We start from the raw sequence: 72,089 nt of genomic DNA, 5'->3' as shown, positions 1-72,089 counted from the left end.
AAATCATTGATTTTCTTTTCTCTTCTTGAGTCTACAAGCGGCGGTAGCACGGTCGCATTTTTATCGCCTGTCACCATGCCTGTTACGTTCTAACAAGTAGGGAAGTGCGAAAGTGACGGTTTAATTAGTGACAGGCTATAAAAATGTAACCATGCTGCCACCGCAGTGGCACACCGCGGGTTTGTTTGTAAATTAGCGGCCTTGATCATTTAATCGTATCTATTAACTTCAATAGATTCAATAACAGCGAGGTTGCCAACATGCCATTGGTCCCCTAGCGGGCCAGCAACGGAAGCGGATCCTGCTGGCATGCAAACTAGTTTATCATGTCAACAATTGATTTATTACCGTGAGCGATTGTTTGCATGTGTGGCGTTCGTTTATAGGTCGTATGAAGACTTTACACGTTGAGTTAGGTTAGACCAAGATATGTCCCAGAGTTCCCGACTGTGTAAGTGTGTTCTTTTAAGAGGCAACAGGAGTGGTCATTTCTCCATACAAACGTACTCGACTGTTTCCTCCGTGGGTTTTGAAGCTAGAGCAATGATTTTTTCAACACAGATTAATATTGTCAATATCTGTGTCGGACCGTTTGATGTAATGTATAGAAAGTAAATTACGTTCTCGATGGCGTTTATGTTAGTGCCAAACTGATGGTAGCCCTACAGGGCGCGTAGACAACATGCCAATCGCTAACGCTCCGTAGCGAATGAAACGCAACAGTCACTGTCACACTAAATATGGAAGAGTAATGGAGAGAAGCGAGAGAAGCAAAGCGATCCGAGGCCGAAGCGCAAGCTATTTATTTTATTGCTGATTATTTTATTTATACCCGTACCATGAGTCACTGACAGTGTCAAAACTGACATATACGCTATACGCTAACGTCTCTACGCTAACGTCGCTCGCACTAATATGTATGTTAAAGTAAGTAAGTGACGTTCTCGATAGCGTTGTCAGTGCCAAACTGGTGGTAGCCACACATGTAAAATGGGTGTGCGGCGAATGCATGCGTTTAACGCTGCGTATAAACGCAACAATGCGCAATGGTATAAACCTTTTCATTTCTCATGCTCTGAAAGAGGGTCATTGTTGTTCTAAAAGGTGTGCAAAAAATGATACGTTTCTGCACTAGAGCATTTTACGTTCCAAGTACGATTTTTTAATTTTACAGTAGAACCCGCTTAAGACGATTCTGAGGGGACCTAGCAAAAAGAGCGTCTTAAACGAGAAATCGTATTAAGCGTGAACAAAAAAACTATAATAACGGTGATAATGAGCGAATGAAATCTAAGTGTAGGCAGGTAATCTAGGAACACTAACGATATTAGGCTCAAGTAGAAAGTCGTGGAGTAAAGACAGTAAAGTAACTAATAACTGCCTGCAAATAAATCTGAGAGCGATAGCTTGCACTCCGTGGTCCGTAACGGTCAAGCAGATGGCATCGCATTCTTACGCCGATAAGGACCCGACAAAATATATTAGACAAAACCAAAAACTGTAGGTAATAAACACATAAAAAATGTTGGCTAACGGCGTATTGCATAACAATACGACGGTTATGTCAAAAACACAAACGTGCAGATGGTGCGTAACGGGACGGATAAGTAATATATAATTTTAGATGGCGTATTAAACGGGACGCGAGTCGTATTAACCGTGAAATAATGTATGAAAACAGGCCTAAAGTTGCAGGGACCGTCGTAAAATGGCGTATTATGCGGGAAATCGTATTACACGTGATCGTATTAAGCGGGTTTTACTGTATTTACGATGAGCAATTGAAATTTGGGTTTAAAGGGATTTGTTATACAATTTCCATTCTGATATTTAACTCTCCATTCTTTATAGATACTTTTGCCTAAATTGTTTATTGAAAGTACCCAGCACCCTCAAAAATTCTATAAAAATGTATACTTAGTCATGTTTTAAATTAAACACATGTATTTTACTTTCCTCGTATTCGAAATGAAAAGTATGTAGTGTTAAACTCGGGTGAAAGGCATCATTTTCAGCCTCGAACTATTGGCGGTCTCACTGCGTTCGAGCGCCAAACTACCTCGGCAACAATGAGTGCCTTTCATCCCTTGGTTAACAATCTACTATTAAACAACCGCGCGCTTTAGTATAATGAATGTAGGTGTATACCTGTATAGGTATTATGCTGCAAGTGATTCATTGCCCGTAATGTAAGCCTTTATAAGCGGGTGACATGAAGAACAGGACTTCTTTTCAGCGCCAGAAACTCGTGATTTATTTGCGTTATTTAACGAATATAGTGCCTATATGGATGTTTAGGGTCAAGGAGTTTTTTCAGTGCATAATTATATGTATATATCATCCCTCCGGCGACGTAAGATAGCCTCTATAGCCTAGGCCCTAGTCAGTGTGGCAACACTAGTAACCAGGGATGTAACGGATGTGGTTTTATCGGAACCGAAAGCGGAACCAGATGTTTTAAATTTAGTTTATCGGAACCAGAAACGGAATCGGAACCGAAAACGGAACCGGAACCAGAACCGGAGCCTGAGTCAGTACTATCAGTAGGTATACATTACACAACACAACATATACGAATAGGTACTTTAAATTCAAAAACACGGATATACCAGAACATCTAATTACTGCAGCACGTGGCAAGCGGGGCTATGAGCGAATGACTGGTATAAACCTGTTTGTTTTTGATGTACACCGCTCATGTCCCGCTGCCGCGCTAAGCATTGACATCCGATATAACTTCCGTTTCAATAGTAACGGAACCGGAACAGAAACGGATGTGTAATACCAAACGGAAGTTCCGACTTAACGGAAACGGAAACGGAGCTCTGTAACATCCCTGCTAGTAACCCTTCCTAAAAAGCAGGATGTCGCGGGCTTCGAATCCGGCCCTAGTAGCACGGTCGCATTTTTATCGTTTGTCACCATGCCTGTCACGTTCTAACAAGTATGTAAGTGCGAAAGTGACGGTCATAGTGATAGTCGATAAAAATGACTGAAACTGATGTAAAAAGTAATGAAATAAATGCATTTGTATTTGTATTTGAAAATGGAACCATGCTGAGCCCGCTGGTAAGGGCAATTGTGTGTTTATCACAAATATTTGCTCCTGAGTTATGGATATTTTCTATCTATACATATAATAAAGCTGAAGAGGGTCGAAAGTCTGTACATGGAAGATATTCGAAAAAAAGTTGGTTGGGGATACTTAGAATCGATAACAGAACACGTTCCAACAGTTTTTAGAATTTTTGTCTGTTTGTCTGTTTATCTGTTTGTCTGTTTATTTGACCGCGTATCACGTGAAAACGGCTTAACGGATTTTGATGAAAACTTTACTAATCTGTCAAGAAAATCCCTGGCCATATTTTAGGCTAGAAAAATTCAACCCCTAAAAGGGGGGGGGGTGGCCACTACACTCAATTAAGTTATGTTTGCACCTGAATCTAATGGCGCTAACTTAAGAAAGTGGTGCAAACTTTTTTTTGTGTAGGTACTTTGTAAAAAAACAATATTTTTCTTAGTCAATGTCAAACGTCTTTGCAAATATATATTAAATCACATTTATAGACGGGTCTATCGGGGGTCTATTGACACTAATTAACATTATGTGAAGTGGGTGGTTTGAAAATATGATGTCTACCCCAAACTTTTTCATACACTTTTCGTCGGGTAGTTGCACAAATCTCTGTTTTGACATTTTGTTGGGACATCAGTTAGCCGCAACCACGACCAGTGAAACCTGTGTCGAAACGTCGGTAAATAAAGGTAATAAAATAAATTTCGAGATAGGCCCGTCTATAAATGTGAGTTAATATATGTATGTTCAAAACGCGAAAGTTTTTAAATATTATGTTTTTGTAAATGTCAAACAATTTGGGACTTGCAATTTATACTATTGTTCTGTGTTTAAGCACTGACAGCCTGGACGCTTCGGGCCTTCGCCCTACATGGAGCTCGGCCTTCGGCTTTCGCATTAGATATCCACACCAAAATTTCACGTAAACCATTGCGGCTGTGTCACTGACATAGCCTCTCTAAATTTATTTCTATCAAAAAAATTTCGCGCTCGCTACGCTCGCGTTTTTAATACGATTTTAAAGATTAAGCCTAATTTGATAAAGGTGGGATTCTGGGCATCCTACCGAGCGACTACTACTACGACTTAAGCATTGACATCCTGGATGCTTCGGGCCTTCGGCCCTGCGCGGAGCTCGGCCTTCGGCCTTCGCATTTAGACACTGATACCATTGTTCTGTGATTAACCACTGACATCCTGGACGCTTCGGGCCTTCGACCTTACGCGAAGCTCGGCCTTCGGCCTTCGCATTTAGACACTTATACTATTGTTCTGTGTTTAAGCACTGACAGCCTGTACGTTTTGGGCCTTCGGCCCTACATGGAGCTCGGCCTTCGGCTTTCGTATTAGATATCCACACCAAAATTTCACGTAAACTATTGCGGCTGTGTCCCTGACATAGCCTCTCTCAATTATTTTCTATAAAAAAAATTCGCGCTCGCTACGCTCGCGTTTTTAACTTTAAAAGTTAAGCTTACTTTGATAAAGGTGGCATGGCATTCTGGGCACCCTACCGAGCGACTACTACTACGACTTAAGAACTGACATCCTGGACGCTTCGGGACTTCGGCCCTACGCGAAGCTCGGCCTTCGGCTTTCGCATTTAGACACTTATACTATTGTTCTGTGTTTAAGCACTGACAGCCTGTACGCTTTGGGCCTTCGGCCCTACATGGAGCTCGGCTTTCGTATTAGATATCCACACCAAAATTTCAATTATTTTCTATCAAAAAAATTCGCGCTCGCTGTGCTCGCGTTTTTAACTTTAAAAGTTAAGCCTACTTTGATAAAGGTGGCCTTCTGGGCACCCTACAAAGCGACTACTACTACGACTTAAGAAATGACATCCTGGACGCTTCGGGACTACGGCCCTATGCGGAGCTCGGCCTTCGGCCTTCGCATTTAGTCACTTATACCATTGTTCTGTGATTAAGCATTGACATCCTGGACGCTTCGGGCCTTCGACCTTACGCGAAGCTCGGCCTTCGGCCTTCGCATTTAGACACTTATACTATTGTTCTGTGTTTAAGCACTGACAGCCTGTACGCTTTGGGCCTTCGGCCCTACATGGAGCTCGGCCTTCGGCTTTCGTATTAGATATCCACACCAAAATTTCAATTATTTTCTATCAAAAAATTCGCGCTCGCTGTGCTCGCGTTTTTAACTTTAAAAGTTAAGCCTACTTTGATAAAGGTGGCCTTCGGCACCCTACCAAGCGACTACTACTACTACGACTTAAGAACTGACATCCTGGACGCTTCGGGACTACGGCCCTATGCGGAGCTCGGCCTTCGGCCTTCGCATTTAGTCACTTATACCATTGTTCTGTGATTAAGCATTGACATCCTGGACGCTTCGGGCCTTCGGCCCTAAGCGGAGCTCGGCCTTCGGCCTTCGCATTTAGACACTGATACCATTGTTCTGTAATTAAGCACTGACATCCTGGACGCTTCGGGCTTTCGACCCTACGCGAAGCTCGGCCTTCGGCCTTCGCATTTAAACACTTATTACCGAGCGACTACTACTACGACTTAAGCATTGACATCCTGGATGCTTCGGGCCTTCGGCCCTACGCGGAGCTCGGCCTTCGGCCTTCGCATTTAGACGCTGATACCATTGTTCTGTGATTAACCACTGACATCCTGGACGCTTCGGGCCTTCGACCTTACGCGAAGCTCGGCCTTCGGCCTTCGCATTTAGACACTTATACTATTGTTCTGTGTTTAAGCACTGACAGCCTGGACGCTTCGGGCCTTCGGCCCTACATGGAGCTTGGCCTTCGGCTTTCGCATTAGATATCCACACCAAAATTTCATGTAAACTATTGCGGCTGATCCGACACATTTTTCTATCAAAAAAATTTCGCGCTCGCTGCGCTCGCGTTTTTTATACGATTTTAAGCGTTAAGCCCAGGGACCGGAACCGGTTACCTTAACCGGGGTTTTTCATAGGGTTATTTTAGAAGTGGTTATAAAAACCCCTACCATAACGGTAACCGTCTGATAAGGTAACACTTTGATTCGGTAACCGTATCAGATCGAGTTAACCCCTGTTACCGGTAACCGAAATAAAAACCCAGTCGATTCTGTTACCTCATAATAAGGTTTTGAACCAGTTCAAACGATTGTAATCTTTACGCAGACTTAAATTCAACTTATTATTGAATAACCGTGGTTGGCATGGGCGGTCTATGAAGCCTCCAGCACAAACAAGTTTTTTTGCCGGTAACTTCGCTTATTGTCAATTCAAACAATATTGCACTTTGAGTCCTTAAGCTAAAGTTGAAAACATAAGTGAGCGATTACAGTATTATTTTGGAGCGACAGCCGCAGCGTGGTTATTCCTTTGTTTATCTTTATACCTGTATGTTCCTATTGTTGTGTTTCGGAGCAATTCTAGTTTAGAAATGTTTAGAAAAGGGGTTGCAAGTAAACAACATCCTATCCTAGTAATATCTGCTATTATTTACATAGTTATATTTTATGCTACTTAGATTATTATTTTTATTTTCGGGTTCACACTTGGTATGTACCTACAGATTAAAGACTGATTTAAAGAAAAATTTTTACCTAACTAGTAATTTTACTGGTACATAGTTAGGTATAATTTATCTTTAGATTCCAGAGAATAGAGGTAGAGTGATTAAAAAAAATCACTTTGTGATAAAGATACATGCGCTAGTGGATTGTGGTAGATATTTTACCATTGTTAACAAATGACATATGTACTAGTTATTACGAGCTTATTTTATAATAAGCAATTAAAGTCTATTCTTTATCCGGTATACTAAAATGACATTTCACAGTATGAAATGAAATGACACATGATGTTCATTCATACTATGAAATGTCATTTTAGTCTACCGAATAAAAAAATAGACTTTAGTTTAAAATGTTTTCATGTGCGGTGAGTTTGTATGAGCTAAAAGCCGTAATTTACCTTGTACCGCTTAATGCAGCGATCAGAAAATATATATCTATAGCAGTGATAAATAAACTTATTTTAATACTTCAAATCTTTCATTAATACCAGAATTCATTATATTTATTGTGTATCTATAACATTGGTAGGTGAAATAGTTTTGATTAAATTAAATAGATACATACATACTTAGTAAGCAGTGTTGGTCATTCAAGAATAAAATCATTATTTAAATAAGAATTCCTAAGAATAAAATCATGTTGATTTTATTCCCGTCAAAATTATTTAAATAAATTTGATCGGAAATAATTAGTATGTGAAAAAATTGAATAAGAATAATTCTTAATCAAATAAATGTAATCCCATCAAAAACATTACATGTAAAAAGGTGCAAGTCTCGCAACGCTTTTACTACAAAAAAGTTTTGAGATGTAATGTGAAACCAAGTCGGTTATTTTAATCAGTGCCAGGGGGTGTTAAAACCGTATCAATAAGATATCTTTAATTTGTAATACGTATAATGACTTGGCCATCGCACGGCTGCATAATGGCAAAAGGATCATCGTCACCTATTAAAAATAATTCTAATGAACATAACGCTAGCGCTAATTGCAGTTTGAGCATTACACATATTTACGAGTACGGTACGAGTAAAGCATTATGTGCGATTGCCAAGTCATTATATGTATTACAAATTAAAGATATCTTATTGATACGGTTTTAATACCCCCTGGCACTGATTGAAATAACCGACTTGGTTCTTTTTTGTAGTAAAAGCGTTGCGAGACTTGCACCTTTTTACATGTAATGTTTTTTTAAGGGATCTCATCTCTTTTTGTAGGCAGTCCTTCTTTTCGGGTACTCATACCCATACTATGTATACACATATCATAACTAAATATATCTTCATTTATGAACTGCAACAGTAAATTTGTAATATCATATATTTATATGGGATTACAAACTTACTTATGCAGTTCTTAGATCTTTAAAACGTGAGTGATATTGCAATATTTTTAGGTGTACCCTTTATGTGGCCATTAAACCCTAACTCTGTACCAAATTTCAGCTCTCTGAGTTTATGGGAAGTACTAGTTCTATTCTGATGATCATGAGTGAATGAGTGTCATAAATGCGAAACTTTGCTGTCGCTTAACTTCGGAACTAAATGACCTACAGACTTGAAATTGGATTTTAAGTATGTGATTATAGCTTACTGGATGACGAAAATTTCTGCGTTCTGGTCTTATCCAGAGGTTCTCAAATAGGGGCCTGAAAATGCGGCGAAATGGTTCCAGTAAAGGATGGTACGGCAGTGTTTGCTTCGCGCTCGACTTGGCGGGGGCACTGCCGTGCCCCAAGATCATGATTTTATATTCTAAATAATATTCCTGGATTAAACATGCAGTCTGGGTGCCGTATAGGCGTTACGTATAGATAGAAGTAAATTAGACAAGAAACTACTATGTTTCTTGTCTAATTTATACCTGATTTTATGCAATAAAATCTTACAAATTTAATTTACTGCCGCATAGTCTTGGTATTGGACGATACCCGTATTTCTTTTAATGTGATCTAAATCATCAGGTACAATTCAGCTGCTATGAATAAAAAAAACCGGCCATGTGTGAGTCTGACTAGCGCAGGAAGGGTTCCGCACCATTACGCAAAAACCAGCAAAAAAATAACGTTTGTTGTATGGGAGCCCCACTTAGATATTTATTATATGCTGTTTTTAGTATTTGTTGTAATAGCAACAATAGAAATTCATTATTTGTGAAAATTTCAACTGCCTAGCTATCATGGTTCATGAGATACAGCCTGGTGACAGACAGATGGACAGCGGAGTCTTAGTAATAGGGTCCCGTTTATACCCTTTGGGTACGGAACCCTAAGAAAGATGTTTTTAAAGGTAGGATAAGGAATTGCTCGATATGGTGTATTCCTATTTCTCCCCGCCGGGCACAGATGGGAATAGGCGCTTCATTTAAATCATTCCCATATGTCCCCGCCTCATGTATCGCGGCGGTCACGTTGGGCAGGAACAAATGGGGAAAATACTCATGTTTATTTTCTGTTTTCGAATTATGTTTAGTATGTGGTTTCAGTGTCCGAGTTACTACCAAGACTTATGGTGTTTTTAAAAGTTCATCTGATATTTAAAATTTGCATTTATTATTTAGACGGAAATTAACAGATATTAATATCGTTTGACACAACGCTTGCCGCACGTGTTTAGCAAATGCTGACAAATAATTCACCACGCCACGACTTAATGCTATTGTTATTGCCAATGAGTAATAAATGACGGTCTCAAGTGGAAACACGCCTGCAACTTTCTGCAAATCTAGTGATAAGCGTAGGACTCTTTTCTTACCTGCAGTAATTTACTATCTCATTCACTTTCCGTAGGTGTGAAAGAGATAGCATACGTATGACCTCAAGGCTGATAGGAATAATAAACAAAATACATACTTAATACGCAAAGAAATATACATTGAACCATCATAATTATAATTTCGCAGTTTACTTTATATGTAGCTTCATTATAAAATTATCATCACCGTTTCGAAGACTTCAAAAAATGTACCTATCTATCACAATATTCACAATAAAATCTTTTACGCTAAAAAAAAATTCAAATCAATCCGACCATTGAAAAGAGGGGTGAAATTCATTGAAGTGGATTATGTATTATGTAATTATGTATTGTATATTTAAACACGTATCATCGTTGTTTCTTATTTATTAATAAAGAATACATGTTTTTGGTGCAAATCTAAATAGAAAAGTCACACTCTTTTAATATGTCAATGTTTTAAATGTATAAAATCAATATAACTAAACGGAGAAGGTTTTAATACCGAACATTCATTTTACTATCTATATACATTGTACTACAAAAGTTAACATTCTAATTGAATAAAACGTTATTTAGAATAATCCTACACCTGGAATAAATATTCCGTTTTTTATTTTTCATTTAATAAAATAAAAGTGACATGATTTATTCACTTTTATTTTATTCTAAAATAACGAGTGTAAGAATTATTCTTATTCAAATCGATTGGAATAAGAATAAAATGTATGTTCTTATTCTTCTTCTTATTCAAGTTATTTTTAGTCCAACTCTGAGACTTGAGACTTAGTATGCTTTTTACATTCCAACAAAACTTTCTTCTCCAATTCACGGGATTTTTTTAAACCCGAAAGAGTAAAAGGAATTAAGTAGTAATGTATGTAGTATAAAAGTGCAAGCTATATAAATATAAGCCAGAAACCCAGAACGCCTGAATTAAAACTTGGGAACATTTAACTATATACCTAAAGGAAAATACGTCAGGTCTTCTAAATGTTTAATAGAGTAAAAAAAAAATGTTTAACAATAAAATTAAATAAATAAATGCTTATGACAAAAATTAATGAACAATGGTTAGGTTATGTTTAATAAATAAAATAAATAAAATAAATAAAATAAATAAAGTAAATAAAGTAAATAAAGTAAATAAAGTAAATAAAATAAATAAAGTAAATAAAGTAAATAAAGTAAATAAAATAAATAAAATAAATAAAATAAATAAAGTAAATAAAGTAAATAAAGTAAATAAAATAAATACAATAAATACAATAAATACAATAAATACAATAAATACAGTAAATACAGTAAATACAGTAAATACAATAAATACAATAAATACAATAAATACAATAAATACAATAAATACAATAAATACAATAAATACAATAAATACAATAAATACAATAAATACAATAAATACAATAAATACAATAAATACAATAAATACAATAAATACAATAAATACAATAAATACAATAAATACAATAAATACAATAAATACAATAAATACAATAAATACAATAAATACAATAAATACAATAAATACAATAAATACAATAAATACAATAAATACAATAAAGACAATAAATACAATAAATAAAATTAATAAAATTAACAAAATTAGTAACAAATAAAATAAATGAAATAAGTAAAATAAACAAAATAAGTAAAATAAACAAAAACATTAAAATAAGCAAAATTAAGAAAATTGACAAAAATAACAAAATAAACTATTATAAAATAGTTAATTTATTATTAACAATTTTTCTTAGTATTTGACTGACGGCACATCACTAAATACGAATGTAGCAAACCAATAAGCAACCGATAATAAAGGTTACCATAACTTAATAAAAACCGGTTAAAAACCCCTAACAAAAACCCTAACGCGATGGGGTTTTGAGATTAACTCGGTTAACTGTTAAGGTTACCGTTTCAATAAGCTTACCGTTACAATCAGGTAACAGTATGATAGGGTTACCGAATGATAAGGTAACCGAATTGATTGGGTTACCGAATGGATAGGATTAAGCGTAAAGAGGGGTTTTCCGGTCCTTGGTTAAGCCTACTTTGATAAAGATGGCATTATATTATAAAAATGTGTATATTGTTTATTTGACTGGAGGACAGAATTGAATGATATTTGCCATGGACATGATTTGGATAGGCAGGTACAGTCAAGGACGTAAAAATACAAAAGTAGTACTGTATTGTCCGTTATACACCTACTACTCTGTGTCGTTTAAATCACGTCTTATATTGGAATAAGGGCGAAAAAAACTATTGGTTTTGGAGTGTAGTTTTGTTTAGTGGTAGGTACCTACCTAATTGTAAAATATTTTATCTGGACTTCAGTCCGCTAATCTTATCCATCTGTCAACTTTAATTCAATATCCGCCTCCAGGGGAGAGAAAGAGAAATTAGGGATGAATTAGCTTACTGACACAGACCGAATTCCACGCGGGCGGAGCCGCGGGCACAGCTAGTTTATAATATAACTATACCTTTGTGCTTACTGTGGGACTAGGTCGGTCTGGACACTGTACGGTGTGTGTAAAAGTGTCCTAAAATATTTATTTATTTAGTACCCCTATCGACTTTCAATATCGATTGTCACTGGCACAAGGTACGAAATGGCACAAAAATTATTTTACTGTAGTTATACATAATATTAATAGGTAGGTACCTACCTAAATATGTGTTTGCAGTGCATTGAGTGTGGCAATTTTACGACGACAAGCCTTTTTGCACTCGCCTAATTGCAAAAATGTCTTAATTGCACAAAAAAATAATGGCCAGATGACAAAGGTATAAATAAGTTTCGTTGCTTAATCGGTTTATATTGTAAAAAAAAATACTTATTATTAATTACATGTATAAAATAATGTTATGTTTTATTATGAAACAAAGGAAAAATGCCTCGAGGTCTTATAATTAAGTATAAATTATAATAGTACCTATTACACAGGTTGATATATTTCATCGTAAGTCTACCTGACATAAGAGTTCTATATAAATTGCGTTAGTTGTGGTTTGTAAAAAATAATTATGATAACCATATCAGGTATTTTATTAATAATGTTTTAAAACAAATATTACTCATGTGCATTATTAATGAAATCGTTATTAGGGATTTGAGAAATTCACCAGAAAATTCTAGTTTCCAAAAACATACCTCTTGCGTTAATTCTTAAACAAGCGTATCCGTCAGTCGATAGCATCCATAATCGTTAATGTTTCTATCGAATAGCAGTCGAGATGTCACTTCCGCACAAAATCTCACTTAGTCGCGTATATCGTCTTTGAATTACAAACACTTGAAACTATTTCTCACACGGAAACATTCCGAAACCACTCGAGAATCAAAGTTTGCAAACAGTGTTCTCGATTCAAAACTTTTCACGGAAATTCGAATGCGTTATCGATCCTTTTAGTTTATGTTTTGTTTTTCGAATTTTATGTTCGCTCGATATCGCGGAGCGCGCGCGTCGACTGGCCGGTGCAGCTCGCTACTAACTAAGTTTTAACTAAGAAAAAGCCTCGGGATTCCGGTATGTAGGACTTTATATATAATCAAACTATTCTTGGGCAGTCTATCTTTGATAGTTAACAATGGAACGATTGTATTAGGGAATGGTTGCTTTGTTTTCATTCGAAATCTTGAATGGTACCAAGGCACTTACGATTTTGCATGTTCATGTTACAATCACAATCCGTGTCTCGTTATGAAAGTGTGAAGAATGCGTTGGATTTCCAGTATTTTAAGATTTTTCATGATTAAATACTTAGAAATCTTTAACACAGACGTCTCTATAAATAGAGTTGTGTTTGATACTTATTGAAGTGAAAACTTCTTTAGCGGCGCTGTGCACTTTTTGAGGTGGGGAAAAAAATGTTAAACTCGAGACAGCGTAAGACGATCACGTGACCGTAACTGGAGTACTAACAGTGATGTGCTTAGGGGTTTCAAGTAATTAACGCTAACGCTAGATGGCGTTAACCTCAATTATACATAGTGCATTTTGTATTAGTCATTGAGTTTTCACTTCTGCCGGCACTCCCTGAGTGCAACCCGTTGTTTTATTTTTAGACGTAACTTCTGCCCGCAACTTTGTCTGCGTGAAATGATGATGATGATTGACAAAAACTATATCCTATGTCCTTCCCCGAGCGTCAAACTATCTCCATAAGTACCACATTATATCTAAATCAGTTCAGCGGTTTAAGCGTGAAGAGTAATATTAGTAGAGTTTTCATTGTGAGTCATTATTGTGATAATTTGTATTTCAATAGGTATTTACTTTTAACTACTATTTTGGATTACTTAATTTTATTCGTAGAGAAATGTTATTTAAATATTAAAATAATTGACCATGACAATGACGCACCACTTGCTGAATGTAACTGCATGAAAATGGCTTAATGAGTGTTGTTTATCCAGATGTTTTTGGCATTCACATTATAAAATGGATCATAACAAATATTAGATACTGACTGATATTATATTGTAAATTCCTGTAGACCTTTTACTAGTTTCTATTAGTCTCCTGACTCCTTTTTCTACTGAAATGTTATTACCAAATAGGCGCACAGTTAGCTTGGACCGGCTCGGCTCTATATGGATGTAATCGTTTTTTTACAAGGGGGCTAAGTTGTTGTTTAACGCCTCGTGCTGATATTAATGTCGGAGGCAGATCGTAAAATCGGCCATATCGAGATATTCCTAGGTATATCATGAAACGCCGCCATTTCATGATCTGACTAGCGACTACCAGCCATATCGTTCAAACATCAACGTTTGACGATTTGTCTAGCGACGTTTAGGCATATCAAATAAGTAGGGTGTGATATTCCTAGGCATATCATGAAACGCCGGCATTTCATGATCTGCCTAGCGCGACCATCAGCCATATCGTGCAAACCTCAAGGTGTGATATTCCTAGGCAGATCATGAAACGCCGGCATTTCATGATCTGCCTAGCGACCACCAGCCATATCGTGCAAACCTCAATGGGTGATATTCCTAGGCAGATCATGAAACGCCGGCATTTCATGATCTGCCTAGCGACCACCAGCCATATCGTGCAAACCTCAAGGGGTGATATTCCTAAGCAGATCTTGAAACGACGGCATTTCATGATCTGCCTAGCGACCACCAGCCATATCGTGCAAACCTCAAGGGGTGATATTCCTAGGCAGATCATGAAACGCCGGCATTTCATGATCTGCCTAGCGCGACCACCAGCCATATCGAGCAAAACTCAAGGCTCAAAAGGAACGTAAACTTGTATTAAAAGGTACGATCTGGCAACACTGGACTCGGACGCAGCGCCATATAGAATGCAGCGCCACCAGTGGCAAAAAATGCAATTATTTTAAGGTGCGATCGGTATGAACGAAGCTAGGAATTCGACGAATACATGGCTCCCATCGATCTGCCGAATCTTTTATAAGACAGATCGTGATTTGCCTGAGTTAATTTTAGTCATATCATGAAATGGCGGCGTTTCATGATATGCCTAGGAATATCTCATCAATTACATATTTTACGATGCGCCCGGTATGAAGCTAGGAATATCAACGAATACATTGGTCTGACCGATCTGCCGCCTCTTTTATAAGGCAGATCGTGATACGCCTGGGTTAATCTTAGTCAGATCATGAAATGGCGGCGTTTCATGATATGCCTAGGAATATCTCGATATGCCCGATTTTACGATCTGCCGCCGACATTAATACCCGAGCAAGCAAAAGGTTCCAAAATAAACACGAGCATATCGAGTGGTTCGTAAAGTGGAATCTTGAGCGTTGCGAGAATTTCAAGGCACGAGAGTTAAAAAACTTTGCTACCGAGTGAAACATTTTTTTACCACATTAACGCGGGGGAAATAATAAATCTAAAACATTACAACCAAATCCAAATTAACGCCTTTAAATATTTATAATTCAAAATCATCTTCTTTGAAGTCAATTCAACCATTTCTACCAGCTAACATGGCGGAACAACTCAAAATTTGCATCAGATTACTTTGCCACTCATGTGGATAAAATGTAACTTTCTCATCCGTTTTTGAAGAACAAAGTGGTGTGATGTAAATATAATTAAAACTAGTTTCAGAACATGTTCTGAGTTTAACTTACGGATAAATGTATCTACTCGTATCCGGGAACTTCATTTCATTGTTATTGCAATATGTTCGCTTTATTTAGATACATGATATGATGATACATGCGCGCCTTTCCTTAAACAATTGTCTCACAGTTATAAACTTAAATATATATTTATTTACGGACTGCGAAATAACTAAATTCCACGTACTAAGATGCAGAGACGCAACATAGCGTCTCGTGATCTCCATGACAAAGATCCTGAGACTCACAGAACATATTAAAGAGGTTAGAATGGCTATCGCCCGCAGTTAGTATCGGAACCGGTGTCGCCGCTCGTTCCTCTCCACATTTACTAACACTCGCGCAACGGTAGCAAAAACTTGTGTGCGTGGTGAATGAATACGCCTCCTTTAGACAGATTTGATGTCTGGCTTCTTAATCTGAAGGTTATTGTGGCGCAAAAAGGCATGTTTACTTCGTTTTCGGTCAGCGCGGGCGAGTAGCATGCGAGCGTTTGCTCAAAACCGGCGGCGACACGTACCCTGCTCGCATCGCCATTCTACTTGTTCTGTGCTGAGACTTCTGAAACATACTTGAGTAAAGAAACAGTTCATGTTAATTTGTTTTGGGATAAACTGGCAAACACGCAGCTGGCTTTGTTTTACAACACAGACAAGACATCCTCTAGACTAGTCTAGACTGAGCATAGTAACGCTACCCCCTCTGCCACTTATACGGTAGTTTTACTCCATATTCGAGTCAATCCCGTGCCGTGATTAGTCCGTGTCTTTGAACGGACCAATCACGGCACGAGATTCGCTCACCTCGTCCCCCCGCACCCCCGTATTTTTGGCAGCATCGGTTTCATGAAATAATTGCTCTAAACTCAGTTTAGAGGATTCCTAGTTTATGTTTCGCACTATTGCCAAATATTTGGAAAGGCAGAATATTATATCAAATATGCAAGTGTAGAACAAAGTGGAATGGAGCTGGTAAATAAAATTATTAGAGTCTGTTCGGAAAGAGAAGAGCCGTGGAATGTATTTGGCCCCATACATTCCACGAATCTTCTCTTTCCGCACAGACTCTACCAACGTTTGGGTTATCTCTGCTTATAGTATAATTATTTCTGCTTATGATATAAAGTCTATAAATAAATGAGAAAGAAAGTTCCAATCTTTGTACGAGTACGGTTGTTATGCATTCAATCACCCCAAATTCACTTTAGCGAGTTTTTGTTGCATTATGTACATATTAATATACACTATAGGTTAGGTACCTACTTATATATTTTTTAACATTACCTGGTTTACTATTTATTTTAACACCTACCAAACTTATCTATAATTTCATCATTCTGATTACAAATCATTTAAAAATGACAAAATCACATTTTATGCAATTGCAAAGTAAACATGGACACAATTATTTGCATAACGTTAAATTATCGTAATCGTGATTTACGTGTTCCATAATTAAACAAGTTTTGGTTTGTTGGGAAGTAAATTAGTAGTTTTAATTTTGTCGTTGACTCGTTGTGTATTATTTAACACCTGTCATCTAGATTAGGATACTTAGTTGAAAGAAAATAATTTGCAAAAAGTTTTGAGTTTCATAAAAAAAAATTAAACACTTATTTGTTGCCCAATCTAGGTACTTATTAGTACAATTATTACCTACTTAATGCCCCCAAAGAACTGGATTCGTCAAATGAACCATATTCGTATGAGGCCTTTCTCGAGGGGTCTACTAGTAGCCACCGAAGAATTCCACTTTCCATCGTCTGGCTCCATCATCAGATCAGCTCGACGGTACTAAAGTAATATAGGTATGTAGGTAAAGTGTGTTAATAAAAAGCAAGTAAAAAATCGGTGCAAGCAATTTTAACATTTTTTTTAGCTTTTATACCTATAGTTTAATAATACTACCCAACTAATAGTGACATCATTTTAAAAACTAGTTTAATTAGCTTTAATTAGTCTAGTCTATTTCTGTTTATGTTACATAAAATCGGATGTATGAAAAGATTGAAAAGGTGCGGCACCAAAGTTCATTGAACTTAATGTAACTTGGACTTGGCATTCATTCGTGGCAAGTTATTTAAGGCTGTTAGGTTCAAATTATCATAAAGTTCACATAACTCGATTAACATACTAAAATGTAGTATATTAAGTCATTGAACTTAATGTAACTTGGACTTGGCATTCATTCGTGGCAAGTTATTTAAGGCTGTTAGGTTCAAATTATCATAAAGTTCACATAACTCGATTAACATACTAAAATGTAGTATATTAAGCTGATTTGTATTATAATACTCAGTAAAAATGTGATGTATAAATTAGTGTTATTCCCCACAACTCTGCTTCAAAATCTATGTTTAAATCTCTGCAAAAACTTCTACTACTTACATAGTAAATCAGCGCAAAATTTCTTTACGAACCGCAAGGTAGTGACTCACTACTCACTAACTAGTGAGGTAAGTGGTACGTGGATACAGTGCGCTCATTGCCATTGTAAAGTTTTTGTGAACATTCTGTAGTTGATGGTATATAAGAGCCTCGGGCAAAACCCACGCATGCCGATTTGTATTTCGGCGTGTGATTTAATAGTTTTTGTACCTTGGCACCATCGAACTTTGCCAAGCTTCATCCGGGTGTTGGATTCGATGAATTGGCTGTTTACGAATCGATTCTTTGGTATTAATTCATCGTCTCAATTTTAGTTAGTTAGTTACTTACATTGTTAAAATAAATAAATAAATATTATAGGACATTCTTACACAGATTGACTAAGTCCCACAGTAAGCTCAAGAAGGCTTGTGTTGGGTACTCAGACAACGATATATAATATATAATATACAAATACATAAATACATAGAAAACGCCCAAGATTCGGGAACAAATATATGCTCATTAAGTCATTACACAAATAAATGCCCTTTCCGGGATTGGAACCTAGGACCGCGGCTTCACAGGCAGGGTCACTACCCACTAGGCCAGACCAGTCGCCATTATTATACCTACCTATAGTGCAATGATCATTTAAGTAATTAAAAAAAAAAATGGTAATTTTCTTGAAAACTCCCGTTTATATCGTTGATCGTTGACCATTATTTTTCTCTTAAAAAAATCTAAGATTATATTGGGATTAATTAACCGTTTTATAGTACATATCTACTATGCTAACTAAATGAAAAAGCCGAGACAGTGTTACAACACTATCTAGTGAGTTAAAACCTAATCAATCCATACAACCGAATCGACACACAATTCAAAACAAGACTCGATAAGGAAACCGCACTCAAACCGGCTCAACCGTTTGCGAGCTTAAAGTACCTACGGTGCCACAGACAGTCAGACAGTATAATATATCTAAAGCGAGGTCCCACTGTAACATCTAAAATAACCTTTCTTTTTGCGACGCGGGTTAGTTGGTTAAATGTCAAATTTCACCCTTCTTATTTTTCATTTGATTTAATTAGAATATAGACATACATTTATCTATTTCAGATTCCAACATGACAACACCCGAGCTTTGCGTCAGCAGGTTCTTCCAAGAAGACTCAACATTACCAGCGAAGAGTCCCAATAGAACACTATCAACAAATCTAGATTCTTCTCAAGAATCCCAAGATTTTAGCCAATGCTCCCTCGACGACGCGGACCTACTCAGCCTCTCCCAGCTCACCATACAAGAACAAGAACCAATCAAAATAGACCCCTTCTATAACATAACACCGAGGGAAATGCCACTATCACCGCACTACGTCTTCGAAGAAGAATTCTCTACAAACCCCTGGGCGATATTAATAGCAACCATCTTCTTAACGAAGACATCAGGCAAAACCGCTAGGCCCCACATGCAAAAATTCTTCGAAGAATATCCCACCCCGTATCACGTTTTAAACGACGTGCCTATGTCATTGGAACGTTTTTTTGATACTTTAGGACTAAGGAAACGAGGGCATATGATTTGGAAGTTGACTTATCAGTTCGTTTCGTCAAAATGGCGGCGGGCTAGCGATCTCTATGGCATAGGGAAGTACGGGGAAGATGCGTATAGGATATTTTGCTTGGGGCACACAGATTTAGACCCTGAGGATAGGTATTTGAAGCTGTATTTGGATTGGCTGCGTGGAACGGAATTTTTGAAGGATAACGGAGTGGCCGACTGTGAGTACGTTATCGAGGACCCGGCGTTGAAATATTATAGCATTACGTTAAGGAATGTTGACTAAAAGTAAACACTGTAAATTATGTGAAAAACGTTCCATTAATCTGTACTTAAGTAATTTGCATCTGTAAGCCATTTACTAGTCTTTTTAAGAAGATTATAACGAGCATAAACTAGAAGAGGTTGTGTGGATTTAAGTACATATAACAGAGCTTTCTTTTACTCTTGGTCTTCATTTTGATGTAAGTATATGTAGACGCTGTTCGGAAAGAGTAGAGTCGTGGAATGTATTGGGCCCCATACATTCCACGACTCTTCTCTGTCCGCACAGACTCTTATATGTAGTGGTTGTATGTAAACTGCCAAAAAAATACGGCACTAAAAACTTGTAACTACCGAAAAAAAATTTTGACAGACGCGTTATAGGACTTAGTTTGCCAGACAAAATAAAAATTACCATTACACACACAAAAAAACAAATTTTATATTTTTTTTTATTTATACCACACATTATCATGTTTTTATAGTTACTGTCTTTATTTAATTAAAATAAAAGTTTTCAACCTTACATGCTTATATAGAAAAGTTATTCTACCTGATAAGAATCATGACTGATTGGTATGATAAATAGTTTTAATACTCATTTAGCTTTACAGTATTATAATATATTATACGCCGTATATAATATGTACATATAATAATAGATAATAAAACATTTGTGCTTGATATTTGATATCATTTCAGTCATAAAGTCATAATGTAAGTGTTGTCTTAAAAAGTAGTAATAATTATTGATTGAACCTTATCTGCCTCTCCAAGTCTCCATAGCTCGAATATTATGCAAGAGAGTGAGTGTTTAGGAAAATGGACGCAAGGCAGGCAGAAAATTTGCTCCAAAGTACATACTTACTTTGCAATCTAGAGGATAAATAGTTATTTGTACAACAAGAGATCAAAGTTTGATATTTCTTCGAGTGCTTATTTTGAGTCCCGTGCAAGCGAAAGATTCTATACTGGATTCACGAGCGTAGCGAGTGAATCTAATTTAGAAACTTGAGCGTAGTAAGGGACTCAAAAGCGCACGAGATGTAAATAACTTTGATCTCGTGTAGTTCACAAAACTTTTCACCTCAGCAGTGAGAACATATTAGAGAACCCGAAAAATGTATTCCTTCTTCATCACTTACCTATTTACTCATGTTTTCTTAAGATATTAAGTTTTCACCTCAGCAGCTCGAACAAGGGTACTTTGCTACTTAAAATCAGTGACTAAAATCGCATTTTGCTCACTGAGTGAGCAAAATCGCTTTTTGCTCATTTTGTCTCACTCAGTGACCAAAATGCGATTTTGCTCACTGTTTTTAAGTAGCAAAGTACCCTTGTTCGAGCTGCTGAGGTGAAAATGCAATTTGCTTACTGATTTCAAAGAATAAAGAGAGCTATTGTGTTGAAACAATTTTACTTGTGTACCTGACTGATATGTACTATTATTTTTAGGGACCTTTTCGTGTGTTACATATATTAAACGCTACACAGTACACACACCTTCGGCAGGCTGAGCGAAGCAATACGTGAGCGTTTTCCAAAAAAAGTGTACATGTCATTCATGTCTTCAAAATATTGACTTCTTGGGCTCATTTTACTCAGAATCATTTGTACATTCACGCCTCATACATGAAAAAAAGTGTCCCAAAATTTTGTATGAAAAAAAAAATTTCCAGTGCGTCACGTTCATACAAATAAAAAAAAATTTCATACAAGAATGTGACGATCAGGAAAGGAAATTTTTGGACACATTTTTTTATGTATGAGGCGTGAATGTACAAATGATTCTGAGTAAAATGAGCCCAAGAAGTAAATATTTTGAAGACATGAATGAAATGTACACTTTTTTTGGAAAACGCTCACGTAGAAAGTGTCAACGTATAGCTGCGTCCCTGTCGTCAGTTACTGAATAAGTAAGGTGTGTGAAGACCTTTAGGTACCCCTCTAAGGCGCATAACACACGTGCTATTTTTTTTGTAATCTAGAGCCTGAATCTCTGTAATCACGAAATTAATTCGGACATTTTTAAAATTTATAAATCTACTTGTTCAATAAACTATTAAATATTTATAATATGTTTCATTTTATAGTATTTTTCACATCACTTGGGTACGCGGTGACATTCAATACATATTTTGAGTTTTAATTTTATAAATAGGGAGTATTACTGCAATGTTTTGCCGCCAGAGTGCAGCATTAGTGACTTAAATATACCATAGAGTAACTTATACATACTGTACCTTAAACTGTTTTTTGACAAGTTTTCACAGACAATCAAATACCTATGACATTGATACATCAAGGCGGTTTGCTTACATAGGGCCTACCGGGAAACGCGAAATCGAAACTCAGCTATCTACCTCTTTATCGCTCGAATACGCAAGAGTGATAGAGATGTTAGATAACAAAATGTCGACTCTCTCGTTTGCGGTAGACCCTTAGATTGTTTACTTGTTGTTGATGTGGCGCCCCCTACGCAGACTTTCGCGTAATATTACCTATTGTATGGAGATGATAGCCGTTACCGTACCCAAGCTATATGTGAAAAATACTTGTCAAAATATGAAAATACAAAAAGGTAATGGTAATACCAATTTACCATTCTTTATTGATTCATGAGCAGCAGTTATCAAGCCCAGAAATAAGGAATAGGCTTAGATTAGAATACTCATATTCATCATCTTCCTCTTCCTCGCGTTATCCCGGCATTTTGCCACGGCTCATGGGAGCCTGGGGTCCGCTTGTACTAATCCCAGTAATTGGCGTGGGCACTAGTTTTTACGAAAGCGACTGCCATCTGACCTTCCAACCCCGAGGGTAAACTAGGCCCGTATTGGGATTAGTCCGGTTTCCTCACGATGTTTTCCTTCACCGAAAAGCGACTGGTAAATATCAAATGATATTTCGTACATAAGTTCCAAAAAACTCATTGGTACGAGCCGGGGTTCGAACCCGCGACCTCCAGATTGCAAGTCGCACGCTCTTACCGCTAGGCCACCAGCGCTTCTCATACTCATATTTAATTAATAATATAAAATACTAGCGACCCGCCCTGGCTTCGCACGGGTTAACCAATTATACATTAACCTTCCTCTTGAATCACTCTGTCTATTAAAAAAACCGCATCAAAATCCGTTGCGTAGTTTTAAAGATCTATATATATTATACTACTCTTTGGCATACAGACAGACAGACAGACAGCGGGAAGCGACTTTGTTTTATACTATGTAGTGACAAGTCAGGCTTACATGACTAATCTACATTATAGGTAGATATAGTCCGTCAACCAAATCTTGTCAGTAGCAATGTAAAGCAAACTAAAGTAGGGCAACACTCAAAGAGCAGTATTGCGCTAAGAAAAGCAGCAATGTACATCGAACCAACAGTTTTTTTTTTTCCGCTGAGCGCGCCCTGCGTACGTCAATTCAAATTGTCACTCGCGGTTTATTGAAAAAAATTGAAACATGGACGGACAATTTAAAAGCGATGTTAAAACAATGTTAATCAAAATGATGAACAAATTTGAAGATATCAAAAACAACTCCCTATATCGTAGTGCTTATATTCTCTTTGTTCCCTATCTATGTCTTCTAAGTTTACTAAAATAAAATCATATCAAAATGCAGATAATTAGATAGTGCATATATTTGTTATTTACAATATAATATGCCACTTGTTAATGTAAATTAGTGTACTGTTCTGGATGAATATGACATACCTGTGTAATTTTTTTGATTGGTATATATTGTACAATATACATATTAAAAATAAAACAACTGATATTTGGGTGTTTATTTAATTTAAAGGTAAATAAGATAAGGGTCACTTTTCGACTTGGTTGCGTTGTACACGTACATAAACCGCCATAGGTAAGTATTGTCTGAAAAGATACTACCTACTACGAACGCCTTATATTGGGCAAGATTTAATCCTGCAACAAACATGTATGGATTAGGTAGATATTGCGAAAGAACGGCGATATAATCAAGGCTCTTAATACTGTTTAAAAGGTTCACCTTTGTAAATAGTCACAACTGATTTCTGAAAATATTAGACATGTGGGCCTATGGACGGTTTCCAGGACACAATTTATGGTCTTGTTGGATAGATTTAGGCATACGTTTTAATTTTATTTATGCCTTTTAACCCTAAAACAAAAAAACTGAACATAATCTTAAAAGTTCGAAAGAGTTCTTCCAATACTTGTCATAACCTCAATTTTTAGTAATGTTTACCATCAACGAGCATGATTGTACATTGTAGGCCCCTTAGCTTTGCTTATTCTTATTTAATGTATTGGTATTTAATGGTGACAGCAGAAATATCTCTTGAAACAGAAACGATTCAGAATGAAAACCAAATGAAAACAAATAAGGTGACGGCTGTCATTCACGATCCACATTCCACAGATAAAACACAGATGACACGCGTTTTGGAATTATTTGAACACAGTGTTGCTAACCCGCGATTTTTCAAATTTGCCGCCTTTTACTACTGACAAGATTTGGTTGACGGACTTTACATTTACAATTGTCATTCAAACATTTGAGAAAATCACAATAGAGCATAGAGCCAATAGAGGGACCTACTCCATTCTTTCCATAGAAGGTAGCATCCTATAGAAGTGGTCTACGCGTGCCTCCGTGAGGGACAAAACATATAAATTCGACCAATCATAGCGTCGCATTATGGTGGGCAACAAATGAATTCGACCAATCATGGTGGTCAATTTACGGTGGGGAATAAAACAAGATGTGAGACTGTGACAAGGACAAACAATAATAGCGCTTTCGCTGCTACTCCTACTGAAAGATACATAAGACTATCCCGTTCTGTCAGTTATCCCCACCACTCATGCCCAATCCAGTTATACTAGATTCATGATTCTTTCACTTCGTTCGAAGCGAGTATAAAAGCCATAACACACTACGGCACACTGTGACCTTGGTGCGGTGCCGTAGTGTGTTACGGCTTTGAGACTATCGATATTTTTGGGGAATCCCTGAACATGTGTTTCGCTTTCAAGCATAGACAAAGTAGAGTTGCCATATAGTTCTAATCAAATTACACAAAATTTTGTATTATTCAAAAATAAAAAATAAAAATTATGTAGGCATCAAGGGCTCTTTTACAAGTCAATAGGTACAACACGTAGTATCTTCTTAGTAGTTTGTGGGTACAACATTTACAGTGACATCATATACTGACATGAAAAATATATAACAACATTTATAAATACAATAACAACAGCCTGTATACATGTTCATACCCAGTGGGTATTACATCGTCGACTGTTAAAAGCCATCTAATAGTTTTATGAACAAATGCTACAGAATACATATCTTGGTCAACCAGATCTTGACAATAGAAAAAGGCGGCAAATTTGAAAAATGTAGGCGCGAAGGGATATTGTCCCATAGAAAATTTGAATTTCGCGCCTTGTTTTACTGTCAAGATTTGGTTGACCAGCTATAACTATGAGTAATCAAGTAATGTAAGTATCCAAAAAACTCGAATGGAAAAAACATACGTATTATACTGAAACACGGCAACATGTCGGTATAAAAAGGCACGAAATTTAAATTTTCTATGGGAGATCAACGAACTAGAATACTATAGAAGACTGACTTGAGCTCAAAAATGACCCCACGGCTACTGTGTCGAAAACGAATCGACTGTGTCGGGCGGAATTTGACAGCTTTAATACGACAGCGGCCTTCTGAGGGATAACATGTCAGCCCATATAAAATAATTAATTCCGATAACCAAATAAAATGCCTTCTTGTGCGGTGAAATGGTGCCGAACCATTCAGTAAAACATAATAAAAAGGATGGAATTAATTGGTTTGTGTAAGTGTAATTCCTGATCAGGATAAATAATTATTTAAATTAACAGACTGTTCTAGACTAATACGCTAACCCAAATGTCGTAACTCTATACTAGTTGCATAACGACTTATGCCTTTTTGATACCGGGTTGCAGAATGGGGATAGCGTTATGCAACATATGTAAGTAGCAAGTTGGCTATTCATTTTAGTTTAAAAAGCAACAAGCAACTCCGAATATTTGATTTATGTAAAATAAAAATTACTGAGCGCTGTTAACTAGAACCCTGGTCAATAATGTGATGAAGATAATCCTTCCGGCCGTTTTCGACCATGGCGACCACTACGACTCCTAGTTGGCTCGGCGCTGCACTCTGGTGCGCCCGAAGTCGGCTGACGTAGTCGATTTTCGGGGTGAACCCCCGGGCACAATGAGGGCACGTGAGGACACCGGATGTAAATATATATTGACTAATATAGTGTCAATACTATAATTGGCTACTTTCCTACTAGTCAAATCAGCTTCTTTTTTAGAACTGTCAAAACGATTTTCTAATATGGAATTTATATGAAAACGTGTGTAGTGACGTCACGTCAATAGAAATAGTATTTAAAAATAACTGCTGTCTATGTTTTTCTAATAATTATCTTGTGCTTTATTTCGCGCACGGTGTGAAACAATTTATTTTAAGTAGAGGAAAGTACCCAATTAATACAATGACGATGTTGTATATCATTTTAACGATACCTACCTACCGAAAAGTGTTTTAAAGAAAATTGGGAAACGACCACTGGCATTTTATAAAAGTCTGTATTATGTAGTACTGACGACACTGTTCCAAAATACATAGGTATTAAAACTTTTGGATGGACCGATATACATATATAAAGTATAGACATGCATAATCTTAACAATAAATACGCGTCAAAATAATAATTTTAAGAATTGGTTCCCTCATGGTTCGTATCATCCTTATAAGGTTTGACAACGCCAAAATTTTGTAACGCCGCGCAACTCGCGCAAGAGGTTTGACCATGGTTTGACGCATAGAATTTTGTTATAGCCAATCAAAACTTATTGTATGGAGAGCGATGTCTATATTGGGCTCGGAATAATAAACCAACACTCCGAGATATTGGGAGATCAACCCCTCGCCCCTTAATTTTTAAATTTGCCTCCTTTTTCTACTGACAAAGAGGCTGTGCCAGAGTATATCTATGGCATCTGTCTTTTTGTACGGAAAAATCTCTATGGTTACGGAATATCTGAAGAAGTCGGCTCGTGTGTTACGTTACGTGCCGTTGATTAGCCGGTATATTTTACAGACTTTTATAAAAATAGAGGATTACGCTGCGATTCTGACAAATATTTATACAAGAATAGGGCAAGATTGCATTAATCTGATTAATCCATTATAAACGTGGAAAATTTCCTATTTAATTTTGATCCCAGCGTTGTATGTTACCATGGGTGCATAATTAATTTAATTTATTACGTTATTTCACATGTGAAGGAATAAGATTTTACGGCGTTAATGTGTAATTGATTATTATTTTTAACTATAATATTCATATCACGAGGTAAAATAACGATAATGTTCTCCGCTAAGTATTCGTTAAATCGTAAAAAAGATCGACAAACGTCATCGTCTTCGCGATGTTTCAAATGCTCCCGCCGTATTCTTATCCATAAATAAACCAATAGAACGCCACGTATAGTACCAACCTATAGAAAAATGCCGGAGTGATTACTCGCCGCGATGTTGGCAGTAGTGTCGACTGTGGCAAATGGTGGATTGCGTTGCTTTTTCTCGTGCTCTGTGTAAAATATTTACGTAAAATAGTGTTAAATTCACGGTGCAGTGTTTCTGACTAATAGAAACATGTCGGAAACACTGCCGAACAGCAAAAAACAAGTTCCGAGGCAACTGGTGAGTGTTTATTGTTAAATTTTTACGTATTTAGTCCCGGGTGACGCCATGGTGGCTTTATCTGGGATCACGTAAACACGAAATGGTGCATCGCTGCATCGTGTATCGATTAATGAAAGTTACAGGAATGTGTTAGAAATAGTGTCTGGGAATATCCTATCAATGATAATGATAGGCATCATGGGTCATCGTACTCAGTTTTTTTGCGATCACGCCGCGACCGAGTTTAAAACGCGGCGGCCGTATGCATTCGCGCATGCGAGAAGGCGTCAAATCTATAATAGTTCCGTAGGCCGCAGCATTGCGAAGTAGCGGCGTTTATGTGGACAAGGTGCGTGCACCGGCTCCGAAGTCGTCTGAGCATCTGGTAGGGCCTGACGAAGGCGTTTCCTGCGGGTTGGCGGAGAGGGCAGCCGGCCAGGGGCGTGCGCTCTGTAGCTGCGAGCGAGCCGAACTCCGACCACACTGCACGATTACTCGTCGCTCGGCGACTCGGCTGCGAGATCGCTCCATTCGCAATACTTTATTGCTACTGCTTGATAAACAATATACTCGTAAAACGTATGCCTACGATTTCAAACAAATAATTTTGTAATGATTAGCGTTTCATTTATATTTAGACCTATTCGACTCAAGTCTCGTGTCAGGACACTGGGTTCTTTGTTACGTCCGCGAAGGTAAACAGCCCTCGCATCAAAGTTTTATTGTTATGCTAGAGTATAATTACGTGCCTACTTAGGCACAGTTCTCTCTTGGTCGTAAGATTTCATTGGCCTTGAGGTGCGTTAAAAAATGTAACCCACTTATCTGCTTACTTTTAATAAATATAACTTGCAGTGATCAGCTTAAGTAGCTGTAAATAGGTAACAGACGCAAAAATACGACATCTTCATTCACTTAAGTGTTAAAAGTGAAAGTCGGTCTGGTCAGAAAGTAATAGTTATTGTTGTCTAGCTAGCTTTTACAGAGCCTATTTCAGTTACAGCGGACTCTAATTGCCATTTTCTGTTAGAAGCAATCAATTTTATACTCCATTCATAGATTAGATAACACAAAATTCATGTTTGAGCTAGATTGTAAGTCAGTTTAAGTAACAGTTTATATCTCTCATTTTCAGAACTCTACATAGTCTCTTGAATAACGCATTAAACTAGAAATATATTTATTTCTACCTGAAAAACCTAACTGTTCTAAACATATAAGTATGAAAGTACCAATGTGTTAGTTCAGATGTATAACCTTGTAATCACTCAAATCTTGACAGGTAGCATAGAGTTGCATCTATACATTTATATTTCAACTATATTTTACTATATTCATGAACATGATTATTTTTTGGTTGGTTATTAAAACATCAACTTAAATTTGTCCTTCAATTATCTATGCAGTTGGTATACAAATAGGGTAGGATGGTTATGTCAGACCAAGTAATTAGCTGTAATTGATATTTAATCCATGAAGCACCATGGTGCTTGGTTCATATCATGATATGAGCCATACATCCATTCAAATGTTTCAAAACTATGTTGCAGTAGAATGTTTTGCAAAAGAGTATTTTGTTTCGTAAGATGTTTGGTGCACACATGCTCAAATACATATTGTCATATTGAACTACTTTTACATTATTAAAAAAAAGGCTCTATGTATTGTTACATACTTTTATCCTCTATCCGCCCAGAGACCTATAAAAAGGTCTCCTGTTCCATTCTAATTTGAACTTTGTGTTGACAAAATAAAATTTAATTTTGCTTGGCAAGGTTTGACGTATGGGCGGCTAGAGGTTATATAAAAATATTTACATTTTCAACAGCGCGAACGCAAGCAGCGCAAGCTCTACTCCGATGAATGGGCTCTCGGAGACGATGATGTGGAAGGTGGCAGAGGGTTTTCCCTCGCAGACAAGCTGGAGAGCCAACGCTTCGAGCACCCAGGCTCCATACATGAGATGTTCGGCACGGAGCTCACGGTGGCATATCTGCAGAAAAATGGATTCACAACTCCGCTGCTGTTTAAGGAGAAAACTGGACTGGGACTGAGGTATGTTTATATTTTTATAGCCCTGATTGCTTTTAAATAATTAATTCATTAAATGTGTATGATAGTAGGTCATTCTTCTTCTTCCTCGCGTTATCCCGGCATCTTGCCACGGCTCATGGGAGCCTAGGGTCCGCTTGACAACTGATCCCAAGAATTGACGTAGGCTCTAGTTTTTACGGAAGCGACTGCCATCTGACCTTCCAACCCAGAGGGGAATCTAGGCCTTATTGGGATTAGTTTCCTCACGATGTTATTGGTACTTAAATATCAAATGATATTTCGTACATAAGTTCCGAAAAACTCATTGGTACGAGCCGGGTCGAACCCGCGACCTCCGGATTGAAAGTCGCACGCTCTTACCGCTAGGCCACCAGTGATTTTTGTTTATTTGCATAAATTGCATAATTGTAACTTCAGCGTAGTTTTTGTTTTACTTGCATAAATTGCCTAAGGTGAGTCTAAGCCTAAGATAGGTAGGATAAGAGAAACTATGGGACACGAGAAACACTTGTAGAGAAAATAAACAGTCAAGAGATACTTTAAGATATTTAAAAAATTCAAAACGAAATCAAATGACACTAAAAATAAAATTGACTTAAAAAATGCTTACGTAGAAGGACTTTCCTCATGCGGTTTATCTTGCTCCGCATAAAATATAGGTATATACTAAGGTTTATCTTATCCTACCAAACCTGACCTTATAGTATTTTTTTTATCCATGCTCTTCCTTCCGGAACATAATGTTGAATTCTCATAATGCTGATTTCTCGAGATGTTGGATTCTCAAAATGTTGAATTCTCATAACGTTGAATTCGCATAACGTTGAATTCTCATAACTAGAAGTAAATTTTGGCGTGTGACATCACAGTTAGGTACCTGTACCTATTATATTACCGTCATTATATCTTTATAGAAATTATAGCTCTATCTAGAGAGAGTAAGACAGAGCTCTGCTAGTCTGCTCTGCTCTACTTTAGTGTCTTCTATTAGCTAGGTAGGTTTTGTCTAAATCGTCTAAAAGCCTTGTACTCTTTTTATGACGGTTTACAATACGAATCGAATCTAGTTTCGATAGCTACTCTCGATTAGTTTCCATGCCGTGTTGGCCAATGAAGTGCTAAGAATCGACATTTATTTTGCGGAAAACTAGGAAAGGTATTTTCGTAGTAATCTAAAGTAGCGTTTGTATTTCACAAGAATTAGGTAAATTACGCACATCCATCAAGCTATTATAATAATTATTGCTACCAAAAGCTTTGATTTAAAGAGTGATTTATGAATTTATTAAAAATAATTGATATAATAGTGTGAAGATAGGTTTATGTTGACGTAAACGAAATATCTCACGTGTACCTTTTCAGCAAAATCATGGCGTAATATGACGTCACATGTGGCGATATGTAGGTTACGGTAAGTTACGTCATATATGTCACTTCGTAATATGCCCCAGGGTTCTAATTATGATTAACTATTTTATTATTTAATTCTATTTTTAACAAGCTTTTATTAGGTCGACCTGTATGTAACTATGTAATGGAATCTAATCTAATTCTATTCTATTCTATTCTCATTTAACCATCTTCCAAGGATCGTAGCGTCATGAAAATTGGCAGCTGTATGTAGTTCTGATGACAATACAATAATATGGTACTGTCGAACTGATCTGATGATGGAGACAGGAGGTGGCCATAGGAACTCTTGACCTGTATGTAACTAACATGTAATGGAATCTAAGGTAACTAATTTAACCATCTTCCAAGGATCGTAGCGTCATGAAAATTGGCAGCTGTATGTAGTTCTGATGATGACAATACAATAATATGGTACTGTCGAACTGATCTGATGATGGAGACAGGAGGTGGCCATAGGAACTCTGTGATGAAACAACGCAACCTAATTGTGTTAGGGGTTTTTAGAATTGTCTCGACGAGTATTAGTTGTCTGTCGTAAGAAAAGTACAGTCAGCGATAAAAGCTTGTACCAAAAATTAAATTTTTGCCAAAAACTTATTATTGCTTGGGGCTGAATATACTTTTTTTACATAAAAGTATAAAATCGATACTGTAACTTAATTCAGCTTCAAATGTTATAAAATTGAATCTTTTTAACAGACAGATCATATTATAGCACTCGAATTTACAACTTTTATTCGTTTTTTTGTAGATTACATTAATGCCACGATAAAACTATCAACTATTTACGTAAGGCTACGATAGATTAAAAAAGTCAATAATTTTTCCAGCTCTGTAAACTGTAAATCTTACCAGATATACCAACGAAAAGAGCTTAAGAAACTAAAGAAAACTATCTATTAATAAAACTAAAACCTTAATAACCCTTGGTGCAGTTCCTTCAAAACCTTAATGCATTCAATTCAAAATATTATCAAAAGTAGCCGACTTTTTACTACATAATTCCGGAAGCCAATGCCAGACTGAAGACTAGTGATGGGTAGGACATCAATTTAAAATGAGTTTGTATGAGTACCTCATTTTCTAAAATTAGGTGTTACAATGTCTTACTTCAAATGAGGTGAGGTACTAGCATATTTTCAGCGTCGACTATTCCATTAATTCCAACAGCGACATTTTTTTATGTATATACATATTTATGTATTCATCACTTCCTTTACGCACGCGAGCACCTAGCGCCTCGCGCGATCCAGTGATTCTCTTGCGAGTTGTGAGGAGTGTATGAGTTTTGAGGGTCGCGAGGCTCGCGAGTGAATTTGAACGGATAAGAGTTTTTTGAAATTTGACGTGTATGAATGAATAGAGGAGTGAAGTAAGACATTTTTGCGGTACGAATTTTCCTTCAAAATAGATAGGTTTTTTATACGCAGGAAATGGAACCGACATGATTTTACAAAAAAATTGTTTTGAATGCTGTAAAGCTGATGTCAATATTGTATGTGCGTTAGCATATAGCTGTTTGTAAACTTAGTCGGAACTGTCTTCAGTAGTGTTGAGTCGCTCACTCGTGAGGCACCTCATTTGTACCACTCATTTTGTTAATTTGTCGCAAAATTAACAAAATGAGTGGTACAAATGAGGTGCCTCACGAGTGAGCGACTCAACACTACTGAAGACAGTTCCGACTAAGTTTACAAACAGCTATATGCTAACGCACATACAATATTGACATCAGCTTTACAGCATTCAAAACAATTTTTTTGTAAAATCATGTCGGTTCCATTTCCTGCGTATAAAAAACCTATCTATTTTGAAGGAAAATTGTGTAAAAAATGTCCAAACCTTGACAGAAAATCTATACGCGACCAAAAACCTATAATAGGTAACAAACATATGTTATGTTAATGTAAATAAATACAAATGTAAAATTGAAAAGAAAAAAAAAACGTAACAAACATAACTTTTTAATAGGTAAGGAAACGTGTTCTCATTTATGGTGAGTGACTAATTTAAGTAATAAATAACTACGTTTGTTCAAAGCTAATCGTTAATTATCAAAGTAGGTAAAGTAGACTTCAAAAGTAACTCGTTATTAGTAACTAACAGACGTGTAACTAGAAACACCACGGGAAGTAATAAATACAAACATAAAGACAGGTACAAAGTGGTTTTTACACACTTTTATTACACACATCATATGGAGCTTCAAATCTTCTAACTTAAATTTGAACCACTTCCAAGTGTCTCATTGAACTGAAATTTCGCATACTTCCGTATTTGCGATGACAATGCAATAATATATGCTAACATGGAGCTGATCTGATGATGCAGTCGGAAGGTAGCAAACGGAACTCCTCGATGGGAAAACATAAATACATTGAGTTTAGATTCATTTGAAAGGTCATTTGAAGGAAGACCAGCGCTGACTTTCGGGTTAGCATTATGCTGAGGCGGGACCATTTCGTGGTAAACTATAATTTCTGTTTAAAATAAACTTTTTGTAATACGTTTGTATTAAATGTAGTTTAGTTTGCCATGAATAAACAAATTCTTATTCTTATTCTCGAGTCGTACTTTATAGACATGCAAAGTACAGTCGGCAATAAAAGTGTGTATCAAAAATACAAGATTCTATTTTATTTAAAGATTTTCAGAGGTATCCTTGGGCATTGAGGAGCAACAACGGTCAAATGGCTGCATATTATTGGTTAAGTGTTCAAGAAGCCAATCGCAGCAAGTTGTCGGTTCACACCTGTAAAATAACGTGTACTTTTGTAAAATGAGATCATAATCAATATAAATCTCATGCTTAAATAAAACAAATAAATCCTTCATATAATTTGCCCCGCTACATTTGTGTAGGTACGAAAAACTGTAATGTTAATGTATGCAAGCGCCTGCTTAAATTAATCCATGATGTATACGATGGCAACAATTGCCTTATCAAAGGTTCAAGGTAACCTTTCTTAAATATAAAAAAAAGCGTGGTGCGTGGTATACGTTTATTTGCTACTTTTTGGAAGCGCGGTGAATCAGCGATATATCTAGTGACTCGCAAACTTGACAACAATGACAACTCTAGGGGTCGTACTACGATTATCTGCTAATCGAGTTTTTGAATCCTCCTAGCGCCGACTATTGATTTTGTGTTTAGGTATATCGGCTAAAAGATTATTTATTGTTATACATGGATTCGTTCGCAAATCGACCATATTTGCGTAACTGCACATAAGCTTGACATTAGGTACGAAAAACAGCATTGCCAATGTCCGGAACTACGTTGATATTGCGGCTAAACTAACTGGTGCTAAACATGTGACCTAAAATAACGGTTATGTAAAAAAAAATCATACAATACTTCTGCTTTTAGACTACGATGTCGTCCGATGGTTGGTTGGGTAACAGCCACCAATGCATTTATGTATGCAGTCGGTGTCTCGCCTACAGTCAGCTGTCAACCAAAATTTTAATCTTTAGAAAATTGTGTCGAAATAGGTCTTTGATGGATAGATAAAGCGTTTATTTGATTGCTGCAAATACAATATATGTATAAATATTATAACCTTCTGTCTGAAGGTTACACAATAAAGTAAATACACAATTGATTAAAATAAAGTACAAAATCATGTAAATATTAGAGACATAACACCGACAGGAATAGTGGAAAGATTTGCAGTGGTTACACTGTGTGCATTGCTTCAACAGCAAAAGGTGCCGACTCAGCTATACGCTTCACTCTTTCGAGCAAGGCACTGATATTCTGCCGAAACCCAGATCACGTGGTGAGTGTGACGTAAAAGTGTTGATCTTTGCCTGAATGCGGCCACTTACAGATTGTGTTTTGACCCACGTAATTCATAATTAACTCCAGACGTGTGAGTGTGAGAGTTGTAGTCACTTGTTCTGGCAGTCGTGGTAGTCCTGATGGTTCACGTCATTTTGCGCTGCTTCCCCATTGTTTCTATATCATATATCACTTTGGGGATTTGACATGAGCACTGTTGCGCTCGATAACTCTAGAACAGTGGTGGGCAAAGTACGGCCCGCGGGCCAGCTCCGGCCCGGGAATGGATTGAATCCGGCCCGCCGCCGGTCCTATGAAATAATTAATATATGGCATTGGCCCACGATTCAAAAATAAATCGCAAATCAAAAAAAATTTTGGCTACAATTCTGGCCCTCCACTTAGATTTCCTAAACTTTCTGGCCCCCTATGAAGAAAGTTTGCCCACCACTGCTCTAGAATAACACCTTTAAACGCCATTTTCGCGCTGCTTAGTGCATACATAGATATCGATCCTATCAGTGCCGACGGCGTGAGAGAAAAATCGGCTTACGTTACGGTCGCTTGTGCAACCGCAAAACGACACGTGCAATGGCTGATTATTCTCTGCTTATCTACCAGGCGCTGAGAACAGTCTAATAGCTCATTTAACGAACGAGTCGCATGCGATTTTAGTTACATTGCGGACTATTGAGGTTACATCTAATTCAGCCAACCGATCAAATACCGCAATGTAATGAAATTTGCATGCGACTTCTCGCACCGTATGAAAGCCCTCACTACGTTATCGCACGGATGCGGAGCCGTACGTCGCTCCGGCCAGTGAGCGAAACAGCCTTATACATGTACGTAGCGATGACCCGCTCTCACACCGGAACGGAGTGCGGGATCCGCATTAGTGTGGTAACCGCGTAACAGTAATTGGAGAATAATAAGTATACTATGAATACAGAGCGCATTTTATGTTTGTTTTTCTTTGCCGCGTTGGCGTTCTGCTCGGTAGACTATTGGCATAAAATCCCTTGTTAAAGTAAGCGTATAACTAATTTCACCATTTTGACTGCCGTGACGTGTCGTTGTAACCACCTTAACGTGGCACCGTAAAACAGTTGACGTGAACAACACGCAGCTAGCTTCAGTTACGTTTCCCATTTACTGTAATGGCTGTAACAGCGGGATTTACGTGCGTGCCATATAAATAAATGTTCATTAGAATTTCCGCGAACGTTTTAAAAAATAGCTTTGTATATGATTATTTGCACATGAATATTTAACACCAAACATTTGGTTATGAAGCTTTATTTCTGGTAAATATGCCTTTTTAGCGTTAAAATTTGATTGTAATTTTTACATGTATGGATGTTTTTACTTTGACTAGTATCTGTAGGTATTTATGTATAATAAAAACAATCAGTAAAACCATTTTATCTAAACATATAAATGCGTTTACTGTTAGTTTGTGATTGGCAGATAGTTTTTATTACTTTATCTTTATATACATTTGTTTTTTTAGGGTTCCGTAGCCAAATGGCAAAAAACGGAACCCTTATAGATTCATCATGTCTGTCTGTCCGTCTGTCTGTCCGTCTGTCTGTCCGTCTGTCTGTCCGTCCGTATGTCACAGCCACTTTTCTCCGAAACTATAAGAACTATACTGTTGAAACTTGGTAAGTAGATGTATGTATTCTGTGAACCGCATTAAGATTTTCACACAAAAATAGAAAAAAAAAACAATAAATTTTTGGGGTTCCCCATACTTCGAACTGAAACTCAAAATTTTTTTTTTCATCATACCCATACGTGTGGGGTATCTATGGATAGGTCTTCAAAAATGATATTGAGGTTTCTAATATAATTTTTTTCTAAACTGAATAGTTTGCGCGAGAGACACTTCCAAAGTGGTAAAATGTGTCCCCCCCCCCCCCCTAACTTCTAAAATAAGAGAATGATAAAACTAAAAAAAATATTAGTGTCCGACCGAAGGTTCGGTTTCGGTTTCGGCCAGTTTCGGCCAAAAAATCTAGTTTCGGCTGTAGTTTCGGTTTCGGCCAAAAAACGGCCGAACCTTTCGGCCAGGCCGAAACTTACGAAATGGTACTTCGTACTATGAAACTAAACATGTGACAAAGATCAAAAGTTGGGGAACAAGTAGGACAACAATATTAATATGCTGATTAATGTATACATAAATTAATTGCTTTATTATAAAATTCCCCTAATCAAGGCGCCACTGGACGGGCGACGCAGTCTTAATGTGTATGTGTACTAGTGGAGTGGCCAAGTTGAAGAATAGCAACTTTCGTAGGACTAAAAAGGTTTATACTCGTACCAACAAGTGGTATTGTTGGAATCAGCATGGTCTACTGATTATCAAAATGCATGTTGTCGCTTCATAAAGTGGTGGAATAAGTTTATATGACGTCATAAAGTCAGCAGTACAAAGTTGTAAACTTTTTTCTTTTAAACATACCATGTGTGGTACCAAATGAAAGGGTTTAGTGAGTAGGTTCCAATTACACAACATAGTTTAACATGTTCACCACTTGGTCTAACAAATTATTAGAATACTTTCAAAATTTGGACAATCCAGAGTTGGATTGGAACTGCTCTAAATTGAAAATGGCTGAATGGATTAGTCCAACTTTTATACAAAATGACTGCGACTATTCTCTATACTATGTCTAAAAATAATTAACCAAATATATCCAAAAATAAGAAAAGTACATCAAGTTGAATAATAATATAAACTGTTACAGTAGACTACTAAATACTATTTTTTTTTACTGAAAACATACCATGTGGGGTATGAAAAGAAAGGGCTTTGTCAGCTGATTACAAATATATTTTAAATGCCCAAATAGTGGAAATGGTATAGTATGTTATATTATATATTTATTTGTAATTTACTCATAAACCATTTAATACCTCACTTGGTATGTTTACAGTAAAAAAAATGTATTTTAGAAGTTTCCCATAACAGTAAATTATACTGTTATTCTAATTGATGTACCTATTTCTCTTATTTTTTTAATATTTCTCGCTAATTATTTTTGAACATTATATAGAGGATATTCACAGTCACTTCACTTGGTATGTATTTTAGAATAATCCATTCAGTAGTTATCAATGTAGAGCAGTTCTTAATCAACTCTGCAATGTGTAATTTTTGGATGTTTTCGGTCGGCCTAAAGCAAAGGGGGTGCACAAAAAAGTCAGATTTTTTGAACAAAAGTGCAAAATGTATAGGAATCGTAAAAAACTTAAAAAAAAAATCAATCAAAACGCTAAAATAAGCATGTTTTGTAGGAAAAACTATTCTCTAAAATCGAAAATTGCCAAGATATTTGACCGGAAAGTTGGGACAATCTAGGAAAGTAAAAATTTCGATGAATGTTGTGTCATTATAACACCTATTTTTTATTGTGTTATCGTAGAGAATACGCTAAAATAAGCATCTTTAAGGAATAACTTTTGTCTAAAATCAAAAGCGTATTCTCTAGGATAAGATCATGAAAAAGCGGCGTCATAATAACATCACTCTGATGATTTTTTTTTAAGTACTGCACCCCCTTTGCTTTAGTCCAATCCGGTATAAACCTTCCTACGAAAATCGTAAATAAGGTAATTTCTACGAATTGGCCTCTTCTCTAAAAAGCGGTTTAGTGACATATTTTCAACGATTTTCACAAGTCTACAAAAGGTTCGGTTTCGGTTTCGGCCGAAACTGGGGCCGAAGCCGAACCTTCGGTTTCGGTTTCGGTTTCGGCAAAAAAACATGTTTCGGTCGGACACTAAAAAATATATGATGTACATTACCATGTAAACTTCCACCGAAAATTGGTTTGAACGAGATCTAGCAAGTAGTTTTTTTTAATACGTCATAAATCGCCTAAATACGGAACCCTTCATGGGCGAGTCCGACTCGCACTTGGCCGCTTTTTTTACATTGTTACAATAATGTCAATAATAGTCAAATCAATTCCATTTGCATCAAGCATATGATTGGGCGACGTGTTTTAAATATTGACTTTATTTTGATTGTTAAAACGTATTAAAAGTATTAAAACTATCTGTCAATCTCATCAAATGAGCTTTAAAATTCTTGTATAGATACTCGACTAAATCTTGATAAAAATCTCGAACAACTTATATGGCGAACTGCTGATAGACTTGTAAGTTAATAATTATAGTTATGGTATATTACATACCGGATATTACATAATTAACATTATATTTACGCCGCAGTTTGAAACAGTTCGCATATACCCGTCTAGTACGTGTACCATCTAGCTATAATATATCATATCAGGTTGTGTCACCTGCGCGCGTGGAATTCCCGATGCGTACTCCATATACATCATCCTGACTGACAATTAAACATTCGTGAACATTATTGCGAAGACTTACGGTCTATTAGTGGTTAGTTAATTGTGTTGCTGGTAGTGACATCCGCAGGTGAAGTCTAGCAATCGTCGTAATTAGTGATGACAATAGTGACATCTCGTCCTGCAAAAAGTATAAAGCAAGGAACCGGTTAAAATTAAATAAGGTACACTTATGATATGATTTATGTTATTTCATAAGATTATTTAAAGTTTAGTTACATCTTAAGAATCCTAACGCGCAAGCACTTGAAAATTTTGTAACTTCGCGATAAAGCAAAGATAAACTTCATTCATAAAGTGTCATTCAATAGAACTTGCTAACTATGTAAACAAAAGTTACTAGTAAATTGACATTCAGTGTCAATTTTAGTATGGCGGTTTGTTTACATAGTTAGCAAGTTCTATTGAATGACACTTTATACTGTGTTATGAATGCGGTATAGTTTATGAAAACTAGGAAATCGTATATCTACTTTATTTGCCATTGAAAAAATAACTTTATTTATTGTGACCTAAAGTGTTGTTTACATTCTTTGCGACTTACAATTCTAATATTTGCTCACACTATCGTCTGAAATGAGAATACTAGAGCATGATGAAAAAAAGAAATGCCATCGTCAAACTAGCGTAAATGTGACTACTTTACATGTAATGTTTTCTGATCGACACATAAATATTTTGAACATAAATTTGAAATATTTCAATAATTTCGAAAATAATCTAGTTACAGTCTCAGGATCTACAATGAAATTGCACAGTACAAGTCCACACGCCATGACAATTCAAATTTATAATAAATTAAGTGACACCTTAAAGGGAGAAAAGAACAATACACTATTTTTTAAACAATTAAAAAAGAATTTAGTAGACAAATGTTACTACCATATAGGAGAGTATTTTGGTGACAAAGATGATTAGTGTGCATAAGTTTTGTATATATTGTTATATTGTTATTTATTATTTATTGTAATTAGGATAATTTAGCATTTAAGTTCTAGAAAATAAGTTATCTGCTATGCCCCACCCGGGTTTCATAATATGACGTGTATTTGTGTATACTTATGTTGTTTAGCATGAATAAATAAAATGAAATGAAATGAACATTACAAATGTAAAGATGTGCCTCAAAAACACAAAGATGTGTGTGTCCGAATGGGCCCTACGGAAGACCAGCGTTGGCTTTATAGCTAGCATTATGCCGAGTTGGGTCCATTTCCTAATGCACACTTATTAATTTCTTCTTTTCTTGCTGCTGTTGTTGTTGTCTGTACATGTCCGTACATGTTTTGTGATCGTCACGAATAAACATCTTTTATCTTATCTTATCCTCACATCGCAAAGCAAAACACATGTGAGAAATGGTCAGTAATATAATAATGCCACAGGGAAATTAGCTCTGCTGAAAATGTAGGCAAAGTTTACCGACGAGAGGTCACGGGTCCGATTCTGAGTGACGCCGAGTACGATTTCGTTAGTAGCTTTGCAGTTACGCTGCAGGTCTTCTGAATAGGGATTTAGTTGTTCGTTTGGAGAACATAACGTTTGTCCCGTGTGTGGTTGACGAGTTTTTAGTTGTTATACTAACGTTTATTTTAAAACCGTTTTTAATTAAATTTGTAACTCATTGTTATATTAGGACCCAGATTGACGATTTAAGAAAATACAGAAGTTTACTTTATCCAAATTGGAAAAAAAAAACTTCAAAGAATTATGATTAGGTAACAATAATATCTTACCTACATATTTTCTTAACACTGTGTATCTACGCTACGGATTGCTACGTCGTAGCCCGTAGAACCTTTATCTCCGTATGTAAAAAACTTAACGAATGATCATTTTAAGTCATAAAATTAAAATTAAGTAGTTTAATGCTCATAAGGGCGAAGATGGTAATAGTTTAAACATAAATTGGGGCATTATCTATGAAAGGGGACCTTATTGTCGATGGCGCTTACGCCGCACAGTGTCGCGCGGCATTTTATTTATATCGGAGCATCGTTAATAATGGCGTAAGCGCCATCAACAATAAGGTCCCTTTTCATAGATAACGTCACATTTACGTTTATTACACACATTAGTAAAATAAAACTCCGTCTACCACCACCTTCACCAAGTTCCAAGCGTGATTTTACTACCTACGTTTGTTTGAGGATGCGTGCGCGAATTTATAAAGTGCATTTAGTTAGATTAGGAAGTTTCAGTCGAGCGGCTGCTTCCGAATAAATTTAATTCAAGTGCAGTTAGTTGCAATATGATTTGACCTTAATTTGTGTTTCCTGTGCTGGCTATAACATAACAAAAGTCATAAATTTCAATCGTCATTTTATTCCCCCTTTCCCTACATGCCGGTGCGGTACCTGGGCCAATTAATAAGCCGTGCCGTTATCGTTTCGACTCCGCAACCATATGAGCAACCTTAACGAGCTCTGTCGGTCTAGCACAACTTGCGTTCTCGCGCGCGAGTCCATACTTGAAGTCGCGCCTAGGGTTGCCAGATCGAAAGGCGCTATTATCGGGAAGAAATATCAAGTTTTCGGGATTTTGGGTCTTAAGTCGGGAAAAAAACCATGTAAATTAAATTAATTGTATTAAAAACAACGATATTTTACATTATTGGCACTACGTAAGTTGCTCTGCCCAATCTCGCCACGCGCGCGCGCGCTGACGGGTTCGACGCGGGTCGCTGGCTCGCTCGACGACAGTTCGGAACTTGAAATTATTGTTTTATAACGTGATGCTGTTTTTCGGGACAATTTTCACTTTGTCGGGAATCGGGAACACATGCTAAAAATCAGGAGAATCCCGCCGAATCCCGATCATCTGGCAACCCTAGTCGCGCCAGATGTATGGAGTCGCGCGCGAGAACGCAACTCATGCTAGACCGCCTGAGGGCCTACCGCCAACATCGAAAATTCGAAAATTGTTATCGGCCTCTATCGCTCCTACATATTCGAGGGATAGAGAGGCAGATAACGATTTTTCGATGTTGGCGGAAGGCCCTCTGGCCGTTAACCCTTAACCCGCGCGAGACTGTAACGCACAGGATCTATATTATAGTGATGGGGTATCATGGCGGATCTGCGTAGAACAGTGTGTAATTAGATATTCTTTTTTTTCTCTATAAAATAAATAAGCAAATAGAATTGCATGACGGCTAAGTGTTTCATCACTAATTACTATTAATTAATTTAATATACGGAGTCTGCTGACTTTTACAGTATTACAAAACGGATGTTTTATTGAAGCAATTTTATCTTTTATTAGTTTATCTATTACCTATGCATTACGTCAATGCATTTTAAAAACATAAGTATGAAGAATAATGATAATAAAACATTAACATACACAGATCTTACGTATTTAGCTAGGCGTGTCTCCCTCCGCGATTTCGTCGCTTTGCTACAGGTAGCTAAAAGTACATCCGTTCGGCCCCAATATTGGGGAAAGCCATAAGCCGCGCGTGGCGCTGTCGCCACCTAGCGGCCATATCTGTGCTGATCGTAACAGACGCGTTTTGTTAGAGAGTGAGTCTTCTGTACTTAGTATCTACTATTATTTATTCTGTGACTTAGCTACGTTTGTAATGTTTATTGTATTTACAGAGCCCCTAAGTTTAACGATGTAAGCAAGCAAACCTCAAAGACAAACAACTTTTCCAAGTCACCTTTCCCAACGTCCATTATTTGACGCGGGATCGTGGGACGCTATGTTCAAGTTCATTTTTCGTACAATACATATTTGTTCCATATAGCGTATACAGAAAACTTTACAAGCCAAAATTACAGATTAACACAAACAGTTATTATATAATGCAGGCTTAGCGCGTTTATGAATAACGCCATTAGTCTCGATGTACCAAGCGAACTTCCGCAAATCTTTCGCCATGTCCGCTCCCCTCGGGCGCTAGCGACGCTCTGTTGACGCTCCGCTTTGTTTCAGGGTGCCGACGAGCAACTTCACCGTGAACGATGTGCGCATGTGCGTGGGCTCGCGCCGCCTGCTCGACGTCATGGACGTCAACACGCAGAAAAACATCGAGATGACTATGAAGGTATTACCATGTTCTTACTATGGGTCTCTTAGAGCGGTTTCGCACTACGTTCGATCCGAATCCGTGAAAATATGGTCCGAAGTAGCCGTAGAACTATTTCTGTGGTAATTTACGCACTCCGTCATCCGATTTCGGAAAGAAATCAGACGGATCTAGTGCGTAAATTACCATAGAAATAGTTCTACGGCTACTTCGGACCATATTTTCACGGATTCGGATCGGACGTAGTGCGAAACCGCTCTTAGGCGGTTGGTAAAGAATTTGAGCGGTTTATCGTATTCGTGGGTATTAGGACTAAAACTAACCATATACTAACTTATCAACCGCCTCAGTTAAACGGTAGACCTAAAGATTTTGATATGCGCCGTGTACAGTCAGCAATACTATTCGCTTAGCACAAAGGTGCTATGCATTGGGGTACCTTTTCTCTGCAGCTGACTGGTACAAAGTTTCCATTCTAGATTCTATTAATTTCGCAATAAGAACATTATAGCATCATAAACCATAATCCCCGAGATTATCGGCTTCTAATCTCCGTGACGATAAATATAGATCTAGACCAGCGGTCGGCAACCTGCGGCCCGGCGGCCCGTGAACCTGTGTCACTTGCGGCTGCGAGCTTACCTGGCTATTTTGTTTGTAATGTTGACAAACGACAATGTCTGATAAAGTCATAAATATTAACAAAGTACGGCCCGCGTCAACTTCGTTAACTACTATGTGGCCCTTGGCTGATAAAAGGTTGCCGATCACTGAATTCGAGACGATTGGATTGATGACAATGCATTATTACCTACGAGCACAGAATAAATAATAGTACTAAGTACAGAAGACTCACTCTCTAACAAAACGCGTCTGTTACGATCAGCACAGATATGGCCGCTAGGTGGCGACAGCGCCACGCGTAGCTTATGGCTTTCCCCAAAATTGGGGCCGAACGGATGTACTTTTAGCTACCTGTAGCAAAGCGACGAAATCGCGGAGTGAGCCACGTCTGCTACGAGCAAAAACTCCAGCTAAAGCTTTACACTTCGTTTTTCTTTGTTAATATGCAATTTTTGTTATTCACGACGGCGGGACTTAATCGCGTCCGACGTTTAGAGGACGGCGTTGTCCCCGTGGTCATTTTACACGATTAAGTCTTGTCGTCGTGAATTAATGAGTAAAAATCGTGAAAGTTTAAATCAGTAGATCTATATGCAATGTTCATTATACTAAGTACCAGTTACAAAAATGCGAAAGTAACTCTGTCTGTCTGTTAGTCACATTTTCACGCTTAAACCGCTGAACCGATTTAGATTAAACTTGGTATGGAAATATTTTGAGGTCCGGGAAAAGACATAGGGTGGTATTTATCAATCATCATCATCATTCCAAGCAGAGATTGCAGGCAGAAACTAGTAGTAAATAAATGTAGTCCGGAACATCTAGATTTCGATTATCTTTAGTGGATAAATATTAGATTATTCTTTATTAGCTCTGAGTGTTAAAAGGAGTGGAGATAATTGTGAATAAATCGTACATCTCTGTCTCAAACGATATTGAAAAGTGTTGAAAAAATCACTACTAGAGGATACATCAAGGGCAAATTCGCGTTTTCAGCTGAAATTACACGTCGCGGCCCCCATTTACACGGATTGTGTACTAAAGTACGATGTCTGATCGAGCCAGGGTGCCAAAGGAGGCAATGAAATTTCCTGTCTGAGTACCAATATCCTTGTTTAGAAGATTACTAACATAATATGTATCTCATATAGGTACAAGTCCACAGCATGTCACGCCCAGTTTAAAAATAATAGACACTGAAAGTGTGTATTACCTATCAAACATAATTATGTGACGTATTACATAACGGTATCGCTTCACGAGGATAAAATGTATACATAAACAATACATTCATATATTATTCATCAGTGCCTCTTGGAGAACGGATTTATTGTGCAAAACAAGATCCATGCTGAAATGGTTCGTTCAAAGCTACATCTATACTAAAACGAAACGTCTATGTATGTTCATTTGGTATGTTGAGTCATAGAGAAAAAAATACATAAATTGCTCATTCCATACAACAGTTTTGGTACCAAAAAGACTATTATTTTCATAGTCGACATCTAGCATCGAGTAGCGGAATTATCAGTACATCTATTGTCAAGTAGCAGTACTCTTCACGCTTTTTATGCAGGCAGTTTTAAGCTACCTAGTTATTAATTTAGATTGAGATTTACTTTTTTACCAAGTTGGTTGCAACTTGCAAGCCTGTTGAGAAGCGGGTGTAAGCGTGCTTATGCTTGCAACAAAATAATCTAATAAGCTTGGCCATTTCCTGGTAGTAAAAAAATACTCATAAACATACAGGGAAAAATATAACGAGAGTACTTTTTGAACATTATACTTAGCTTCCGGATCTAATCTTGTAATCGTTTTACGATAATGTTAGACATAATATTTCAACTGGTTATCCGGTAGATTGACAATTTAACTGGTCATCGTTTAACACTTTATTATATTAGGCCCTTTTATTATTGCCTTTTAGGCCTTTTTATTAGTTTGTGGTGAGCGTTCCGACTGAACATCTAGCGACCTTCAACGAGGAGGAGTTTTGGCCGAAGCGTGTTTCGGCGGTTCCGCGGCCGGCTCCCTGACACTGCGGGGTTGCGTAATGCATCGCAATCATAATGTCATTTTTAGTGTTTAGTTTATATTTTTACCTATTTTTTCTAGGACTGGCAGCGTTATTACGACGACCCAAACAAGGAGCGTCTCCTGAACGTGATCTCGCTCGAGTTCTCGCACACGCGGCTCGAGAACTATGTGCAGGCGCCGAGAATCGTGCGCCTCATCGACTGGGTGGAGGTTGTCTGGCCTCGCCATCTTAAGGATCAGCAGGTACGCATCCAATTAGGTCTCGAGAATTATGCAGACACAACAGGGATAAATGTTTAGATGAGAGAGAGAGAGAGAGATAGATCTAGATCTTGCTTGCCAACGGTCAGGTGGAGATTGTGCGGAGCAGGTACGGTCAGAACTTGGTTTCGAGACTTACGAGAGTTCTCACACACCAAAGAATTCCGTACCGGCGCCGAGAATCGTTCGGCTCGCCGGTTATAAAGTCGAAAATCACTATTGTAGGATCGCTACTGGGCGTTTTTAGGGTTCCGTAGCCAAATGGCAAAAAACGGAACCCTTATAGATTCGTCATGTCTGTCCGTCTGTCCGTCCGTATGTCACAGCCACTTTTCTCCGAAACTATAAGAACTATACTGTTGAAACTTGGTAAGTAGATGTATTCTGTGAACCGCATTAAGATTTTCACACAAAAATAGAAAAAAAAACAATAAATTTTTGGGGTTCCCCATACTTCGAACTGAAACTCAAAAAAATTTTTTTCATCAAACCCATACGTGTGGGGTATCTATGGATAGGTCTTCAAAAATGATATTGAGGTTTCAAATATCATTTTTTTCTAAACTGAATAGTTTGCGCGAGAGACACTTCCAAAGTGGTAAAATGTGTCCCCCCCCCCCCCCTGTAACTTCTAAAATAAGAGAATGATAAAACTAAAAAAAATATATGATGTACAATTGTACATTACCATGTAAACTTCCACCGAAAATTGGTTTGAACGAGATCTAGTAAGTAGTTTTTTTTAATACGTCATAAATCGCCTAAATACGGAACCCTTCATGGGCGAGTCCGACTCGCACTTGGCCGCTTTTTTTTTGTTGTCCCCTACACTTTTTTTTCAAATTTGGGATTTGTTATGTTATTTCTACTCAGAATCACGAGCTCTTTCTATCCTAATAGAAGAAAAAAAGTGTCCTAAGGTTTTTATTTCCATTCCGTCACCATTTTTCAGACTTTGTATGGCGGTCGCGTAATGGAAAGATCGAAAAATGTATGGAAATTTTGGGACACTTTTTTCTCCTATTAGAATAGAAAGAGATCGTGATTCTGAGTAGAAATAACATAAAAAATCCCAAATTTGAAAAAAAAGTGTAGGGAACAACAAAAAAAAAGCGGCCAAATGCCAGTCGGACTCGCCCATGAAGGATTCCGTATTTAGGCGATTTATGACGTATTAAAAAAAACTACTTACTAGATCTCGTTCAAACCAATTTTCGGTGGCAGTTTACACGGTAATGTACATTATATATTTTTTTAGTTTTATCATTCTGTTATTTTAGAAGTTACAGGGGGGGGGGCACATTTTACCACTTTGGAAGTGTCTCTCGCGCAAACTATTCAGTTTAGAAAAAAATGATATTAGAAACCTCAATATCATTTTTGAAGACCTATCCATAGATACCCCACACGTATAGGTTTGATGAAAAAAAAAATTTGTGTTTCAGTTCTAAGTATAGGGAACCCCAAAAATTTATTGTTTTTTTTCTATTTTTGTGTGAAAATCTTAATGCGGTTCACAGAATACATCTACTTACCAAGTTTCAACAGTATAGTTCTTATAGTTTCGAAGAAAAGTGACTGTGACATACACGGACAGACGGACAGACAGACAGACATGGGGAATCTATAAGGGTTCCGTTTTTTGCCATTTGGCTACGGAACCCTAAAAAACGCCCTACTGCTTTTATGCACAATATAACGGACGTGGTTTTTAAAATAATATAGATCCCAAAATACAAAATATTATCAATGACGACCGAGATAAGGTTAATTATTTGATTAACAATTGCTTGCTTGTAAAATCTATTGTCCTATATCATTTGCGACCGCAACCACCATCAGTAAGCCCAACATTATCGAGGTTTTGCAACAACCACGACCACATTATTTGTCGATAAAATTTCAAGTTCATGAATAGGTAATGCGAGCTCGTTTTCAATGTTATTACTCCATATTAAAATTATTTTAAAATGGTTACTCGCGTATTATTAAATCGAATAAACGACGAACACGTTTCGGTCCAATTTTCGAGGATCTTCTCGGAGCAACGGAGAGTTTCAGTCCTCACGGGAGTTTTATAGTTAAAATTATTACGCAATGTCTCAGCTCAGCTAATATCATCTTCCTCGCGTTATCCCGGCATATTGCCACGGCTCATGGGAGCCTGGGGTCCGCTTGACAACTAATCCCAAGAATTGACGTAGGCACTAATTTTTACGAAAGCGACTGCCATCTGACCTTCCAACCCAGAGGGGAAACTAGGCCTTATTAGGGATTAGTCCGGTTTCCTCACGATGTTTTCCTTCACCGAAAAGCGACTGGTAAATATCAAATGATATTTCGTACGTGAGTTCCGAAAAACTCATTGGTACGAGCCGGGGTTTGAACCCGCGACCTCTGGATTGAAAGTCGTACGCTCTTACCGCTAGGCCACCAGCGCTTCTCAGCTAATATAAAAAAAAATCAGTTTTAAATTCCCAACCACAAACAAACCTCTTTTCTCTGCAGACTGAGTCAACAAACGCTCTGGACGACATGATGTATCCGAAGGTGCAGAAATATTGCCTCATGTCAGTTAAAGGCTGCTACACAGACTTCCACATCGACTTTGGAGGCACCTCCGTGTGGTACCACATTTTGAGAGGTAAGACATTATAAATATAACACCATTTTATTAGGGTTCCGTAGCCAAATGGCAAAAAACGGAACCCTTATAGATTCATCATGTCTGTCTGTCTGTCCGTCTGTCTGTCCGTCCGTATGTCACAGCCACTTTTCTCCGAAACTATAAGAACTATACTGTTGAAACTTGGTAAGTAGATGTATTCTGTGAACCGCATTAAGATTTTCACACAAAAATAGAAAAAAAAACAATAAATTTTTGGGGTTCCCCATACTTCGAACTGAAACTCAAAAATTTTTTTTTCATCAAACCCATACGTGTGGGGTATCTATGGATAGGTCTTCAAAAATGATATTGAGGTTTCTAATATCATTTTTTTCTAAACTGAATAGTTTGCGCGAGAGACACTTCCAAAGTGGTAAAATGTGTCCCCCCCCCCCCTGTAACTTCTAAAATAAGAGAATGATAAAACTAAAAAAAATATATGATGTACATTACCATGTAAACTTCCACCGAAAATTGGTTTGAACGAGATCTAGTAAGTAGTTTTTTTTTATACGTCTTAAATCGCCTAAATACGGAACCCTTCATGGGCGAGTCCGACTCGCACTTGGCCGCTTTTTTAAAAGTGCATCCAGATCTGGCAATTGTGCGAGCGAGCCATTTGTGGCTTTCCACTTGGAAGGGCCCTTATGGTTCATGTGAATAAGTTTATGGACATGAAGATTATGGAGTCTCTGATGGAAAGCCACATTTGGGAATCACTGGCGCACTAGCTCGATTTGAGTATACAGTGTAATGCACGCGAATAGTTCGCAAACACGTTGGATACATTTCTTTCGTTTCTCAAAAGCTTGTTACAGTTGTAACTTGTAATACAAGCGGATGTCACTTTTTGACAGCTTCTGTTAGAAACTTCCACTTGTATTACAAGTTACAAGCTTTAGATGTTAAAAACTCATTATGCACGAATGAAAGTGTATTTATTGCAAGTTATTTTTAACAGGTATTATTATTCCGAGTTGATCCTAGAATCGTCTCGTCTGTGAATGTTTAGATTACTATGAGGATTGATTTATCTTCAATTGAGTACAACAAAAATTACAGTGTTCATCTTTAATTAGAAGTTCGTGTCACACATGTTTTTTTAAAATTAATTTGCTTGTAAACATCATGTATTATTTCCAGGCGCTAAAGTGTTTTGGCTTATCCCGCCCACCGAGAAGAATTTGCAGCTGTATGAGAAGTGGGTGCTCTCTGGCAAGCAGTCGGACGTTTTCTTCGGAGACACGGTCGAGAAATGTATCCGCGTCCACGTAAGTTACACATTTACAAACATTCTCATAAGCCCAGACCAGCTATCATGGTCGCATTTTTGTCACCTGTCATACTATGCGTCACTTTCGCACTTACATATTTGTTAGAACGTGACATCCATGGTGACAAATGATAAAGAGCCGACCATCTTAGCCCTACTGGTTTCCTAGAATAGCGGTGGCGTCATACTTATAGCGGCCGTAATGTTACGGACGCGTGACGTCACAAGAACCTGGTCTGTGTAAACAAAATGGCGCGGTTTCCTAGAGGGCGGTGCTTGAAAGAACATTATTTTTGCGACCGTAATATTACGGCCGCTATATGACGGCACCGCTGTCCTAGGAAACCAGAGCTTTACACAAATACGAAGAAATATATGACGTACACAATTACTTGAAACAAACTAAGGAGAGCTATAACACATTTTTAAGGGATACTACTTAAAATTTACTGTTCTCGGGTTTTCCCCTTTATTTCATGGTTCTAGGTCAACGGGTGTCAATTGGCATCAGAGAAAATGATTTTTGCACAGCTGCAAAATATTGTAGACCTGAGCCTGCTACTCCATGCATGCTTGAGAATAAAGCATGGCAGACAGTTTTTTCTTTCAATTCAATTCAATTTCAATTTATTTATTTGCTTGAACATACACAGTTGTCATGGTTACATGTCTTTGGGGTACAACATTTTCAATAAACCGTACCACGTTTCAGTTGCAAGCGGGCCACACATTCTTCATCCCGACCGGGTGGATTCACGCCGTGTACACGCCTAGCGACTCGCTGGTTTTCGGCGGCAACTTCCTGCACCAGTTCGGCATTGAGAAGCAGCTCAAGATTGCGCAGGTCGAGGACGTTACGAAGGTATCAACACCAGTTGAGCAATGTTGCGACCATCCGCATCCGCAACCGCGGAACTTCCGCATTATTTTCGACATCCGCATCTGCATCCGCATCCGCATAAAATCGATGCGGAGCTTATGCGGATGCGGATGTCGAACAAGTTGGTACAGGAACGTCTTAGCGGCGGCGTAAGTGCTGGGTAATTTCGTCATTACCTATAACGAAATCGTCTAGATCCAGAAAAGTCGGCCAAGTTACTGTTTATTAAATATAACGCACCTATATTCTTGCTCAAATACTAAACGGTTCGGTTTTTTTTTAATAAAAAATACTAAACATTTAATATTTGACGTTTTCTAAGTACCTAATCTTGACATCCGCATCCGCATCCGCGGATGTGAGCCTTTAAATATCCGCATCCGCATCCGCATCCGCGGATGTCAAAAAATCTACATCCGCAACATGCCTGATCAACACTACTTGTTACTTTACATATTCCATTTGGTACTTTGTTCTGGTGATGTCTTTACGTAAGTGATTTGTGGGTTTTATTTCTTTACGGGTTTTAATTTTGAAAGATCCCCTGGAAGCGGTAGATGATTAATAATTATATCGATGAGAGTCAGTGACCAATGATAAATATTTTCTTCTGAGTATTTACTACAACTAGTTTGTTTATTTGCGCGAGAAAATAGTCGATCGCTATAGTCGCTTTTACGCCGTAAGGCTGGTTCTATTTCGCAGGCCTCGATAAGGATTCAAGGTCTCAAACACGACCCGTGTCACAGCACACAGTGTACAGTCAGCGTCAAATAGATAGTGCCAAAGTGACTAGTTGACTACTTTCTCAAAGTGTCCATTTCCTTATTTTTAAGAAAAGTTGTGTGGCAATATTTTTGGCAATTTTTGCCTTCATTTTCAATTTGATGCTCACAGTAAGTAGACTTGGAACCCTCCCTCCCCACTAAAGTTAAACAATGTATGTGTTCACACCTCACAGACGCATAGACACACACACACACACACGCACACGTACACACACACACAATCGCGAGCATTTGTAATACCAATCATAATATTAGTTTTCAATTTATATAAATCCACTGTTGCAATATTGTACAACTGGTATTACTTTTAAGTGTCTAAAATGTTAGCAAGTGTTTCGTTTTCCCTCTCATTTCAATTATGTACTATTTTTTTACTGTATTTTAAATGTAGTATTTTAATTTGTATTTTTCATCTGAAATGTTAGTAGTAAAACCCTATGTATACAAACGAGCACAAACGTACTGTAATTTGTCATAAATAATGTAGGTAATATTCTCCGACCGTCCTTAGTCTGGGACCGGTCTGAAAACCAGCGCCGGGCACCTAGGCCCGGCACACGCTGAGACTGGAACCCTTTGCCTAATACAAACATCTTCTCTCTTTTGTTTTGTATATGATAAAAACTGTTTTATTTTATTATGTAAGTAATTCTAACTCTATTTTATTTTCATGTATGTGGCAATAAACAATTCTTATTCTTATTCTTGGAGATTAGCGATTCTAATTTATGAAATTGATGAAACAAGAATCTTGTGTGTGATCGCAGGTGCCACAGAAGTTCCGGTACCCGTTCTTCACGGAGATGCTGTGGTACGTGCTGGAGCGGTACGTGGGCGCGCTGCTGGGCCGCGGGCACCTCGCCGCGGAGCACGTGCCGCCGCCGCAGCCGCCCAAGGAGCACGTGCACCTCACGCAGAACGAGCTGCACGGCCTGAAGGTACCTAACTCCACATTGTTAACACGTTCTCTGCGCGATGGGGTTCAAAGACCCTGTGCAAAGTATGCTTAATTAACTAACAATTTGTAAACCTTAACACCATCCTATCTACGATTGCGGATAGAGTTGACTGTCCGTACATGGTGCACTGTTGTGGGCTTCATGGGCCCAGTAGCGGTGTACTATTAGGTTAGGTTAGTTAAGGTATTTATTGTAACTAACATAGTTTTTAAGTTATTTTTATTGTACATAACTAACATTTTATGAGCCACGAGCTTGAAATAAACGTTATTTAATTTAATTTAATTTAACAATGAAAGGTACAGTCGCCATCAGATATATCGAAGCGACCGAGGTGCTCAAAAATATCTGAGCACGCACTCTAGCGGCTTGACAATAGAGGCGTGTTCAGATATTTGTGAGCACCTTGGCCGCCCCGATATATCTGATGGCGGCTGTACACCTACGGTTAGTTAAGAGTGTTGCTATTAGTTTCATGTTATCCCAATTTTATGGCTCCTCTACACGATGGGCCAATGCCGGCCACTCCAAGGGACGCAGCCGTGCGGTAGAATGAGATAGCAATATCACTTAAAGATAAGATAAAGATAAAGATAAAAGATAGTTTATTCAAGTAGGCATAATTACAATGCGCTTATGAACGTCAAATAAAGCTAGGTAGACCGGCTCCAACCCTACACCTCTGCCCCGAGAAGATTTAAATCCCCCCTCAATTGGAGGAGGGTATCCCAATATGGGACCGGCAACAAACTCGGCGGGACACATCTTTTCAAAAATAATTACATCTTATAATTAACATGCATTACGAGAAAATAAGGGAAAAAATACAATTTAAATTACTATAGAATTCATGCAATTATACACATAAGGTGTAATAGAAATTTGATTTAGAAAATATACATATGTACATGGAATCATACAAAATCGTAGCTCTTTCAGAAAACATATCAAATTCTTACAAAAGGAAAAGAAAATAAAGTTATTAAAAGAAATGGGAAAACATATTATATAAATCTGATTGATTATTATTAATTACCAACATATAATATTTGATGTGCTTTCCTGCTTACCTGAGCTGTGTCACCTTGGTCCCTCTAACGCATAAATGCGTCCCTTGGAGTGGCCGGCGTTGGCCCATCGTGTAGAGGAGCCATTAATTTAGAAGATTTACTTAACTCCACTTGTAGTCCAGGAGTCCAGAGTGAGCCTTCTGATCGATTGTGCTTTGGTGTTTTTCTATTAAAGAGTCTGTATACAATATTTTTAGGGTTCTGTACCAAAAAGGTATAAAACTTATGGTGGGACTCTGTCCGTCCGTCTGTCTGTCTGTCATTTTTTTCTAAAAATAACAGGGATAAAATTGGCATACTCGTATATTCAATTGTAACTGTATTGTATTTTTTTATTCCAGGCCATAGTGATGTACTTGCACCAGTTGCCAGCCGCTCGCAAGTCAGTGCCGGAGCTACTCGCGGACCCTATAGCCTTGGTGAAGGATGTCCGCACGCTGGTCGAGCAGCACAGGCACGACAAACAGCATCTAGCCATTACGGGCGTGCCGGTGTTGAAAGGTAACAACTATAGTTTTTTTTGAGGCCATGTCACAATAAATAATAGTACTAGGTACAGAAGATTCACTCTCTAACAAAACGCGTCTGTTACGATCACGGCAGATATGACCGCAAGCGCCACGCGCGGCCTATGGCTAGCCACCACAATTGGTGTGGGATGGATGTACTTGTTGGTATTTGTTGCGTCGCGACGAAATCGCGGAGTGAGCCACGCCTGGCCACAGGGCGGACACACCATACATCAAAAATGATTTGCGTTTATGTGTGCGCGGCATATCTGTACACGCGTCATTGAGTTTCTGACGGAATCCTGACGTGCTCTCAGTAGAGCGACTTACGCACACATTCATGTCGCGGCCTGTCGCGGGCGAGGTAATCTGAATCGGGGCGGGGCGGTGCGTGTCCGTTCTATTACTTATTCTGTGGCCTGGCTATGTTGCGTCGAGTCGATTAACTCTGAACGCCACGCCTATCGTGACACATCATCGTGAACCGTGTCGGAATGCACAAAGATGGATATTGAGCCGGAGCCGCGCGTGTCAGTTGACGTTTTTGGCGCTCAATGGGTTAAGAAAATTAATAAATAGGTTTTCGGTTTTAGCCATCATAAGACCACATTGTCCAATTAGAGTTTAGGCAGCAGGCAGTGATCTAATAAGGGTTAATGTGGTTGCAGGTCCGGATGAAGTGGTGACGGGCGAGCGGCGCCAGTCGAGCGGGCGCGGAGGCCGCGGCGGCCGCGGGGGCGCCGCGCACCGGCCCCGCCCCGACCACGCCAACTCTGCGCCCCGTCGCCGCCGCACCAGGTAACACACACACCCACATGTAGCTATACAGTATGTAAATAACGAAAAACATTTACTCAAACCTTGGAGGATATAATCAAACGGAGACGCCATGTCTGTAATTTTCTGTACAAAACAGTCTGCCGATTTTTGCGGGGGAGGGGAACGTCAAATGTATGCGTAACGTAAAAATAGCCATGTCAGATAAACGTCAGTCCATACATTGTGTATGACCGTTGGCCGCCTATTTTCGACAGAGGGGAAAGCCTGTTAAGAGCCAACAGGAGTGGTCATTTCTCCATACAAACGTACTCGACTGTTTCCTCCGTGGGTTTTGAAGCTAGAGCAATGATTTTTTCAACACAGATTAATATTGTCAATATCTGTGTCGGACCGTTTTACTTTTTTTGGTGTTTTTGTTTTTTAAGCCCTTCAAAAATGGCCAAAATGGCCTAATTGACTATGCCGCAATGAGAGGCGTGCTATTCAAAACTGACATCAATTAGTCAAAAAAGCAAAACGGTCCGACACAGATAATGTCATGATCATTTAGATTTCCAAATTTGGTTACGATTAGTTAAGTTTTGGAGGAGGAAACAGTCGAGTACGAAACCTCGATTTTTGATATTTTTACGCAGGATTTTTCGCCTTGTCCTTATCGCACTAGTTTTAGGAGCCGCTTCCGTTAGCGAGACGGGTATAATTACCTAAAATATTTTAATCTTAGCTCCTGTTGGCTCTTAATGGCTACTCCGTTTAGTTCCTCCAAGACTCAAACCCGTTAATGTGTAGGTCACACTGAGCAACTTTTACTATGGCACCGACCCCGAAATCGCGAAAAAAAAATTGAATCTACCATAAAAAAATGTTTTTCGTTAGTTTACATACTGTATAGGAGCTATGAGCGAACAGTGAGACGACGAGATGTTGTTAGAAACGCACAACATCTACTCCGGCGAGCTCTACACGTACCAAACGTGGCAGACTATCGCGATCTTAACCTAATAGGCGTGCTCCATTCTCTCCGATAACGCAATCTTTCGACTCTATAATTACAGAATGTTCACATTGAATAGACTGACCCGTTCGACCATAAAGCCGCTGACGATTATAAATGACTACACATTTTTAATTAACAGATGTAAGAAATGCGAGGCCTGCCAACGAACGGACTGCGGCGAGTGCGTGTTCTGCCACGACATGGTCAAGTTCGGTGGGCTGGGCCGCGCCAAGCAGACCTGCATCATGCGACAATGCTTACAGGTAACTACTCTTTAGCTAACTAGGAAGCACCCCTAAAGGGGCCCCCTTATGACCAGTCCGCCGAACGATATCGACCTGTCAGTTAAACGCAAAAGGTGACAGCTCCGAACAACTGACAGGACGATATCGTTCGGCGGACTTACCATCAGTAGACCCCTTTACACTCAAACATATTTTAAACAAATGGATAGACACTTGATAGCAATTTAAAAAAAATATGATTCACAACATTAACATGGAACACGACTAGAGATATTCGAACTAAATTAAACAGGCAGTTAGATAAATTCAATAGTAGCAGCTCTCAGTACCAGCAAAATGAAAAGTTATTGTTCTAAATGCGATCTAAAAACTAAACACAAATGTCAGATCCAACATGTAACTGAATATTTGAATATATTATTTATTTGCAATCTTGCAGCCAATGTTACCAGTCACAGCTTCGTGTGCCGTTTGTCATCTTGACGGCTGGATGCAGACTCCAGTCGCGCCACAGGCTAAAGGCAATTCGGGTGAGTTCTGAACTCCTAACTAGTAAAATTGTTCAACTGACTATACTTGGCTATGTCTCTAGATAGGATTCGCTAAACTTGAATTAAAACTGTACAACAAATTTGACGAATTAACTACGATCGCAAGAATTGAATAAGGGGTAGCCCACAACCGGTCGCTCGGCCGACTCGGTCGAGATCCTCAGGGGACCTATGTCCATTGTCCAGTAGTGAGCATTGATATGAAAAGATCTTGTCTGGTCTCTGTCCACTGACCATGCGTAGTTATAACCTATTAAAACCAGAATTAAAACATTATCCAAGCTTGTAAGTTAAGAGCCAACAGGAGTGGTCATTTCTCCATACAAACGTACTCGACTGTTTCCTCCGTGGGTTTTAAAGCTAGAGCAATGATTTTTTCAACACAGATTAATATTGTCAATATCTGTGTCGGACCGTTTTGCTTTTTTTTGATATTTTTGTTTTTTAAGGCGCTAGAGCCCTTCAAAAATGGCCAAAATGGCCTAATTGGCTATGCCGCAATGAGAGGCGTGCTATTCAAAACTGACATCAATTAGTCAAAAAAGCAAAACGGTTCGACACAGATAATGTCAATCATTTAGATTTCCAAATTTGGTTACGATTGGTTAAGTTTTGGAGGAGGAAACAGTCGAGTACGAAACCTCGATTTTTGATATTTTTACGCAGGATTTTTCGCCTTGTCCTTATCGCACTAGTTTTAGGAGCCGCTTCCGTTAGGGAGACGGGTATATTTACCTAAAATATTTAAATCTTAGCTCCTGTTGGCTCTTATTATTATTATTATTATTTATTCAGGTAATTACAACACAATATCTAATCTTAATTACAAAAGTATCGGTAAACCAGTAAGGTTTGTCTTAATAATGAATATGCTCCTACATTTCAGGTCGCAACGGGCCGTCATCTCTGCGCGAGTGCTCGGTGTGCTACAGCATCGTGCACCCGGCGTGCGTGCCGCCCGGCGGACAGGTCAACGAGGACCTGCCCAACTCCTGGGAGTGCCCCACCTGCACCACCATGGGGCTCAACCACGACTACAAGGTGACCTAGCAAACCCTAGACCAGTGCATAGATAAATATAGCAAGACAAGAGTGCTCACTCCATACATCAGTTCAGACTATTCATTTCAGTGTCTACATCGAGTAGCGGAACTATCGGTACTGCTACTTGACAATAGATGTAGCACCGACCGGAAAGTCTAATCTCAACAGCATAAGACACTGCATAAGACTTTCCAGTCGGTGCTACATCTATTGTCAAGTAGCAGTACTGATAGTTCCGCTACTCGACGCTAGATGCTAATAGTCTTTTTGGTACTAAAACTGATGTAAGGTTAGGAACCACTGGTCATAGAGAAAAAAATACATAGAGTGCTCACTCCCACTCTATGTATTTTTTTCTCTATGACCAGTGGTTCCTAACCTTTTCAGTCCGGTCACCCCTATGACTAACTAGGGAACCTGATTTTACCCCTCCTCCCAATGGTAATAAAAATAAAACGTGCACGTTTGTTGTATTGTTATACTAGGTTAGCTTATTACCCCCGTAAAATACCAGTTTTACCCCCACGGGTTAACCTATAGTTCAGTGGCCCTACGGTTTATAATGGATCTACACAGACCTAGCTATTTCAGTGGCCCTACGGTTTTCAGTGGGTCTACACAGACTATTGGAAATATTCAAGCGTGACATCTCATTCTGGATGGACTCACCTAATAACGAGTTAGAGAGTGATAAAGTATTACAAATCTCTAATTTGTGTATGGTTTAAGAAAGTTAAAAGTAGTATTAACATAAATACCTAATACTTATCTTAAGACTTGATTTAGCTGTAAGTCCCAGACAGTTCTAAACATAGAGAGACATCAGACATGTCATTACATATTCGAATAGTGGTCAAACTTGATTACCGCTGCGTGGCAGAATATTTAGTAAAATCTCTACAAGCTACTTTGTACACATGTTAAGAAATATCCTTTGTGTTTGATTTTTATTCGAAATAGATTAAATCACAGTATTTGACTGTCAAGGATGGTTGATATGACTAAGATTTCTATTTATTTTCCAGCCTCGCCATTTCCGCGCGCGCCAGAAGTCTTCGGATCTCAGGAGAATGAGCGTCGGGTCAGATGCCAGTCACATCAGTCGAGAGCACAGTAATCTACAGGTATGACCTACTTAAAGTGTCATTCTATGGAACTTGCTAACTATGTAAACAAGCTTTAAACAAGTCACTAAAGTTAGTCGGTAGACTAAAATGACATTTCATAGTATGAACATCATGTGTCATTTCATACTATGAAATGTCATTTTTCTCCAATATGCTCGGAAATGTTCACCTTATTGTAGCAAAAATAGTACCGGAAGTACTTCTTTATTGTCAAATTCTAATTTAAAAAAATAAAACTATCGCTGTCCTGTTCTAGCGGACGGGAAGTAAAAAAACACTACAGTAATAACTTATTACTGTAGTGTTTTTTACTTTTTAAAAATAAAAAACGCAAACAGCCAATTATTATAGCCGCGGGCCGCGTCTACACGACCCGATCAGCTATCATTTCAAGCTATAGGATAGAGTGAGATAGTAATATAAACGACCTTACATGTCTCGTTCTTACAAGACCGTTGTGCTCGTGTATGATCGTGCGAATACTGCTTAATAAAATCAAAGATTATTTATATATTTTTTTAACCGACTTCCAAATCTAAAAGGAGGAGGTTATCAATTCGGTTGTATGTTTTTTTTTATGATTTTTTTTTTATGTTTGTTACTCCATATCTCCGTCATTACTGGACCGATTTTGAAAATTATTTTTTTGATTGTATGTATATGCATACAGATTGGTCCCGTTTTTGTCAAAACCCAGTTCTGATGATGGGATCCATGAGGAATCGAGGGAACTCCTCAAACCTTAAAGGCACACATATAGTGATTTTTGTATTTTTATCAACAAATCAAGCATATACATTCAAAAAAGTGACATTTGATGAAGTGGAACTGCTGATGATGATCAGAACGGAACTCTTCAACGATGCATAGCACACGTCTGACGATTTGTCCTCTTCGTTATGTTTGTTAAGCAAGTTAAGTTTTTAAGCTACATTTTTGTCAAGCTCGAGTGCTGATGATGGGATCCATGAGGAATCGAGGGAACTCCTCAAATCTTAAAGGCATGCGTATAGAGATTTTTGTATTTTCATCAACAAATCAAGCATATACATAAAAAAAAGTGACATTTGATGAAGTGGAACTGCTGATGATGATCAGAACAGAACTCTTCAACGACGCATAGTACACGTTTGGCGATTTGTCCTCTTCGTTATGTTTGTTAAGCAAGATAAGTTTTTAAGCCACAATTTTGTCAAGCTCGAGTTCTGATGATGGGATCCACGAGGAATCGAGGGAACTCCTCCAATCTTAAAGGCATGCGTATAGAGATTTTTGTATTTTCATCAGAAAATCGAGCATTTTCATTAAAAACTGTCGCATTTGATGAAGTGGAACTGCTGATGATGATCATAACGGAACTCTTCAACGACGCATAGCTCGCATTTGGCGATTTGTCCTTTTCGTTATGTTTGTTAAGCAAGTTAGGTTTTTAGGCACATTTATGTCAATCTCAAGTCCTGAACATGGTATCCATGAGGAATCGAGGGAACTTCTCAAATCTTAAAGGCATCCATATAGAATTTTATATATTTTCATCAGAAAATCAAGCATTTACATTAAAAACTGTGGCATTTGATGAAGTGGAACTGCTGATGATGATCAGAACAGAACTCCTCAACGACGCATAGTACACGTTTTGTGATTTTCAATTTCGATTTTGACTTGGATTGGGCCCCGGACTCCGGACTCGGGCCCGTACTCGGACTCGGACCCAGACCCGGACCTTGACCCGGAAAACCACTATGATACCTAAACTAAATCAACCACTATGATTACCATAAAATGTATACATATTACCAAATAAAGTATAAGCACCGTTAAGTGGGTTAGGCTAGTAGTTAGAGAGGTCGGTTTTTTTCTATTAAAGATTATTAAGGATCTCATCCGTGTTCATAAAGCTTATATTGCACAATTATAGTTTGACATAGACAGAGAATCATACTATCTTTGTCTTACACCAGTACTAGAACCCAAAAGAAAAGGATGAGTATAGTTATTTTTGTTCTTATTTACTGACAATTTGGTTTGACCAACTATATTTTCAATGAACGAATATTGAATGGTACTGAATTGAATGGCAGAATAAGTTTGTGCCTTTAACTTTTAAAAATAACGAGGGAAATTGTTTTTGACGTTTTTGATGTGAAGTTTCGATTTGAGTGATGCTCGATGCTTAAATAATTATTATTTTACTTTATTTCCTCGCATGTTTTGGAGAAAAGCACTATATATGCCTCGGTAGGAATAGCAATTCGTGGATTCGTCTTCTTTGTCGGACTCCGCTACGCGTCGTCCGACAAAATCGAAACTCATCCACGAATTGCCCTTTCCCGGCCTCTGCAATAATGTACTATTAGTCTACCAAATAAAAAAATAGACTTTAGTAAATTCATCATTCAGAGACAATTTCAATATGGCGGTTTGTTTACATAATTAGCAAGTTTCATAGAATGACACTACTATTACTATTTTAGATTTTATTCCGATACATTTTGTGTACGACTTGAGTGTCTAAAATTATAATTAATTTTAGAACATTGTTAGGGTATTAGGATTTTGTTATTTAATCCAATGTTTCACATAATTTTTTTCCATCACCATATGCACCGTGCATTAAATCTAAACTGATGTTCATTTATTTTGTATATTCCAGAATAAACTACCGCCTCCGGGTCCAGTTAAATCGGAGCCCAGTTCTGATAACGAAGGGAAGAATGACGTCCCACATATCAAGTCAGAAAGTGGTAAGTATGCAATTGGACTTTCCAAACGTACAATCGCTCGTGTTTTACAATGTCGCCATTCACTGGACTCGCTCGCTTTACATACTTATTTTCTATCCTTTTGAGGAATGTCGATATATTAATATCTTTGTAAAAGTGTGTTAACTTGCCACTAATTCTGGTCGCTCGCTTTGGAGCTCAGGCCCCGTAAACAACATGCCAATCGCTAACGCTACCACAGAATAAATAATAGTACTAGGTACAGAAGACTCACTCTCTAACAAAACGCGTCTGTTATGATCAGCACAGATATGGCCGCTAGGTGGCGACAGCGCCACGCGCGGCTTATGGCTACCACCAAAATTGGTGTGGAACGGATGTACTTTTAGCTACCTGTATAGTACGGCTCTTCTGAGGTGAACTTTTCGCTTCGAACCTTAATATTTCAAACAAAGGCCATTGTCTCTATTATCGCAAAACCGCTTGCTCCCGACTTAGCACGTGCCAGTACAACATTCATATTGAAAAACAACCGGTATCGTCATAGTATTAAGGTTCAAATTTAATGTCACTGATATTCTAGATATTACGTTTTGGTAGTGTAGGACGATAAACCGCCCCGAAGCGATACGGCGCTCATATTATTTTGATACTTAGTGTGGTGTTAAAAATGAAACGTGGTTATTTATGATAAAGCGTTGTATATTTGTTATATAACAAAATCTAAGGTAACAATGTAAATTTAAGACGAAATCGCGGAGTGAGCCACGCCTGACGCTACGTAGCGAACGAAACGTAACTGTCGCTGTCGCACTAATATGGAAGAGTGATAGAGAGACACAAAGCGATTCGATGGCGAACCTGGCACCTTATCTACGCGTTAAATAATTTCTTCACAAATACAAAGCTTTAATCGTTTGACAAATAAACATACCCCGGCCGGCGAGAGCAAAAATGCGTTGACAGCTTAATAGTGCGAGGACACACACTTTGGTCGATGTCGATAAAAACAACACGATGTACTGGACCACCGTTATGATATGCAGAAGTATTAATTATTGTTGTAAACAAAATTAAAACCAAGTGTTTGTATTTATTCAGTTTAAAAAGGGTTTTAGGGTTATTCTTAGAAACGCGTGGAGGTATCAAGTTGAAATAAATAACAAATACTAATGGCTCAGTTTAAAAAAAAAATTGTGCTTAATTAAAAGTCGACTATTCTATCGACATCCATATGTCGATAGAATAGTCGATATTTAATTAAGCACTAGGAGCAGACGCATTTTTGCTCTCGCCGGCCGGGGTATGCAAATAAACCACCCTAAGCGAGGATTAATCAAATAATTGTATGTACAGAAATAAAACGCGAAGAGGAAGGCGGGGAGGGTGGCACCGGGGAGAACGGGGGCGAGTGGGAGCCCGCGGCCAAGAAGCGGCGCCCGAGCGACGAGCAGGAGGCGCCCAAGAAGCAGGCGCTGCGGGCGCATCTCGCGCTGCAGCTCACACACCACTCCGCTAAGGTAATTAATAAAAAAACCGGCCAAGTGCGAGTCGGACTCGCGCACGGAGGGTTCCGCACCATCAACAAAAAATAGAGCAAAACAAGCAAAAAAACGGTCACCCATCCAAGTACTGACCCCGCCCGACGTTGCTTAACTTCGGTCAAAAATCACGTTTGTTGTATGGGAGCCCCACTTAAATCTTTATTTTATTCTGTTTTTAGTATTTGTTGTTATAGCGGCAACAGAAATACATCATCTGTGAAAATTTCAACTGTCTAGCTGTCACGGTTCGTGAGATACAGCCTGGTGACAGACGGACGGACGGACGGACGGATGGACGGACGGACGGACGGACGGACAGCGGAGTCTTAGTAATAGGGTCCCGTTTTTACCCTTTGGGTACGGAACCCTAAAAAACTTTATTTCGGAAAATTAAAAATTCCATAAAATATTGTTAGTAATACATTACAGCTACATGTTAGTAAGTACAATAAAATAAAATGAAATTAATCATTAACATAACACAACATTTTGACAATGAGATCAAGATTTATAATAAAATATTAAAATTAATTGGAATCATGAATATGTAATAAATAAGTAAAATAAAATTTACTAGAATTGAATTTAAGGATGTCACAACATTGTTATTCATATAAATAATGATTTCATGTCAAAAGTACAAATAGAAATAAACAAATGTCCTAAAATAAAAATATTAAAATATGGCGATAACTTATAATATTATTAATTACTAAACTAATAATATAATTTTTTTTTTAATTTTAACAAGCAGAAACGTCTGCGATCGATGCTATTAAGCTTAGAATAAATTTAAAAGTGGAAAAATTACTGTCTTTGTTGTGTTTGTCTGTGTCAAGTCTCACCCAAGACACAATAAATAATAGTACTAAGTACAGAAGACTCACTCTCTAACAAAACGCGTCTGTTCGGATCAGCACAGATATGGCCGCTAGGTGGCGACAGCGCCACGCGCGGCTTATGGCTTTCCCCAAAATTGGGGCCGAACGGATGTACTTTTAGCTACCTGTAGCAAAGCGACGAAATCGCGGAGTGAGACACGCCTGCCCAAGACAGTAATTTTTCCACTTTTAAATTTATTCTAAGCATAATAATATAAAGTAAATGAATGTGCTGCTATAGTATATGTGCTATAGCTGGTCAAGCAGATCTTGTCAGTAGAAAAAGGCGGCCAATTTGAAAAATGTAGGCGCGAAGGGATATCGTCCCATAGAAAATTTGAATTTCGCGCTTTTTTTATTTATAGTGAAAATGGTTTTGGGGAAGGCAAATGTCGAAGGCGTAAACGCACACGTCACGCAAGCGGTGTGCCGTCTCTCGTGAGGTTCCTTATATTACAACGCGTACGTGCACTAACACTGGTGTGTACAGGCTCGTATTAACCTAGTTTATCTGCTTCCAGCAAATGAAGAAGCCCCTGTACCCCGTGCGGCCTGCGCCCATGACGGGTGCAGGTCTAGCATGCGCGGGCTCGCCGTGGCTGGACCGCGGCGCCATGCTGTGCGTGTTCGCGCGCCTCACGCCCTCCGAGCTAGCCACGTGCGCGCTGGTGTGCAAGGCCTGGGCCGAGTACTCGGTGAGTAGTGCCGCTGACTATACTAAAGTTGCCGTCATTAGAACTTGCGAACTATGTAAACAAACAATGTAACTTTGTTTTGGTCACTGTTTCTCCTTGAATTTTCACACTACCCCATCAAACACAATTCAAACTATACACATATACACTATTGAAACGGTCCGTTCCGTAAAATACATAAATATATAACTGTATCTTGGATATTTAATTAAAAGTTTAAAATGGTTTCATAAGTTAGGTTATTACGACCTGATGGAATGACGTTTCTGTTTCTTTTAAATTCTACAATTGTCTACGATGGGTAGTGTTGTTAATAAAGTTTGTGATATAAACCCGCTACACACTACCCAACTCACGCTCTGTACCTACCGCCGCGGTTGTAAAATACATCAATACATCATTCTTAAACTAGTACCAATTTGTCTTCTGATCGTGATTAAACAAATTAAAAATAAGTAACTACTTGTTTTTTAATTTTGGTATTTTATTACTCCATATGGTTTGACATTAGTAAAGTAGTAAGTAAGAATCTTGCCCATCACTAGTAAATTCATCATTCAGAGACATTTCAATATGGCGGTTTGTTTACATAGTTCACAAGTTCTAATGACGGCGAGTTTAGGTGTGAACGAAGCATTCTCAAGCTGTAAGTTAAAGGCTTCGTCACACAGGCGCGTTTTCCGGGCGGGGCGTGAGCGGGGCGCGCCGCTTTTACATACAAAGCGCTCACGCCCCGCCCGGAGAACGCGCCTGTGTGACGAAGCCTTAAGGAAAAAACCCTGGTCACCAGCGTACCGAATGACGATAAAAAATACAATACTTTTTCTACGACCAAGCACTTTGAAATAAAATTGTGAATTTAACAAATATTTTTCATTTAAGAAGTAGCAAAGAATGGACCCTCCATCCATCTACGGGCGGGAATAGAATGAATTAAATAAAAAAACATGTCTATGGTTCACTCATCTGTCAGAGATGACATTTAAAATAAGGTTGGCAACAATGTATTTCATTCAATATTTTTTAAGTGGTTATTACACGAAGTATCGTAAAGGTGCCAAAAAGATACGAAAAGATGCGTGTATGCACAAATACTTTTTTGGGGAATAGACTAAAGACCTTGACTTGACAACTATCATGTTATATTATGCCGGGTTCATACTATTAACGGGAAACGCCGTTGATTATCGCGAAACTGAAAATTAGCTTCTTTAAAAATTATTTAAAAATGTATTAAATATGCTTGTTCCCTTGCAGATGGATCCATCCCTATGGCGCAGCATGTCGTTCGTGCAGGTGCGCGTGTCGGCCGCGCAGCTGGCCGGCATCGCGCGCCGCCAGCCCCTGTCGCTCGGCCTTGAATGGTGTCATCTCGCTCGTCGCCAGCTGGCTTGGTAAACATACCTCTCTTTCTCTCATTTTAGCGTTTATGCCGATTGCATCCTCGGCAGGTTTCGGAGTCCAGGAAGCAAATCTTAGCACATTCATTGCCACCCAGCCAAACAAGACATCTGCGCCAGGCCACAAAAAATTCGTCATATAAAGCTGTAGTGCCATATCCCGACTATCGGGTCGTCCGGCCTGGGAACGAAGTCATAGAATATCCGATAGTCGGGTTTTCGCTACTGAATGTGTCAACAAGTCTTATCATTTTCGACGTATCTAAATGTACCAAGGGTGGATCAACTATTTCTTGTTTTTATTCTGTCCGGTCAGCCAAGAGACAATAGTAGCATAATTTGTTAGAAGACATTGTCCACCACCTTCTGACACGCTTGGTAGACGACCCTCAATAGAAAGGGTTTATAAGTATCACAAAAAAGCGTGTTTAGTGAATTTAAATGCCTAAAAAGCAGGTTTTAAAGTGTGACCCAGGAGAACGTAACGATGGCAACGAGTGACAAGAAAAAGTTGATTCACCCAAGAAGCATGCTTTAATACTTTCATTGCCACCCAGCCAAACGATATATCCACGCCAGGCCAGGCGTGTCTCACTCCGCGATTTCGTCGCTTTGCTACAGGTAGCTAAAAGTACATCCGTTCGGCCCCACTTTTGGGGAAAGCCATAAGCCGCGCGTGGCGCTGTCGCCACCTAGCGGCCATATCTGTGCTGATCGTAACAGACGCGTTTTGTTAGAGAGTGAGTCTTCTGTCTACTATTATTTATTCTGTGGCCAGGCCACAAAAATTTCGTCATATAAAGCTGTAGTACCACGATCCCGCCTATCCGGTCGTCCGGCCTAGGAACGAAATCATAAAATACCCGATAGTCGGGGTTTCGGCACTGAATGTGTTAAAAAATCTTATCATTTTCGACGTATCTAAATGTACCAAGGGTGGATCAACTATTTCTTGTTGTTATTCTGTCGGGTTAGCCAAGAGACAATAGTAGCATAGTTTGTTAGAAGACATCGTACACCACCTTCTTCGACACGCTTGGTATTAAGTATCATAAAAAAGCGTGTTTGGTGAATTTAAATGCCTAAAAATCAGGTTTTAAATAGTGACCCAGGAGAACGTAACCATCACAACGAGTGACAAGAAAAAGTTGATTAACCCCCAAGCTCTAAATATAGTGAACATGGTATAATAATATACTCCGCCTGGTACTCTCTTCCGAGATTCGCGAATGACCTAACTGTCACTTGCCTACGTCATCATGCTGTTTACAGGTTCTCAAATTTTAAAATGTGGGAGAATTTTAACCAACGGTGAAAATTATTTTAACGGCATTAATTTTAAGTTATTCATGTAGAAACATAGTAAAATAAAACAAATCTATACTGCCCTTTTCACTCCTACTCTTACAGTTCCGAATAGAACAGCCAACCATTTTCGTAACAAAACATTAATTACCAAGCTTACGACGTGAAAAGTTTGGAAAACACTGCGACTGCTGACACTGAGCGAGAAGGAAATAACAATTAACACGCGTTCGACAAGGATGACGGTCAGGGACAACATGGCGGATTGTCAAATGTGACAGCGCTATCCTGTGTTGCCAGTAGTGTAAACAGAATTACCCGAACGTCTGAAATTTCTTTCGTGAATCGGAAGATATTGCTAACGAATAATTAAAAATGACGTGTTATTGTAAAATTTAAGATAAAATACATATAAATGAAAATTATAAAATTATAAAGAAATATTTTAACTTATTAACCATAAATATAATGTACCCATGTAACATGTTATGTTGAAATAAAGTGGCAATGTTATTGTGACGTAGGCAAGTGACACTCTGGGAAGAGAAGACCATGTTTTATTAGACCATGAGTGAATTTGTTTGCAGGCTCCTAGCCCGTCTGCCGGCGCTGCGCTCGCTGTCCCTGGCGGGGTCACCAGCCGAGGCGGCGCTGGCGCTGCGCTCGTCAACATGCCCGCCGCTGACGTCGCTGGACCTGTCGTTCGCGCGCTGCCTGGACGACGCGAAGCTGCGCGGCGTGCTGGCGCCGCCCGAGAACTCGCGCCCCGGCGGCGGCAACCGCACCGGCGCCGAGCCCTCCCGCCTCGCCGCGCTCAGGGTGCTGCGGCTGCCCGGGACCGACATCACCGACGTGGCCATGAGATACGTTGTGCAGGTCTCTATTTACTACCCTTTAGAGTTTTAAGGGCTTACTACATCTAACTGGAAAATTATACTTTTCCGGATGCTTTTTGAACAGAAAATGTCTGGCGACCAGATAGATGCAATGAGCCCCTGTTAAGATCGGTTTTCCTAGGATAGCGGTGCCGTCATATAGCGGCCGTAATATAGCTGTGAATGTTGATAGGATTCCTCGAGGAGCTGGGCTGGCAGGACTATCTTGCTTGCGGAAAATCGCCCGTACTACAATACAATACAATACAATAGCTGTGAATGACGTCACGAAAACGGTGTCTACGTAAACCAAATGGCGCGGTTTCCTAGAGGGCGGTGATTGACAACGTAACGTAAAAAAGCGGTGCCGCCATTTGCATGACGGCTGTCATGACGGTGTCGATAGTTTCGTGAACGTTTTATTATAGTTCGTTTTTTTTTAGCATTTGAAAGAACTTGCAAGAAGGTAAGCTATCTTGACATGTTTTTTAATTGAAAAACGCTTTTTAAAAATCAAAAATTATTACTTATGAAAGCAGAAGAATATAAATGATCGTATTAGATTCATAATTGTTACATATTTGCCGTAACTTATTTTTAAAATGTGTTTTTCAATTAAAAGACACATCAAGATTGTTTACCTTATTTCTAATGCAAAAAAAAACGAACTATAGATAGCGGTGAAGCCATTTTGTACTAAAATCTCAAATGTACCTTCTGTACTACGAGATTTGAATAAATGATCTTCCGTATTACCGTTCTGATGATATTTCATCTTCCAAGTAAATTATTAAAGCTAAATCAAGGTCGTTCATTTTCTCTCCTGGATACGTTTCGTTTGACCTTGGCGGCTGACGGTGTGTTATGAGTGTTATGACGCCGTGGTATTTTCCACATGTCGTCAACGTAAAGGCGGGCCGTCTTTTTGCGGCCGCTATATGACGGCACCGCTTTCGGAGGAATCCAAAGCTTAATACAGATTAAAATTTCTGTAAAAGAATTCAGAGAGAGAAGAGGTCAGAAAAAAAAGTTGTTTCTGTTTCTACAAACCCAATACTAAAGCGTACAAGTGTTTATTACTAAAGCTTTGGATTCCTCCGAAAACGGTGCCGTAATATGACGGCCGCTATATAGCGTTGAATGACGTCACTAGAACGTTGTCTATGTAAACAAGATTGCGCGGTTTCCTAGACAGCGTTACGTTACGTTGACTGTCAACGTAACGTAAGATGACGGCCGTCATGACGGTGTCGATAGTTTCGTGAACGTTTTATTAGATAGCGGTGACGCCATTTTGAATAAATGACACGAGATTTGAATAAATGATTCCGTACTACGATTATTTTCCTCTTCTGATGATATTTCATCCTCCAAGTAAATTATAGATGATCAAGCAAATCTTGTCAGTAGGAAAAGGCGCGAAATTCAAATTTTCTATGGGACGTTATCCCATCGCGCCTAGATTTTTCACATTTGCCGCTTTGACCGTGGTGGATGACGGTGTGTTATGACGCCGTGGTACTTTCCACATGTCGCCACCGTAAAGACGGCCGTCTTTTGCTGCCGCTATATGACGGCCGTCATATGACGGCACCGTTTTCGGAGGAATCCAAAGCTTTACGGGGCATATGTTATCCAGGCGTTGCCAAAGCTGGTGGAGCTGGACGCGTCGTCGTGCGCGCGGCTCACGGACGCGGGCGCGGCGCAGCTCGCGCACCACGGGCTGCAGCGCCTCTCGCTCGGCGGCTGCCGGCTGCTCACCGAGGCCGCGCTAGACCATCTGGCGCGCTGCCCCAACCTCATCAGGTATTCATTTATACTTTATCTACACACATGTCATTAGTGCTCTGTAATGCGTTCAGAAACCGTAGGAAATGACAAGCTTTATTACAACCAATTTTACTATGAGAACTTTCTTATCTGTGGTAGTTGGAAAATTTGTACTTTAATGTACAAGTACATAAGGTCTATTTTTTTATTCGGTAGACTGAAATGACAGTTAATAGTATGGAATGACATTTCATGTTCATACTATTAACTGTCATTTCAGTCTACCGAATAAAAAAATAGACTATAGGTAACGTTATAGATTTTTGTAAGGTTATGAGTTTAAATTTGGAACAGCAGTCAAAACTCAAGTGGGTCTCTATTCTAGTATCCATAGATATTAAAACAGTTATCGATACGAAACGTCAATTTAGTATGTTTTTTTAATATAAACCGCACGATATTTGATCTCGAGTGACATGAGAATAGAGACTTCATTCTTTTGTCTAGGAATAAAAAAAAAACTACGGATGTGTGACATGCGTGAAAAAAGTTTTCAGTCACCGCCATTTGACGTACAGTTTATCTTTTAGTTAGTTTTAAGTATGTGTTTAGATAAAGTAGTGTATGTAACTGTACATAATTAGGCATTAAAACACTCGTGTGATCCTTTTAAGAAACTCACTAACGTTCGTTTCGTAAACCCACACTCGTATTTTAATGCCTCTCATTATGCAGCAGTCACATAAACTACTATTATTGCACATAACAACAAATATCTGGGAGACCCAGCTTTGCTCGGAAAACATATTAAATTTCAAAAATGCGCGTTTACCCAGAGATAAGACCTAGCTAGATCTATTTTTGGCCCTCGAAAACCCCCATATAGCAAATTTCATCGAAATCTTTAGAGCCGTTTCCGAGATTCTCAAAATATATATAAATAAAATAAATATACAAGAATTGCTCGTTTAAAGGTATAAAATATGATATGATATGATATACAAAAGGTAAACTTCTTAAAGACAACATGCAGAGTTCTGTACTGGCTAGCATGACTTCCGTTCTCGCGCGCAACTTCGGCGACTTGCAGTCGCGCTACATTTCTCGAATCGCGCGCGAGAACGCATGCGTCACGGTAGCCAAATATATGTATAATAATAAATAATAAATAAATAAATATTAATGGACATTTTTACACAAATTGACTAAGCCCCACGGTAAGCTCAAGAAGGCTTGTGTTGTGGATACTCGGACAACGATAGATATAATATACAAATACTTAAATACATAGAAAACAACCATCTGTGCTCATCACACAAATAAATACCCTTACTGGGATTCGAACCCAGGACCGCGGCTTCACAGGCAGGGTCACTACCCACTAGGCCAGACCGGTCGTCAAAATCGGTCGTATATGCCATACATGGTCACTAGTGTCATATTGATTGAGGGATATTGAATAACTAATTAATTGCCAGAATCATACGTAATACTTTCATTTTCCAGACTGGACCTCCGACACGTGCCCCTCGTGTCCACGCAGGCGGTGATCAAGTTCGCCGCCAAGTCCAAGCACAACCTGCACGTGCAGGACGTGAAGCTGGTGGAGTTGCGTAAAACCTGATCCGAGCACACGCCGGGGACGGCGCCCGAGCCCCCAGCGCCGGCTGAAGTGACAGTGACCGGACGCTAGTGATACTAACATTGACAGCACGGGACGTTTGACATTTGACGGTTGACATTCGCGCGTTTAACCTGTCAGCTCCCAAGGGCTCAAATTTGAGCCAGAACGCTTATGGTGACGTCACACACGTGGGAACTCACGGGTTAACACGGCAGCGGGTATTTGTTTTTTTAACTGGGGCCTGTTTCTCGAATGATAGATGGGCTTTTTCTAAAATAAATATCGAAAACCCGATTCTTTCAAATCTGGACATTCTTGGGCTCATTCTACTCGGTATCGACAGCACTCTCCATCCTACCATTAAA

At 38.5% G+C, this 72,089-nt stretch overlaps 2 protein-coding genes across 2 annotated transcripts; both read left to right on the top strand.

Annotated features, from left to right (window-relative positions):
* Positions 1-12,619: 12,619 nt before the first annotated feature.
* On the top strand, positions 12,620-19,746 carry LOC134657309 (methyl-CpG-binding domain protein 4-like). Its single transcript, XM_063512883.1, has 2 exons — positions 12,620-12,907; positions 18,977-19,746. The coding sequence occupies exon 2, from the start codon at positions 18,985-18,987 to the stop codon at positions 19,702-19,704; it is 720 nt and encodes a 239-aa protein (XP_063368953.1). The 5' UTR covers positions 12,620-12,907; positions 18,977-18,984; the 3' UTR covers positions 19,705-19,746.
* A 7,313-nt stretch (positions 19,747-27,059) lies between these two features.
* On the top strand, positions 27,060-71,762 carry LOC134656858 (jmjC domain-containing histone demethylation protein 1). The gene is made up of 21 exons (XM_063512387.1): positions 27,060-27,442; positions 29,253-29,479; positions 43,001-43,112; positions 45,834-45,998; positions 48,525-48,660; positions 49,828-49,955; positions 50,670-50,819; positions 52,393-52,563; positions 53,996-54,155; positions 54,832-54,961; positions 56,080-56,203; positions 56,625-56,715; positions 57,623-57,777; positions 58,806-58,904; positions 61,561-61,651; positions 62,987-63,150; positions 64,577-64,750; positions 66,008-66,144; positions 68,043-68,331; positions 69,970-70,136; positions 71,607-71,762. Exons 1-21 carry the CDS (start codon positions 27,395-27,397, stop codon positions 71,722-71,724), a joined length of 3,036 nt encoding a protein of 1,011 aa, XP_063368457.1. The 5' UTR covers positions 27,060-27,394; the 3' UTR covers positions 71,725-71,762.
* Positions 71,763-72,089: the final 327 nt, after the last annotated feature.

Source organism: Cydia amplana, chromosome 19, assembly GCF_948474715.1.
Source record: "Cydia amplana chromosome 19, ilCydAmpl1.1, whole genome shotgun sequence".
Classification (NCBI taxonomy): Eukaryota; Metazoa; Arthropoda; class Insecta; order Lepidoptera; family Tortricidae; genus Cydia; species Cydia amplana.
This window is presented reverse-complemented; position numbering and strand designations above follow the sequence as displayed.

Coding starts and splice junctions, on each gene's coding strand:
- LOC134656858 (XM_063512387.1), top strand. CDS start 27,395: ATGTCGGAAACACTGCCGAACAGCAAAAAACAAGTTCCGAGGCAACTG. Junction 58,905..61,560: donor GAGAGCACAGTAATCTACAG/GTATGACCTACT, acceptor TGTATATTCCAG/AATAAACTACCGCCTCCGGG. Junction 70,137..71,606: donor CGCTGCCCCAACCTCATCAG/GTATTCATTTAT, acceptor TTCATTTTCCAG/ACTGGACCTCCGACACGTGC.
- LOC134657309 (XM_063512883.1), top strand. CDS start 18,985: ATGACAACACCCGAGCTTTGCGTCAGCAGGTTCTTCCAAGAAGACTCA.